The 72,089-nt window shown below is 48.0% G+C and overlaps 3 protein-coding genes across 3 annotated transcripts in view; 2 read left to right on the top strand and 1 right to left on the bottom strand.

Moving 5' to 3' along the window:
* Positions 1-1,416, bottom strand: part of LOC119373874 (sulfotransferase 1A1) — a 7,731-nt gene extending 6,315 nt beyond the window's left edge. The window contains exon 1 of the mRNA XM_037643936.2: positions 1,276-1,416. The gene's annotated coding sequence lies outside the window, so the exon portion shown is untranslated. The remainder of the gene's footprint in view (positions 1-1,275) is intronic.
* Positions 1,417-43,281: 41,865 nt separating this feature from the next.
* Positions 43,282-44,317, top strand: LOC125760409 (uncharacterized). The gene has a single exon (XM_049420480.1). It carries the CDS (start codon positions 43,374-43,376, stop codon positions 44,220-44,222), a length of 849 nt encoding a protein of 282 aa, XP_049276437.1. The 5' UTR covers positions 43,282-43,373; the 3' UTR covers positions 44,223-44,317.
* A 16,109-nt stretch (positions 44,318-60,426) lies between these two features.
* On the top strand, positions 60,427-61,419 carry LOC119375283 (sulfotransferase 1C2-like). Its single transcript, XM_037645463.1, has one exon. The coding sequence runs from the start codon at positions 60,427-60,429 to the stop codon at positions 61,417-61,419; it is 993 nt and encodes a 330-aa protein (XP_037501391.1).
* Positions 61,420-72,089: the final 10,670 nt, after the last annotated feature.

The following is a 72,089-nucleotide window of genomic DNA, read 5'->3' as shown; positions in this document are numbered from 1 at the left end:
GCTAGTTGGTAAGTATTCATTATAAAAAGACAGGGCGTGCAAACACGGACACAAGAAGTCAGGACACCACAAACGCCGCGGCGTTTGTGGTATCCACACACACACGCACGCACACGCGCGCACACAAACACACACACACACACACACACACACACACACACACACACACACACACACACACACACACACACACACACACACACACGCACGCACACACACACACACACACACACACACACACCACACACACACACACACACACACACACACACACATTATCACGGGGCGCTAATGATAAAAACACAAACTGACCAATTAAACGAATACAGTCGGAATAAACACATAAATGCAATCGGGGAGCAATACTGGTGGGCAGCATTTCCATTCAGAGCGTACGAGTTTCACATTATGGTAGGTTGCATACGCTGAAGCGAACGCGTGCCACAAAACGTGACCATCACTTGGTGCGCCCACAAGCCGGCATCGCCAATCCTGGTCACTGAAGTAAACGCCAGTGATGACCGACAGGTGTGAAAGCGAAGCCGAGAGAAACGGCCCTTAGTGAAAACAATAAAATTCACCGGCGGAACGAACAACTTTGAATGCAGGGACGGGGAGAGAAAATGTCCAGGGTTTTGCCGAAAGTCGCATTTCGATAAAATCTGGCTCTGAACTAGCTTTACCTTCCGTAGAAGACGCAGAATGAGTTCAGTGAAGCAAGGACAAAGCACGCACACACTAAAGAAAGCACGACATCCCGTCGGATTAATTGCCAAAATATTTACACAAAATGTTGCTCGCTAAAGCTTGCACAAAATGAGTTCCGAACAGAGCCACAAAAAACAGTAAAAGCCACAGGCGTGCGCACGGAGAGGGGGAGGAGGAGGGGGGTTGCCTCCCCTCTAATAATCTAAAGGGGGGTGCCAATTGAGGCTCGTAGCCTGACTCAGTTGGAGCTTTCAGATCACTTTTTAATGCGCAGGTTTTTGGATACACATGTGTTTTACCATAATGGCGACCAAAGCCTCCTGATGTTGCATTCAAAGATCTGCTTGCTCCGCACCTTTACCCTGAAAAACCGGAAACTAATGGCAAGCCTTTGTGAGAAGGGCGTCGTCACTTCATTACCATTTTTGCGTCCATTGCGGAACCCTACGCACGCCTATGGTAAAAATCGACGTATATGGTGCAAGTATGCGTCTCACTTTCCTTCATCTGGATAATTCTTGTGGAGCAAGAGCGTTTCGCGGCATAGGCCAAGGTTATGCAGCTCACCTTCTTTTTCACAGTTGTGGAAGTCGGAGGCCTCAAGATGTCTGCGAGACAGCCACTGCCAGCAGTGAGATTGAGGGCATTGTTTGCAGACCTCTACGTCGATTGCCGGTGTTTATGGAGAAGTTTCCACGACCTGATTGCGGAGTGTCCTCGACTGAACCCAGAAGTTGCTTTTTTGTTTGCTGAGATTAGATAATGATGAGTAGGTCACGTAGCCAAGGCTGGATCTTGACCGCTAGCAGTACTTATCGTCTCAGCAGCAGTAAATACAAGAGGGGGCTATGTAACTTACCGCAGTTAAAGTTTTTCATGCCACACAATGCGGGAGTGGATAACTTCAGAAGCAAATTCCAAAAAGTCCATCCATGACGGGCAAATGCCTGGTAAGCTACTGAAGGTGCAAGAACGAAGCACAAGCCATCGCAAAGACACGGAAAGGGTACAAAGCGCACACACACGACACAAACACACACGGACTTGGCGCTAAAGTATAAAAATTTCGACTTCTTGGTACGCCATTCGGAGGCCTTCCGAGCGTCTACTTTTCTTTTTCTGCGTATTTGTTTGGAGTGCGTTACGTTGAAAGAACCTGAAAATGAAGTACGAGCAAGCGCAGTCTCCTGCACCTAAATGACGAACTACATTCAAGTTGCCATTTCAAGCGCAGTTGGCAGGTATATCTTCAAATGTTTTGGCGTATATTACGAGTACCGAAGCTCAATGCAAGGAACTCATTTAATTGCTGAAGAAAGTTTATTAAGTAGGAATGCCGACGGACTTCTACGGGTCGAGTCTCCGCAAACGAAAATGCATTATATTTGTGCGGTTATACATTTAGGTGTTGGAACTGCAGTTCACGCATGCGATTGAATAGAGAAACCATTGAAAGCAGTGTCCTGCCAGCGTATTCAATACTCTTTCGTCGAATATGTTGATAAATTTCCCATATAATCATAGATTGACGTGAATCTCATCACAGTAAGTACAGTGATTTACTTTCATAGAGGTGACGCTCAGCGCAAGTATAGGGATATATTGCCAATATATTGCACAAACTGGACTGATTTTCACTGCCTCAAAATTATAATTTTGACGTGATAAACACAACGCGGACCACGGTTGTGTTTTTCATATGGTGGAGTGACGTCAAGAAGCGGGATCAATCAACGGACGAATGAGCGCTTAATTATGCGGAAATTCGTTTGTTTATTGAAGGGCTGCGTAGACAGAACATATTTTTTAAGCAATCATATTGTTGATGCAATATTGCACGATATTTAACTCACCTCGGTGGTCTAGTGATTATAATGCTTGACGGCTGACCTGAAGGTCACGGGGTCGAATCCCGGCCACGGCGGCTATATATCGGTGGGGGCAGAATGCTACAGTCCCGTGTGCTTAGATTAAGGGGACAATAAAGAACCTCAGGTGGTCGAAATTTCCGGAGCCCTCCACTACGGCGTCTCTCCTAATCATATCGTGATTTCGGGACGTAAAACACCGCCAATTACTATTATGCAGGCTAGTACATAGAGATTCGTCGAGGCAGGTTTCACCATGAAAGTGCCTCTGGACCATGGAAGTGCCTCTGGACACGAGCTAGTATCTCAACCATAGACTTCGCGCTTGCGCCTGTAATACTAAAAGGCAAGTTTTCCGCGTTTCGCCACAAGTAATAACGTAATTTTAGTCATTCTTCAGGGCTGATGCAGCTAGCCCCGGAAAACGTGTTATTTTATCCTGGCGATTGTGGGAACCGGATGCTTTAACACGAAAACTTGGCGTAATCCGCCATTCTAAGAGAGGAGGTCCTTGCCTGCTCTGTTGCGGAAATCCGCTTTTGTAGCTTGTTTGTTTGATGCTCGGCCATTATTTTCTTATCAACACCGACGGAACCGCCGCACGCAGCCTGGGAGAACGGCTATCGAGGGACATTAGTGTCGTGCGGCTCCTATGAAGAACCGCAAACTTGGTGGCATATGCCCAGGTAAGCTTTAGAAAACATAGCCGCACGTCTTGTTTGAAGACAGTTCGATCAGGCATTCTAACACTTCGATTATGCATGTTCGCTGAACGAGTCGGTCGTATATAATTAAAACAGGGTGTTGCGCAAGAAAAGACATGGGCAAGTTCTAACACTGCGGAGTCCACTATAACTTAAAATAATATGTATACATAGTCGCTGCAATACCACGCCAAATATACCTTTCGCTCGTGATAAGTTTACAATAGTCAAAGCTTCCTTTTTACTTAATGTTTCGGTGCAACACAATCAGTAATAGTAATACCTTCGTCGCACTAAATAAAAAAAAAAGTCAGTCTTGCCGCATGGGCGAAGCATTAAATGCGATAGCAACGAATTCGAATGCTGTACGAAGAAAAACTAGCAGCTGACTCATTTAGCAAAGGTGGCCGCTGCGGCGAGTGAAGTGACCTTCGTGCTTTTTATGGCTTCAACCCAATCTGTCACGGTGAGAGCAAAGCCCGTAAAAAAGTACGAGTCATCTGTTAAACCCCCTCTAGAGATAAACGCGCGAGCACCGGCGAGCACGCCCTGTATGTCAAAGTACAGACGCCCTCCGGCTCCTATATACATGAGACGCGAAGAAACATGACGGAGCGATGTCTTTTAAAGCGCGCCCCTGGGCCCTTTGCACCATCTTGCGGGTGAAGAAGTCTCTGCCACGCTGAAGCACCTCCGGGATGTGCATACCACCAATGGCACATGGTGCATATAGATAGCTCGCCGTTAGTATGCTGGAGGACGTATGCGTGGTGGCCGAGTGTCATAAAGCATCGCGCGGCGAAACGAGGGGTGGCAGGTTCGAATCTCCAGGTCACGCGCTTCACGTTTCTTCAGAACTTTTTCAGAACGGACAACGTTGCTACAGAATATATATATATATATATATATATATATATATATATATATATATATATATATATATATATATATATATATATATATATATATATATATATATAATATATATATATAAATATATATATATAACATATATATATATATATATATATATATATATATATATATATATATATATGTGTGTGTGTGTGTGTGTGTGTGTGTGTGTGTGTGTGTGTGTGAAATGGCATGGTGACGCCGACTGTGAAAACCCTCCGAGAGTGTCCATATAAATGCTATTGAAATAAATATCTGGTAGATCCAACGCATTGGGGAAATTACCTTCATGCTAAGCCGACGACGAGTAGCAGCCTATACCGTACGAGATGGATCGATGTCTTTGTGTAATCTGAGTAGTTATGCATACATTGGGCGTGCCAGGCACGACGACTGCACGGGCGTGTGAAGGGTACGTAGCTCATGGCCTACGTAACGTCGGACTCACGTTAGAACAGAGACACCAGTTTTTTCGCCGCGAAGTGCACGCTACGGTGCGATAATGTGGAGATCACAGGTGGCTGTCGTAGGTGTATTCATGCACCACTTCACTATAGCTTGCTGAGTCGTATGTGTACACATGTCATGTCCATTACATTCTTATAAAGGCGGATAGCCAACACTGCGACCACAATTGGCGTTGCCCCGACACGACGCCTGTATAGGGTGTTTTCAAGGGAAGCTTGTATTGTCAAAGAGAGTGGCGTTGTAGGTGTTACTGTGCAAGGATGCGAATCTACACAAGTTAGGCTTTCCAAGATGTGGCGGTACCATACGTGTTTGTATGCGCCATTTTCTAATAATTGATGCTCTCTAGATGGTGGGCTTGTCGGCGATCAACCATTGGTGTTATGGCAATATCATCTTTTATCGAGGTTTTCGAAGTAACTTGTCATTTCAGGTTGCCATAATTCATTGTTGTCAGGATATGAACACATGATCGTCGTTGTTACCTACAGCAACTGAACTCTTGCCCTGCTGAAGAAGTGGATGATAGTCCAATGCCTGGCACGCAGGAAGGAAACAGTTAGAAGAGAGCATTACGCAATGCAATTGAAAGAAAGAAAGAAAAATTGCGCGCAGTTTGCACTAAGTCGCGCAAAAGATTGTCACAACGAAGCACGGGCCCATCGCCGACCGACACAAGCTTTGAGATGCGCGGCTTCGTCCTAGGGAGTACGCAGCTGCAGGCTATGCACTATAGAGCGGGAGTTGCGCGCGATGTCTGCATTGGTGGGCGGGGCTTAACTACTGCGGTATCTCGTCGCTAGACAACGCGATGCTTGCTTCCTCTTTCTTTCTATCTTTTTTTTCTCTCTCTCTACTTCTTTCTCTCTCTTTCGTTGATGTTCTCTCTGTCTCCCTTTCTTTTTCTTTCTGCATTTTTTCTCTCTAGTTTTCTTTCTCATTCTTTCTCTGTTACGCTGTACTCCTTGCCCTCCTCCTCACGCTCACTTCCCTTTCCCACTCCCTTGCTACGCTATACTATGCAAGGCTATGCTCTGCTCTGCTAGCGTGCCTGGATAGCCGAGCGGTTAGGACGCTTGTTTTCGGATTGTGAGGTACGCGGGTTCGTGAAAAATTTTTTTCGGCAAGAATTTTTCTTCTCCTTCTTTATATCTCTCTTTCCATCTCTCTGTTCCTCTCTATCTATCTTTGTACTCGTTCTCAGGGTTAATCCAGGCCACGCCGTAGCGGTGATTAGTGGGACTTGCCCAAATCCTGTGGCGGATACCCGTTCGCGATGATGCTAGATTTCGGGCACGGTCACACACTTTTTCCGAGCTAGGACAACTTCACTGTTAAAACGCAGTACGTCATGCATGCACACGTTAAGTATCGCTTTTACCCCGCTTTCACGCTAAGGCGAGGGCTCCTGAATTTTTTCGACGTAGTTTGAAGCCCTGGCGGGTCGTCTGTGGTGCAATACTTGAATGCCCTGCAAAATGTCCCAGTTTGATTCCGACACTAGCCGTGACCTTGATTCTTTGATTCCGTCAGGATCTTTCACCGATTGAAAACGCCGCCGACGCCGACACAGCATTTTTCCCGACAGGGCCCCTTCATGCTATCGGGTTAATACTTACACAGTCAGGATAATATATACGTATTGTAAAGGCGTTTATTGACGGCGGGATCGACGGCGACGATGCGCAGCGACGACAGTAACGACAGAGCGCAGACTCGCAGACTCTCACGAGCAAGAGCACGAGGGGCGTGCTCTCCGAGAAGAGGCGAAGAGGGCGACCCACTAGAAGGCGCTCAAGAGGACGGCCCATTACAGCGTTCTAATGCTTCTGTACAATTACCCCGGTTACGCAAAGGGAGCCGCTCGGCGACCTAAAAGCTGGTCAATATGAGCGGGTCATGGTAGGGCTTGAGGCGCTCCACGTTCACAATGTCGCGCCCTCGACGGCGCATGTCCGAAGATGGCTCAATGGGTTCAATCAGGTACTTGACCGGGGACGTGCGTTCGACGACACGGTAGGGGCCTTCGTATTTGGGCAGTAGTTTGGAAGAGAGGCCAGTTGCAGCGGTCGGGACCGAGAGCCACACGAGCGCTCCAGGGAGGAACGTGGACTCAGAAGTGGTGGTGCCACCGCGAATGCTCTTCTGCCGCTCTTGTTCGTGCGTTGTAAAGGTCTTCGCAAGCTCGCGACATTCTTCAGCAAGCCTGGCTGTGTCCGAAATAGGCGCACATTCAGATCGATCCGGCCTGTAGGGAAGGATGGTGTCGATTGTGTGCGACGGGTGCCTGCCGTACAATAAGAAAAATGGCGAGAAACCAGTAGTGCTCTGAGAGGCGGTATTGTAGGCGTACGAGACGAAGGGCAGAATGGCATCCCAATTTGTGTGGTCGGCTGCGACGTAGATCGAGAGCATGTCGCCGAGCGTGCGGTTAAAGCGTTCAGTGAGGCCATTCGTCTGCGGGTGGTAAGCAGTAGTTTTGTGGTGAACGACGTTGCACTCTTTGAGAATGGCTTCGACGACTTCCGACAAGAAGACACGGCCTCGATCACTGAGCAGCTCCTGGGGCGGACCGTGACGCAGCATGAATTGTTGGAGCAGGAAGGAGGCCGCATCGCGCGCTGTAGCCGCTGGGAGGGCGGCGGTTTCGGCGTATCGCGTTAGATGGTCAACAGCGACGATGACCCAGCGGTTACCAGCCGAAGTCAGAGAAAGTGGTCCATACAAATCGATGCCCACGCGCCCAAACGGACGGTTAGGGCAAGGTAATGGTTGTAGACCTGCTGGCGACACGTGCGTTGCAGGTTTTCGGCGTTGGCAATCGAGGCAGGAGCGAACGAACTTCTGCACGTAGCGGTACATCCCTCGCCAGAAGTATCGTTGTCGAATGCGGTGGTAAGTTTTGGATACCCCAGAGTGCGCGCATTACGGGTCAGAGTGGAAGGCCTCGCATATTTCAGAGCGCAGACTGCGGGGAATCACTAGTAGCCACTGGCGGCCGTCGGCGTTATAATTGCATCGGTGCAGTAGGTCGTCATGAATTAGAGCACTGCACGGGCCGGATTTTACGGCCTGGGCCCGGCCCGGGCCCGCTTTATGAAGCCCGAGCCCAGCTCGGGCCGGTGGTTCCAAGCGCGGGCCCGGCCCGGGCCCGGGCGTACATGACCGAACCCAGCCCGAGCCCGGCCCGGGCCCGTCGTTCCAAGCCCGGGCCCGGCCCGGGTCCGGGCGTTCATTACTAAACTAATCCAGGGCGCGCTTGTTCATGACCAGGCCCGACCCGGGCCCGCTAGTGGATATTAGTTGATGATGATTATTAATGATGCCGTGCGCTTTGTAGCGGGCGATCGGACGGAAAGTCCGGTGTGTACATGCATCGAAATGTTGCTTTGCCCACGGTGGTAGCTCAGCGGTTAAGCTGTTTCGCTGTTAAGTCCTAGGACGCGGGTGCGATTCCCGCGGCCACGGCGGCCGCAATTTGGTGGGGGCGAAATGCAAGAACACCCGTGTATATACTTATCTTTAGGTGCACGTTAGAGAACTCGACGTGGTCAAAACTGATCCGGTGCCACTACGGCTTGCCTCGTAATCATATCGTGGTTTTGATACGTAATACCAAGGAATATAAATGAAATGTACCGTATGTGTCAACCTCGAATAAAAGACCGAAATCTTTATGCCTCCTATGCCTCCTATGGGAACAACCGTGATCTGGCCCATTGTTAGTGCTGTTAATATATATATATATATATATATATATATATATATATATATATATATATATATATATATATATATATATATATATACGTGTCACTTCAGCTTGGCACAGTATACCTTAGACCATGGAATGCATAACATTCGCGTGTGCTCGAAGGCCCGACTTACCCCTTTTAATGAGCGGGTCCGAGTCCGGCCCGGGCCCGGCCCAGGCCCGCGGCTTCAAGCCCGGGCCAGCCCGGGCCCGCACTTTCAAGCCCGAGCCCAGCCCGGGCCCGCCGGAAAACGCTTCGGACGGCCCGGCCCGGGCCCGTGCAGTGCTCTATCACGAATGGCGAAATGGTGGGCTTGACGACGCAACGCTCTAGTGGATGTTGTTGCCGTCGGATCAGTGAGCAAGTCGATCAGCGAGGTGATCCATTTATCCTTGCGCTGTTCGGTAGCGATGGTGTGAACGTTGATTGAAGCAACAGCCATGTGAGATACTGAGCAGGGGGCATTGTCGTCAGGCAAGGGAGAGCGCGAGAGGGCGTCGGCGTCAGCATGCTGGCGTCCGTTGCGGTACAGCACGCGGATGTCGTAGTCTTGCAGTCGAAGTGCCGAGCGGGCGAGACGGCCTGAGGGATCCTTCAATGACGCCAGCCAGCATAGTGCATGATGGTCGGTGACGACATCAAATGGGCGACCATACAAATAAGGTCGAAACTTTGTAAGGGCCCATATGATCGCCAGGCACTCTTTTTCCGTGATTGTGTAATTGGTCTCGGCTCTGGTAAGCGTACGGCTTGCGTATGCCACGACATATTCGGGGAACACTGGTTTGCGCTGCGCAAGAACAGCGCCGAGGCCTACACCGCTGGCGTCCGTGTGTACCTCCGTTGGGGCCGTAGGGTCGTAGTGGCGTAGTATGGGAGGGGACGTCAACAAACGACGGAGCTTTGCGAACGCGTCGTCACACTCGGACGACCATGAATTTAGGGGTAGGTTACATCCAAGGAGCTTCGTCAGCGGCGATATGATGGTGGCGAAGTTTCGTATGAAGCGTCGAAAGTACGAACACAGTCCTACGAAACTGCGCAGTTCTTTGACGGGCGTAGGTTTGGGAAATTCCGCCACGGCCCGAAGCTTGGCCGGATCGGGAAGGATTCCGTACTTGGACACGACGTAGCAGAGGATACTCAGCTGCCGCGCTGCAACTCGGCACTTCTTCAGATTCAGTTGGAGGCCTGCGTTGCGCAAACGCGTCAAAACATGCCGCAGACGTTGGAGATGCGTGGAGAAGTCCGGAGCGAAAACGACGACGTCGTCCAGGTAACACAAGCATGTGTGCCATTTCAAGTTGCGCAGAACGGTGTCCATCATGCGCTCGAAGGTCGCGGGCGCATTACACAGACCAAACGGCATGACGTTAAACTCGTACAAGCCGTCGGGCGTGACAAAGGCTGTCTTCGGTCGAGCGTCATCCGCCATGGGTACTTGCCAGTACCCCGAGCGCAAATCAAGAGATGAAATGAATTCGGCTCCTTGCAGACTGTCAATCGCGTCATCGATTCGCGGCAGCGGGTAAACATCCTTGCGAGTGATCTTGTTGAGCCGTCGGTAGTCCACACAGAACCGCACGGAACCGTCCTTCTTCGCAACGAGAACAACGGGAGACGCCCATGGGCTGTCCGAGGGCCGAATAACGTCGCGTCGAAGCTACATCGTCGACTTGTTCATTAATTACCCGGCGTTCTGCTGGAGACACGCGATATGGACGTTGCTGCAGTGGTGGTTGGGCGCCAGTGTCGATGCGATGGGTAACAGCGGAAGTGCGGCCGAGAGAAATTTGCCCGACATCGAAAGAAGAACGAAATTCTTCCAGCAGGCACAGAAGTTGGGAACGCTGGATCGATGTGAGGTTGTCAGCAATGGAGGACCTAAACACATCAGCAGGTGACGAATCGGACGTGGAAACAGAACTGAGCGTACGGGAGCTGGCGCAGTGCGTGTCACTCGGTGGGTCTATAACTTGGGCGTCTTCGAGGGGTTCCGCTCTGCCGAGACATTCCCCTCGCACCAACGTAACAATGAACGGGGATGGGTTGGTCACAAAAATATCCGTGTCGCCCTGAGTGATTTCCACGGTCGCAAATGGCACCAGCAAGCCTTTCCTAGTGAAAACGCGGTCACACGTAGAAAGGAGTGCAACGGCGTCACAGAAACCGGTGCAATAGACTGACACAGCCGTCGACGAATTTGCAGGAACTGTGATGTCGTCTTTGACGAATACCTTGGTCGCAGCCGATGAGCTGTCTGCCGGCGTCAAATCTGAGAATGGTGAAAGCTCTATTTCGGCTGGCGCGCAATGAATGACGGCGTCGGGGCGGGAGAGAAAATCCCATCCCAGGATGACGTCGTGAGAGCATGAGGAAATTATGATGAATTCGACGGCGTACAGAGCGTCCTGAATGATGCCAGTGTCGATAAGGGCAGATGCGCGAACACCGTCCACAAAAACGTCTATTACGTTCGATGGGCTTCGCTGAGGGCTTTCGTAGTTCGAGGACGGCCCATTACAGCGTTCTAATGCTTCTGTACAATATATATATTAGGAAATAGACGTACACACAGCACCCGTTTGCTGCAGGTCCACTGTTCTATTCCGCACTTTTGCCTTTGTCCTCGCTCTAGCCGAGCCTGAGCCCCCGTGCAGCTCTTCGTCATCGCACTCGGCCACGCGCACTTGTCATCGCACTCGGCCACGCTGCAAGTAAAGGGTTTTGTCCGAAATCACATGCCTTTAGTGGTGGTTGTGGCCCTCGAAGGTTTCACTGGTGTCGGCCTGGCTGCAGCTGGAAGAGGTGTGCAATTGCTGGACCCTGCGTCATCATCCGTGGCAATACCTATGGAAAACGAAACTGGCTGTGCTTGGGTGGTCTGTCTTTCCAACGCTGCGAATTGTCTTGTGCTGCTGCAAGAGATATCTCTGGAGGGCGACATTGGGTGTGGCGCAAGGGGTGTCTTCGTTTGCATTGGCTTCGTTGCATGACTTCGTTTGCATTGGCTTGTGAGCGAAACGCTCGCACACTCGGCCAATGACTGCCGCAAAATCTGCAGACGTGGTGCTGACTGGTCATAAAGGATGTTTCTGCTCTCTGTGGGCAGGTCTGGCTTAGGTGGAACTTCAATCTGGTTAAGGTAAATCATTGGGAAGTCTGATTTCTCTAATGGTAGTTGTACAGGTGGCAGTAGATCCATGTCTTCAAGCGAAGATAAGCTTGGGGCCCGCGACTCTGACAGCTGCGACTTGGAGGCGGTGTTGGTCGCTGGCAAAGAAGTTTGTTTGCGCTCGCTACAACTTGCATCGTCGCGCGCGCCAACTGGCTGACGCGGGCCAAGACACCAACGCCAACTTATCAGCCTACCGCTACAACGGAGCCGGCGAGTCGCGGCCGCATCTAATTTCGTTCGCTCAAGCCACGGCTGAGAGCAGAAAGTTCGCTGCCGCGCGAGCGCGCTAGAAACGTGGTTATTTTTGTATTTCGCGGGCTTTCTTTGCAGCGTGGGAAAAAATGGTATACGTGAGACTTTCTTTATCGCAAATAATGGAATTGGGGCTTCTGAAGACGCTCTCGAAATTTGCAAGCCGCATTTCTTGCCTAAAGTCAATACTTAGCAATTTCGTTAAAATAATCCTAATTAACAAATTAATTAATTCCAAGACCAAACAATTGTCTGTAGTGCGCAAGGTGGCTGTCAGCCACCTTGCGCAATAATATTGTATTTTAAATGCGAAGCATTTCTTAGCGAACCTTTGGAACTTTGAGCGTTTCTATCTACGCATCTATCTATCTATTTAGCCGCCTACGTCTGGGTGCTCTCATGATTGCCTGCTTAACTTGGAGTAGACCAAAATTGGCATGGGAAGGTAAGAGCATTTGACGAATATGACTGGCGGTTCATGACATGATTAATATGAAAATTCGGTCGCGCACGTCGTCAAACGCTTTCCTCCAGACAAGTGTGGCATGTACCCGTTTACCACGGGCCGCGGAGTACGGGTATGCGCCACAGGTGATTGACAGTTTATATCTACCCAGGAACGGCGAGAACAGACATTGGTACCTTAAATACGAGAGCGTTAAGAAAAACCGACATCGGCAGCGTTGACCCGACGAATGTAAAGAATGGAAATTAGGATTGCGAGAGGAATCGAACCCAAGCATTCTGCGTGGCAATCAGGTATTCTACCGCAGAGCCACGCCAGATCTATAAACTGGTTTGGGAAAACAGCCTTTAGAGGCGTAATGCCAGTGCATCGTCAATTGTGGTTGTGGTGGTGGCTATCCAATTTTACAAGAAATAAATAAACACTACATATGTACGTGTACGATATAGGCGTCATATCAGATTAACGTCTGTGGTTCGAGTGTTGGCTCCGCTTTTATAGCAGTCTAATAAACATTGCATTTCTATTCCTGTGATTCAGCAAGCTGTATTGAATCATTGCTTGACCCCGAAGGAATATATCAACGATAGTTACGTATGATATTCACGTCATCACACCGTAAAGTGCACTTAGTCCGCCAGAATGACACAGTGTTCTCTTCATTTCTTACGAGCCTGGGTGATGGCCTCATGCAGACGGAGGATGATGCCAGATTGACTGATAGCCGCTTTGTAGACTAGGCTACGTAGGCCACAAACGCCCAGCTAGTCTACGAATACGACAAGCGCCATCCACTGATGTTGGTCTACCTAGCACTATCCAGGCCTACCAGCTTCGACGTCCTATACCTCACCAACGCGAACGGCGACTTCAAGTTCCGATATGTCGCCGGCTCTATCGACAGACAATTTGTCGACGAAATGACCGAGGCATCCACGATTTCCAAAAGCTGTACTCAGTGCTGTGCAGTATCGAAGATACATGTATCTTAGATACTATCTTAGATACACTTCGTGTATCTTGTATCTGTATCGCGATACGTCTCGCAAGACGCATATCAGTATCTGTATTTCCGATATATTGAAGAATGTATTGTGTATCTTAAGATACAAGATACTGCGATCGCAACACCACCGTACAAAAGAATAAACGCTGACTGAACTCCGCTTCACAATCTGATACTGTTGCCACTAAGCCACCAGAATTAAACTAAGGGCAGTGAAAGTTTTTTTCACTTTTCCGCCAGAGTTGTAAGCGAGGCAGGCGATGAGCTCTGAGCGTCCCTATTGAAGGAGCAGAGTCACGTGGTAGCGCTCGCGTCTCGACATACAAGCGCGGAATCGTGTGCGCTCAGCCGATCCTTTCGTTTTTCTCGTTTTTTTTAGTGGTGTCAGTGCCATGACACTTGGCTCTTAGCCACTGTCCTGCATTCCAATGGTTGCGGCGTTTTTCGCACAAAATCTGATGCATCTGTAGTGTCGTTATCAAAGTTTCTCCTTGCGTTGCGCTTCGTTAGGAAGTGTGAAGAATGCAAGAACGGGGCTGCTTTGAGTCTCGTGGATTTCACACATCGGCGACTTGAAGAACCTCGTGGATATAAGTTTAACTTATATATATGCAATGAGATTGACTTGTATGCGAATAACACTCTAACATCTATAGAAACACTGGTACCGATGCTGCATCTAACAGAACAAACATTCAACTAACAGAAGCCTATCTTGGCGTACGTCTCTTTCTCTTTTATTCAATGAGTTATTAAAATCATAATTTGATTGTTAGCACAAGCTCTTCTAAGCTGCCCTTTTCCATTCCATGCATTAACTATGTGTCTGTATTGCTTTTTCCGGTCTGCTTACTGCAATATGTCTTTAACGTGCTGACGAGTTAAGCTTTCCGCTTTATTCTTACTCTTAACTGTCCACGTCATTTTGCTACTGTTTGCATGCATATACTCCACTTGAGTTTACTGTTATGTCTAGGCGATGTTGAGGACAAATATATGGTACTCTGCGTGTGCCTGGAGTAACGAAAATTCTGCTTACTACAGTAGTAAAACAGCGAAATTGAGTTTGCATTACAATAACGTAAATTATTAGGCGCCATCTTACAAATATTGGCAAAGCGACTGGAGAAGCATTGTTCTACCAAATGCTCCGTTTTCCTCATTAGCTTCCCAACGAGTGGTTTTGCGCTATTTTTATAGGCACTAAATTTTCTGTGGTCTTACCTTAAATGCTTAATTGCCACAGCTATTGGGGGTTACCCGCTGCGGTGGTCTAGTGGTTATGATGCTTAACTGCGGATCCGAAGGTCGCGGCGGCCGTATTTCGGGAGGCAAAATGCTGGAAGCCCGTGCGCTTATATTTAGGTTTTAGAACACAAGGTTCTCGAAAATTTTGGAGCCTTCTGCTACGACACTCGTTTTGGGACGAAAAACGCAACAATTATTATTAGCTCTTGGGGGTGCCGCCTGTATCGGTTTCTATACTTATTCACTGTGTTTGATACGAAGTCGCTTATCCATTTTACTTAGATATATTTGTTTTCCTTTTTTAGGCTTCCTAAATACTTTTACAGCTACTAATCACCAAGTAATTGGTGATATAAAAGTGGCAATAGAGTGGGAATAGAGGCGGTGACCTGCGGCGCTTTGTGCAACTATACAATACGTATGAGACGTTTCTGGGCTGCACATGTTCTCTCGTAAAAGAAAAATTGTTTAAAAATTGTGCATTACTCAGTACGTCGTAACGAACGCTTTACACCAGGAGATAAGTAGAATGTAAAAGTGATTGCAGATTTATGTCCTCTACGTTAACACGATGTGATGTCGCTGCCAGCGTTCTTGCTTCTGTACACTTGCCTCGTGATCCGGTATTGCGAAAACCATCATACCTTTACAGGCAAGGTAGAACGCCCAGTGCTATTTGCACCACGTGTGGATGCTTCTTATTGAAGTTCTTGTGATTAGATGGCAACCCGCAAGCACATCGGCAAGCAGAGCAGCGAGTGCCACCAATTACAAAAGCGACAAGCCAAAACCGCAATCAGCGAAGCGTATAAAAAGCTGTCGTGCTAAGCAGCTAAAGCAACGCCAATAAGTTGTTTCGGAATGAAACTAATACACCTTGAGCAAAGCCTTCGAGATACTAACAGGCATTTCATTCAAATGAAACAAAATTAGTCGCAGTGAACTTTCAAACGAACATTGTGGTTCATAGGCGTTTAGTGTGACATTATAGATATATATATAATAAGAAATCTGCGAATGTATCGAAGTATCTTAAGATACAATTGGAATGTATCGTATCGGATACAATCAGTGTTGTGGTATCTTGTATCTGTATCTCAAATACTTCTTCCCTACGTATCTTGTATAGTATCGCGATACAATTTCAAAGTATCTTTGCCCAGCCCTGGCTGTACTATACCTCATACTTGACTACACATGGACCCCTCGTCACCGCGATCACGACCGAATCCAATAACAAGTCATGACCAGCTGCTGGTGCTCACTGACCACGGTGATGATGACCTTGTTCAAGAACTGTCAAGAACTTTTTTCCACACATGCAAACGGGTTCGTGAAACGTGCGTGCCTCTCCATCACAAGGCCCAAGTGTAAACACTACATATCAGCTTACCGCTTCTGGTGTTGGTAATACCCACATTGCCGTTGGCAGCGTTTCCCAACTGTAAACAACTGGTTATATAACACATATACGGCTCTTCAACATATATCTGTGCGTATAAAATTTATACAAATCTTTAGCGTCAATGGTAACGTTTCGCTCAGTAAAAAAATTACGCCACAGTCGCCTTCCCGCCACATGCTTCGCATGACATCGACTCCCACGGTACGTGGGATCTGCCGAATTCTTTAATATCGTATTTTTAATGTAATAATAATATTGTATTTTCTAACCCTTGGGTGAACATAGCTGGGACACCCGGTATATATATATATATATATATATATATATATATATATATATATATATATATATATATATATACCGGGTGTCCCAGCTATGTTCACCTATATATATATATATATATATATATATATATATAGTATACACACACACACACACACACATATGTGTGTGCGTGTGTGTGTGTGTACAGATAGCGAGATAGAAACAGTAAAAGTGCCTTGGGTTGGCTAAGAAATGTGTCGTATTTAATGTCAACGACAATAAGTACTTACCCAGCAATTGCAGAATACCGCTCTCATGTTGACCGCCCGAAATACTGGAGGATTTCGATGCTGCGTTGACCGCCATTTCGTTAATTCGAAGCACCTTTTCCAGCTCGCTTTTTCGAAAAAAGAGAATGAAGGATGAAGTGAAACTCAGGTAATATTTTCGAGACTCACTGCGTTCATTCGTCTATACTTCGGGACGTTGAATACAGCCTGTAAAGCCTGTGCTCTAAATCTAGATATCGTACAGTGGCCCATTTTTTACAGCGAAAGCTGTTATGAGATCATTTCACCGGCCGTTTTAGGCGCCGTAGTTGTCCGCCGCCGCCGCCGCCGCCGGTGTCCGTAACCAGTATCGCTCGAAATAAGAAAAAAAAAACGAAATAAGAAAAAAAAACTCCAGGATGGAACGAGGTTCGAACCTGGGCCCTCTGCGTGGGAGCCCAGTATTCAACCTCTGAGCCATGCCGGTGCTTGAAACTGCTTTGCAAAAAGGTCCTATACAGGCTTCATCTCGGAAAGGAACCATATTACCATATGCAATATAGCGCGGTAGAAGAGTAAAATAAGCACCAAGCGTCGCACAACGCGAATTCTGTAACCAGGCGTCACACAATGCGAATTGCGCAACGAGTAGGTTGTTGAATGCTTCTAACCCATTAGAAAGGACTCTGTCATAATTCTTCATCGTCATCAGGTGTCATGATCAACAAAGTGCGCATAATGCCTTACATGCGTATAGCAGGTACCAACGCTCTCCGTAGAATGACGAAAAATGGCACAGTGCCTGCAGCCCTACTTCTCAAAAATTACAATGATTTACAGCGTAGTGGGTTCCTCACAAGCGCACTTGTATTGGTTGCCAAGGAAGCCCATAGCGCATGATCCGCTTCCTCGGGGTCTCAGTAAAATTACACTGATTTATAGCGTAATGGGTTCCTCGCAAGTGCACTTGTATTGGTTGCCAAGGAAGCCCATAAGCGCATGATCCATTTCCTCGGGGTCTCAGTAAAGTTCTTCGCTTCCCCCCCCCCCCCCCGTAACGAAACATATCGTATAGTGCCCCACCGAATATGCTAAAAACGACAGAGGGCACGATTAACAGAAAAAACACCAGGCCTGCGCTGAAACCGCAGCACAGTCACAGCGAAAGCTGGAAGAGCGACGTTTCTAGAGCCCGTTGTAAGCTTTCTTGGGGCTACAATACAAGTTCACTAGAAAGGTACCCACTACGCCATAAATAAAAAAGCACCTACTAAGCCATTATTGGTCATTCTGCAGAGAAGAGAGGCACCAGCTACACGTCTGTAAGGCATTATGTGCACTTTGTTGACGCGACGACTGATGACGATGAAGAATTAAGGCTCAGCCCTTTGTAATGGGTTGGAAGCTTTAAACGGCCCACCAGTTATGTAATTTGCATTGGGTGACGCCCGGTCACTATTTCCCTATCCCGTCATGCTGTATAACATACGTTGACGTGGGAGAGAGACGGGGGGAGGGGGGGGGGCGAAGAACTTTACTGAGACCCCGAGGAAATGGATCATGCGCTTATGGGCTTCCTTGGCAACCAATACAAGTGCAGTTGCGAGGAACCCACTACGCTATAAATCATTGTAATTTTACTGAGACCCCGAGGAAATGGATCATGCTCTTATAGGCTTCCTTGGCAACCAATACAAGTGCATTTGCGAGGAACCCACTACGCTCTAAATCATTGTAATTTTACTGAGACCCCGAGGAAATGGATCATGCGCTTATGTGCTTCCTTGGCAACCAATACAAGTGCACTTGCGAGGAACCCACTACGCTATAAATCATTGTAATTTTTGAGAAGTGGGGCAGCAGGCTCTGTGCCATTTTTCGTCATTTTACGGAGAGCCGTGGTACCTGCTAAACGCATGTAAGGCATTATGCGCACTTTGTTGATGCTGTGCCTGATGACGACGAAGAATTATGGCAGAGTCCTTTCTAATGGGTTGGACGCATTCAAAAAACCTACTCGTTGTGCAATTCGCATTGTGCGACGCCTGGTTACAGAATTCGCGTTGTGCGACGCTTGGTGCTTATTTTACTCTTCTACCACGCTATATTGCATATGCTAATGTGGTTCCTTCCCGACATGAAGCCTGCATAGGACCTTTTTGCAAAACAGTTTCAAGCACCGGCATGGCTCAGAGGTTGAATACTGGGCTCCCACGGAGAGGGCCCAGGTTCGAACCTCGTTCCATCCTGGAATTTTTTCTTATTTAGTTTTTTTTCTTATTTCGAGCGATACTGGTTACGGACACCGGCGGCGGCGGCGGCGGCGGCGGCGGACAACTACGGCGCCAAAAACGGCCGGTGAAATGATCTCATAACAGCTTTCGCTGTAAAAACTGCGGCTATGGTAGACCACCACGCGCACGTGATTCACCGCAAGTTGTGTCGTTTTTTGAGACACACGCTCCCCTTCGCGTGCAAGCCATAATTAGCACATTGGTACACGATCCTTAGCTATTCTGTCGACTGTGTTTTTCCAGATGGGAGGATGGCCCCCCTGGGCTGAAATTAACCGCCGCATCGATAACATTTTCTTTGAACATCATTAGTGCGTGACTGCAATGACGGTGCAACGAGCGTGTTGTTTTTCTCCTGTCTTTAATGTGTTTACCGTATTCGTTTTCATATGGCTAGCCCTACCAAACCAGTGTGATGCATTATACTCTTGATAAAGAGATTTAAACAGCGAGGACAACAGAAACAAAATCACAGCATATCCACGGAGTGAATGATGATGAGTGGGCGATGCTGCGGAGGTTCATCGGTAAACCGTGAATCTTCCGTGAATTCTGCCCAGTACATCATCACCGACGTGAGATCGGGCGCGTTTATACTAAAGGTTCGATGAGTTATGACGACTTGCAGCTCACTTTAATTTTACATGTATGCTGTGAATTTTCATTGTTTAGAAAACCATTGCTTTACAAAACATCTGGCGTCTTTCGTTAAGCAGCTGGCGTCTTTTCGTTTTGCTTTAGAAACATCTGGTGTTCTTTCGTTTTGCTTTTAGAAAACATCTGGCGTCTTTCGTTGGTTTATTTCATTAATCAACGGCGTTTTGAACAAAATTTTTATTGTTTAATCACGCACAGGAGAAATCTCACCAGGCACTACCTTGAAGGTAAACAATAGCTGCTACTGGGAATGAGAGACAGAAGAAGTCGGCTTTTAGCTAACACTTACACTTCTACTTCTACTAACGTTTCCTACTGGAACATGCCAATGGCTGCTAATGGGGAATGAGAGACAGAGGAATTCGGCTTTTAGTTAACGCGCACGCTGCGAATTTTTTATTGTTCAACAACGCACAGGAAAAATATCCCACCGACACCACCTTGGAGGTCATGATCTGGTACTAGCGTTACGACTGGTTACGCACTTGTGACTTGATTCATGGCTGCGCTAAAAACACGGACAACAGAAGAGACGTACACAGTTGTCCGTGTTTGTGTCCGTGTCTGTTGTCCGTGTTTTTAGCGCAGCCATGATTCAAGTTACAAGTTTGCACCAACTGGCCCAAATGAAAGCATTACTGGTTACGCACTACTACGAGGGACGAACGGGTGCCGCCTTAAGGAGCTTCGCCCCTAAAAGAAATGCAGTTGCACTCGATTTGAAAGCTGTAGGAAGTGTGGAGCAGTGGTTCCACCGCCCTTCGGCGACGCTGGCGGTCACGGCCGGGCAAGCACACTAGCGTTCCAAGCGTGCATTCTGCTCGGCGTCCTTGGCGGGAAAGGAAACCTTCGTTTGAGATGCCGTGGCACTCTATTTTTCTCTCCTCCTTTCCCTCCCCCTCACTCAGCCCCTTGCTATACTATACAATAAACGGTGATGGTACGCTTTACCCTCCCCCGCCTCCTTTCTCTCCTACTCACCATCACATCTCTCCTACTCACAATCAATACCCTTTTCCGCCCCCTTGCTATCCATACTATACGCGGATATGCTGTACTATACATAGCTATGCTGTGATTTAACTCCACCCCTCCCTCTCACCCCACTTTGCACTTCCTTGCTGTACTATACATGACTATGCAATGTTGTACTCTCCCCTTCCTCCTCACCCTCACTTCCTTTTCTCAACCCTTGGTATAATATACTATCCATGGCTATGGTATATATGGCTACGCTACACATGGTTTTTTGACTGCGTGACGATAAGCGACATGAGATGACAGCAGATGACAGATGACAGGCAATGACATGAGATGACAGCCCGGGCCCCTAAAGTGCTCCGCAGTTAAAACACAAACGGAAGCGCTCTAGCTACGGAAGTGTACTGAACCGTCCTGCCTACATTTGTAAATGCCAGCTTGCTCTCGCACCATCGTATTATGTCTTTACTTATCGAGGACGAGCTGAGATCGCCCGCACAGTTTGTAGTGCTCCTACCGAAGACGAGCTTGGCTAGTCCACCATGAAGCAAGCATTTGGAGGCGCCGCAGTTAAGCAGCCCTGATTCAATTTGCTGCGTCCTCTTTGACTTCAACAGCTAGCGCAGTAAAAAAAAAAAAAAAAAAACTGAGAACGAGTTCAAAGAATGCATTTTAGTCCAGAAAGGACTTGATTTACGTAAACGGAATTAGGAAACGGCGCCCTCCTCTGTGCGCAAACGGTGCGCGCGTGCCTAAAGAGCTCCGCTCAGAAAAAAAAAAAGCCCTCATTCGCGGAAGTTTCGTGAAATGAAGAATTTCGTTTCTCCTGTGAGTGCGGCAGAGACTACACAAATCAGCATAGCTTCTCTATGTCATTGGATTCGGACGACGACCGCGTCTCGACGCATCGGCAGTGGACGCCCTTAGATGTAAGCAAACCACCCCCCAACTCAAGGTTTGTTTTCACGGACTCATTTCCCAGCGCTTTATTCTTTAAATTTCAAGGAGACATTTTCTGCACCGAAGACTGAAGAGATTAGGGCACTTTCCGTCCGTGGTACACTGGAGTGAAGCCCATCCTCTGCACATTTTCAGGAGGAGGAGGAGGAGTAAGCGTTCATCAAAACCAGCAGTTTAGTTGGCTGGGCCTAGGCCTCCCACGGGGGGACGTGGCGGATTCGCAAGATACGCAAAAAATATTTTTTTTTCTGTATATTGCGAATAAAGTGCCTTTGAATATATTTTTTTTTATATTTCAATACACGTAGAATCAAATAGGCAATTTTAAAAATGGGTATTTTCATATCGTTTTCGGCCAGAAAACTCGGTAAGAAAAGGGCTAAGTAACAAAAAACGCCAGGCCTGCGCTGAAACCGCAGCACAGTCACAGCGAAAGTTGGAAGAGCGGCGTTTCTAGAACCCGTTGTAAGCTCTCTTGGGGCTACAATACAAGTACACTATATATATAGAAAGGTACCCACTACGCCATAAATCACAATTTTTGTGAAGATGGGAAGCACCTACTAAGCCATTATTCTTTATTTGGCGGAGAAGCGAGGCACCAGCTACAGGTCTGTAAGGCATTATGTGCACTTTGTTGACGCGACGACTGACGACGATGAAGAATTATGGCTCAGCCCTGTGTAATGGGTTGGAAGCTTTAAACGGCCCACCAGTTATGTAATTTGCATTCGGTGACGCCCGGTTGCTATTCAGTGACGCCCGGGAGAGAGATGGAGGGGGGGGGGGGCGAAGAACTTTATTGAGACCCCGAGGAAATGGATCATGCGCTTATGGGCTTCCTTGGCAACCAATACAAGTGCACTTGCGAAGAACCCACTACGCTATAAATCATTGTAATTTTTGAGAAGTAGGGCAGCAGGCACTGTGCCATTTTTCGTCATTCTACAGAGAGCCGTGGTACCTGCTAAACGCATGTAAGGCATTATGCGCACTTTGTTGATGCTGTGCCTGATGACGATGAAGAATTATGGCAGAGCCCTTTGTAATGGGTTAGAAGTATTCAACAACCTACTCGTTGCGCAATTCGCATTGTTTGACGCCTGGTTACAGAATTCGCGTTGTGCGACGCTTGGTGCTTATTTTACTCTTCTACCACGCTATATTGCATATGCTAATGTGGTTCCTTCCCGACATGAAGCCTGTATAGGACCTTTTTGCAAAGCAGTTTCAAGCACCGGGATGGCTCAGAGGTTGCATACTGGGCTCCCACGCAGAGGGCCCAGGTTCGAACCTCGTTCCATCCTGGAATTTTTTTCTTATTTCGTTTTTTTTTCTCATTTCGAGCGATACTGGTTACGGACACCGGCGGTGGCGGCGGCGGCGGCGGACAACTACGGCACCAAAAACGGCCGGTGAAATGATCTCATAACAGCTTTCGCTGTAAAATTACATTTGCGACAAAGCAACTGACAGTGAGCCGGCACATGTGGCTGTGGGGTGCTTTGTCACAACAGGAATTGTTGTTCCTAAACTAGTATTAAAAATTGGGGGACGCTTAAGCTTGGCCTTTAAGAGTTGAACGCGATAGCGATATCCGGCGCCACCCTCATCGCGCTGTTTCGCTTGTCATTATGTTCAGTCACCCAGTCACAAACACACACATACACACGACATACCTATAGTAAAGGTAAAGGCAGAGTCCTTCAATACTTTTACTGGTCATGAAGCTTCCGCGAAAGTTTCATATAGGGACAGGAGCAGCCGCTAGGGGCGCCCTCGCCCGTGCGGGGGCATCGGAGCGGAGCCGAAGCTGTAGTTCCACGGCACGTATCGGAAGTGAAAAACGTGATGAAGTGTACCCGTGAATATGGATTATGTCTTTGGAGCAATGTTACCTTCAGGTACATTCGGGGAAGCTCTAATGCAGTGCAATTTAGTGTCGAATGAGGCCTTGGAGCACGAAATTTGTCGGCAACAAACGCATGCTGCCTCCGCTCTGCGATATACTACCGCTATAAAAGCATGTTGCTTCCGTTTTCTTAAAGCGTCTAGTGGAAATCTGTGGAAATCCAGAGTTCTTCAAGGGCTCTGGCGGATCTTAATGCCTCGTGAAAGTACAGTGGCTGCAACTCTTGAACGCGTATATCAAATCTTTCAGTCTATACACATGGTGTTTGTGTACGAAGATATCTTAAAGTAGCCTCGTATTTATTGAACCAACGGTCAGTTTGAATGAATCAGTGCTTTCAAATTAGCAATGAGGAGCACCAAGGAATACTTTATACGGGTTTTACCTGGTTTTTGTGTTTTATTTTGCGTTGGTTTATCACTACGGCGCCGTGCCGCGTTTAAAGTGCTGTCGCTGCTGCAATACTGTGTAGTTATCGCGGTGCTCCTTTACTGTTTTTAAGGCGGAATCCTTAGATGCCTTATCAAACGCGAAAGTTGATCGTCAGTGCCAGCGGCGTCCCGCGTCGGCGGCATCAACACGAGTAATGCAAAAAAATTATAACCATTATCACGTGATGACGTCACGATATGACGTCACAGATCGCCAAAATTTGTGATGTCATCATGATGTCACGTACCGTGGCGTCACACGATGACGTCATCACATGACATCGTCGCTTTGCATTGCCTCCGTGATCGTCGAACCGATCACGGAGGCAGTGCTAAAACAGGCGAGGTGCAGAAACCTTGCAATGCTTCCTATCCTGGAGGCAATGCAAAACAACCTTAGGTGCAGACAGCTTTAGGAGGGGGGCGGGGGAGTATTCATACATCGACTGAGTAAAAAGAAAATGGCTTTAACCATTCGATTTGTCTAAGGCGAATGCTTAAGAGACCCTGAGAGTTATTTTTCTTTGTTTCCGGCATTCGTAAGCAGGGGCATAGCCAGAAATTTTCTTCGGGGGGGGGGGGGAGGGGGGTCAGCCATACTTTATGTATGTTCGCGCGTGCGTTTGTATGTGCGTCCATATATGCGCAAGCAAAATTGAGAAATTGCGGGGGGGGGTGTTTGAACCCCCCCCCCCCCTGGCTACGCTCCTGTTCGTAAGCGTCTCGGTCTTCATCAGGTGTTGATTACATATAGAGCTAGCATGTCAGAACCAGACTTGTTTTGCACGACGGCTAGGAATTCTTCATTGTTTCACCAAATCCAAACCTTATGATACCGGCACTCGGAACCAAATATTTTTATTTAGTTCAGATGTTTGCTCTGATACACATGCACAGAACACACCTCGTGTGTATCTTTTACGTTTATGTTGTGTAGGCGGGCGAGCTCTGGACGTTTTTGCACTAGACAAATACGCTGGGAGGTCGTCTTAAATCCTTGGCACAGCGTCCGGCAAAAGTTTCGGAACATCGTGCTGCGACGTCACAACACCCCCTTCGACTAACCACTGGTGCAAGCGAACAATGACACCCTCATCAAAGTGCTTTACACAGACTCGCAAATGCGGGGAGTCAAATGTGAAACCACAGGGTTCTCGACGTGGTATGGCGCGGTTCGGCATTTTCCGCCGTTCGCTGTAACTAGGCAGCCAGAGCACCGACACCTTTTCGTCATTTCCTTCGTGTCCTGATCGAATCCAGGGTGCGCAGCAGGTACGCGGCATCCTTTTCGACCGTCAGGCACAACACACTAGGCAAAATACAGGACATAAGGTGAAAACTGCGCACTGACTCGCCAAGATATTTTGCACTGACGCCGGCAACCGCCTTCGCTGCAGTCTGCCCGATGCCAACAGACTGGACGCAGCGCCGCGCCGCGGCCACCGCTTGCAGCGCACAAAGCTCCCCCATAGAGTTACGGCGAAGCTTCATGACCAGTAAAAGTATTGAAGGACTCTCTGGTAAAAAGTTTCCGCCTTCTTCAACAGTACTTTTATAACAGAGTACCCACTACGTGTTCGTAAGGAAATACGCGCACTAATGTGTATGCCTTTGTAATGGGTGGCATCAACTCGTTATGCAATTCACATGGTGTGACGCCCGATGGCAATATACGGTTGTACCCCGTTTTACTGCGACATTGCATCTCGTACTGCAACTCCAATACGCAGGACGCGTATGTTTGTGAAGCATTAATTTCAGCGCAGTTACGAATAATGGAGTGGCTCTGTGGTAGAACACCTGCTTGCCAAGCAGGCGGCCTGGGTTAGACTCTCACTCGAACCTAAGATTTTTTTTTGTTTTATATATGATGATGATTTTTCGCTCATAACCAACGACACCGACGCTGACAACGGAATTTCTGTGGAACGAGCTCTTTAACGCTGTCGCGTTAATAATTCTTGGGGTTTACCGTCCCAAAACCACAATCCGATTATTGGAGACGCCGTAGTGGAGGGCTCCGGAAATTGTGACCATCTGGTGTTCTTTAACGTGCACCCAAAGCTAAGTACACGGGCCTCAAGTATTCTGGCCTCCATATAAGCTCCGATATTCGATCCCGTGACCTGCGGGTCAGTAGTCGAGCACCATAACCCCTAGACCACCGTGGCGGGTAATGTTCCTAAAATCAATGGTGCGATAACATACGTCGCATGGTGCAAATTAGCATGTATAAATGTAGACAGCATGCTAAAATAAACTTGAGCTGCTAGCGCACTTCCGTTTTTCATTTTCTGTCTGACTCACTGTGTCGTTGTGTACATCAAGTGTGTCCAAAAATGCACACATGCCATTCCAACTAGCCCAAGAAACAGCACTCCAGACCACTGTGTTTGCCCTATGCAGTTTTATTTTATTCGTTTTTAAGTAAGTGTTGGTTTCAAAGTGTGCCAGCGTGCGTGCAGCAGACCGAAAATCAAGTAAAACTGGTGCTTTCAGGACGCATGACCCGACGCTTCAGGGTAAAGAGACGTGCTTTCGGCCCCGTAGAGTCAGCCGCATGCACACACTATTGTGCTATCCCGCTTATCACTAACAGCAGCTGTGGCCTCTACTTCCTGTGGCGTATTATTTTATAGATGGAAGTGATCGTTATTATATGCGCATTTTAAATAGAATGCGCGCTCTTTGGTGCTACAGAATAGGAACAGATAAAAACGCCAGCTCTTTTCAAGTACAAAAACACCGATGGTTAGCAACGCCGTATGAAGTGGATTCGCTCTCAGCTTTGGTAGCTTTTGAGCAAGGTTTAGGGCATATATAATGCTAAGAACCTTGCAGTTAATAACTAGCGGCATGAAATATAATTTTTATTTGTTAAAGGGGCACTACAGATGAAAACGTTTGTTCAATTCGACTTAACGCAAAAGCTGTAGGAAGTGCGGAGTAGTGATTGGCCTGTCCTTAGGCGGCGCTGGCGTTTACGGGCAAGCGCACGCTGGTGTTCCAAAGGTGCAGCCAAGGAGGCAAAGGAAACATTAATTCGTGATGCAGTGGCACTCTCATCCCTCCTCCTTTCCCTCCTTCTCATTCTCGCATCACTCCTCAACCTCACTTCTCTTTCCTACCCACTTGCTATACTATGCTATACACGGCCATGCTATGGTTTACCTTCTCCCTCTCCCCTCACGTTAGTTCATACACGTTTTATCGCACTCAGTATGAGCTACACCACGCGAGCGCGTTGCCGAGAGCCCTGCAAGGTTGTATAGCGGCGTCGATCGGGGTATATTTTCGAATTATTGGGTCGCTCCTGGAAATACACATCGCCTCAACTTGCTCGTTTTCAATAAAACGTCCTGTTGGGCGAGTTGGTGATCTATCAGAGACGGCATTTTTGAGCGCAGAGGTGGATAAGAAAAGAATATTAACCCTTTGTGTCCCAAATACGTGGACCGAAGATGTTAGTGGATCATGATGAAGCTTGCCGACGCCTTGCCTTAAAACTGATTCGAAAAGGTAGCATTACTCCTGCATGGGGTAATGCCAATATTTCAAATTTATTTTAAAGCAAGGCGTTCATTAGCCCAATAAAAATGTCCTAATATGTTCTGTCCACATATGTGGACCCTGGGATACAAAGGGTTAAGAAGAGAAGAAAAGAACGCGGTGCACACGGCGAGCGCTAACTATTCCTTTCTTTTCCACTTTTGCACTAAGGAAAATGTCGCTTGCTCGTTTTCATCCTCAAAGTTATTATTTTAGAATCTGGTATCACCACAGGGCAAAACGAGGGCGAGCGTGAAAGCAAGTGCAGGCGATGCGCACTCGCCGGAACAACAACGCCCTCCCCTCCCTGATAACACGAAAACATGCCTCGGCCGGCGCCACTGTACAACCTTACATTGCGCTTGGCCACGCGCTTCCGCGCTGTAGCTCATACTGAGCGCGATAGTACGTCCACTGTTTAGTACGCGTTAAAGAGCACCCCTCTTTAAAGTACTCGCATTACGTAAAGTAAACGTTCAGGAGAATATGAAGGCTCGAATTAATAAAAAAATTCCTGAATAGGTGGTGTCAATGGAGCCATTGTTTCGAGAAGTGGTCTTGTCTTCTTCAAGGGCGAACAAGTGCTTACGGTGGTGGGACATAACTCAACCGAAAGTAAAGCCATTATTGCAACATACATGTGTATTATACTTCAGTAAAGGTATGGACCTTCGGCAGTGGCTTTTGACACCCGGTGATAGACCGGCAGAATGATACGCGCAATAGAGGCATAAAGCTAGTGTTAAATTTACTCGAAGCGGCAACGTTCGGTGCCCCCAAGAAACGAAAAGCACTACGAGCGAAAGAGGAACCATGGTGTGCCTGTCGTGTAGCTACATAGAACTTCTGAATTCGGTCTTAGGGCTGTTTAATATAGCTTATTTTCAACGCAAAAGGTCCATATATAGGCGGGAAAGACTATGGCGCACGTATTTTTTGGAATACAGGCACTACTGCGCGATTGTTAGTGTAAAGACATGAGTCCTTGATCTGTCGTCCTTGCGGCATGCAATGGCTGTCCCAGGACTGCTGTTTTGCAGTCCCTGCTCTGGAGTTGTTGCGACAGCGGCAAATTTCTGCAAGCGTTTGTAAAGATTAGATAAGAGGTTGGCGACAGCACACTGCTGAGCAGCACAAGAGTCATCACTTTCTAAATGGGGGGGAGTCGTAAACACACTGCCCGAGTTCCCTCTTCTTGCAGGTGGCCTATCAGAAGTGCATGTATACGACTGGCTTACAGCGGCCGCTTGCGAAACGTTATGGGCACCTAAACAACCTCTGAAAAAAAAAAAAAAAACAGAAGCACCGCGTTGTTCTCTCCTGACATTTGTCGTCTTTTCGGCACAATTATGGCATATTATAGCGAAGTCCATATACACTTTATATGAAGAAAATAGCATCTTTTTTCCAAACTAGCATGGCTTCAGGCAACGCCTTTCTACCACCACCTAATGAAAACCATCAACGACTTTTCTAGCGCTTTGAACTACAAAAAACAACTCGATGCGATTTGTTTAGACTTTTCTAAAACGTTCTACAGAGTCGTTCACTCTCTGTTGATCAGGAAATTGACACAAACGGGGATCAGTCACCATTTAGTAGAATGGATCCACGCATGTCTGTCCGGTCGAACCCAGTATGTGGAAATAAATGGCATAAAGCCGAGCACCTTTTCAGTTAGCTCAGGTGTACCGCAGGGGTCTGTTTTAGGCTCTGTCTTATTTGGCATATATTAATGACATCAGTTCTCATATCAGTGAAGATGTCACTGGGTGATTCCACGAGAGATCGAACATGCCTGTCCGGTCGCAATTTTTGTTTTGCCTGGGTTTTTTATATGTTATGTGGGCACATTCAAAGTGCACGGAACTGAAAATTTTATTTCCAAGGAACGCTCCCAGCGCGCCAAAAAAATATTTGAAGGTGGCCGCGCGTGCCTCCTGTTTTTGCTCACTGCAATGTTGTCGGATTTCACGGCCGAATTTAGCGCGAACTATAAATGATGTGTCGAAAATTTCTTTTGCTGGTTTTAATACGCATTACTGTGAATTACATCCATGCTTCTTTTATGCCGTCCTCAAAAAGAAGAAAATGTGAAAAAATGGCAAACACGGTCGAAATCAAAAAAGGGTCCTAAGTTTGAGGCGCCTTCGCGCCTTTGCTATTACAAACAGAAACTTGAAAACAGTGTCAACTATAGAAAAGAGCCTTTGCAACATTTATACGGAAGATCATTTTAATACGGGCAGCGCAAAAAAGAAACAAATAGTTAAAGAAACAAGTTTTTTGAAAAAAGTACATTTTCAAAAAATAAAATAAAAAAGAAACTCCAGTTTCAATTTTGACAACAATTTTTTATCGAAGAGCGCTTATGTCAGTGAACACAGGGTTTTAATATTATATGTCCTCATTTGCTTTGTTTACGAGATATAACTAGCCAAAATGACCCTTGGTGTGAGGGCTCACTTCAGTGCGACTGATGGTTGTTGTTAGCTTGCATTGTGCGTAAAACGCAGTTTTAATTATTCCTGCTGGAGCAAAACCTTGCTCTGGTGGCTTTTCGTCAATAAAAATGTGTTCTCAGATTTTATTTGTGTCTAGCGTGTGCAAAAGAGGGCTGCTGCCGCCAACGTTACTAGAACAAACTCAGTTTAAAAGATCCGCCGGAGAGGCGGTCCGCGTGGCGGTCGTGAGAACTAGTGGCGCTGCAGTCACGTCTAGCTCCCGCGGCTGGCGCTTGTGATCTGCGCCGCCGATGTACGAGCGCACGTGGGTTACAGCGTCGTCTGCGCTTTGTTAGCTCGTCATTTTTGCGACTGTTCTTCACCAGGCTTAGCGTCTTGTACGAAGACACGTGCATGATGTACGAAGCGTAACGAGGGCGAACAGATTCACAGTGCGGTATGCCGACTTGCTTTGCGCCGGGCTGCAAGAGCGGCTACCGCAACGACGACTCCGCTTCATGACACTTCTTCGGACCTCCAAAAGATCCTACGCCATTCAAGCTTCGCATCGCAAAGATAGAAAGCTTACTGCGAAATTCAAGGTCTGTGACGTTCATTTTGAGAGTGACGACATTGTAAAGTACTATCGTCGTGTCGTTGCGGGACAAGAAGTTTTCATCCCACGTGAAAAGTGGGAACTCGCGCCCAGTACCGTGCCGCGCTTGTTCCCAGCACTTCCACCCCACATTAAAAAGCCAAAATGTTCGGGGTTTAGGCGCAAATACCCCCCGAAACGCACGGCGTCCCGCGAAAGCCCAGTGCCCAGTTTGGAGGAGCCGCCAGTTGTCAGCTGTCGCTATGCCTTCAAAGCTGTGGATTTTCGAGAGATTTTACGACGAGGCATCGAACAAGATGTGCGGAATATTTTACACTCGACGGCTCGGGAACCGGCTGCTCAGCGCAAAAATTTGACACGGTACACATAGAAAAGACGAGGACCAGCGCTGGTCCTCGTCTTTTCTATGTGTACCGTGTCAATTTTTTTGCGCTGAGCAGTTTATAATGGAACACCAACTAACCCAATCCCACACTTTGCTTCGGAAACGGAGACTTACTTGTGCAAAAGATAGTTGTAGTTGACCAACAGTTTAACTGCGTAGTGAACGGCTACAGCACGAAACGCAAACGGCTGTCGTACAGTGTAAGAAGTGCTGCGGGCATGGAACATCTGCTCGGTGAAGTTGAAAAACTGAAGTTGAATACTGACGACTCTTCTAGCGACAGAGTACGCGCGAATAACTGCTCGGTGCTCACATCACGGCCGATCTGTTCGAATTGTTTAAGGTACCGTAGAAGGATGCGACGGAGAAAGATGAGACACCGAAAATACAACTATCCGCTGGAAAAATTGCTCAGAGACGACATCTATTCAATGTAATCGCACACTGAGATTTCATTTACCGAGTTCTCGTAAAATTTTCCGATTTTGGGTCAGTATCGCTTTAACCGTCGCGAAAACGTGTCTTGTAAACATTGCAAAGCATTGGTGATGTTTTTCGAGAAAGTTTTTATCAATAAATTGTAGAAACATGAGTACTGTTTTTCTAGAACGTTTTTGTATCTCGAGTAAGTACGCTTCTTTGTACACTATAAAGGCTTTCACAAACGTGTTGGGTTGTTCTTGGTCTAGGTAAGACGGCAGCGGCTAAAATTGTGGTGGTAGTTATAAAAATTACGCTGAAAACCCTCATTCGCTTAGAAACTCCTATGCTTGGAAGTTAAGCGCTATGTAGACAGCTCAAATATTGTCACAGTGTCGTGACGTTGACGAAGGCAGCAGTCAGCAGGTCCGAGATGAAACTCTTTATTTGGCCGAACATGTGGCCGGGAAACTGAAAGTCAAACTACAGCAATACACTGATAGCGGCGAACAGAGCGTCGACCGTCGATCAACTGACAAGCGGTCAAGCGCGTCGGCTTTTATACAGGCGCTATCGAACTTTCCAGCGATATCGCTGGTGGCGGCGTTATCTCTCGACAAAGCTAGAACATTTGCGTGCGGCGCGCAATCTTAACAAAACGATCTACTACAATCGCGAAGCTTCTCGAACACTGCTTCGCGGACAGCGTCGAGCGTTGATAACCGTCCTTGCTGGTCAAACCCGAATACATCAAAATAAAACAAGAAGTGGGTGGGGCAATATAGACCGAACATTGATTCTTAGTCAATCAATGAACAACGCACGCGGGCCAATGCATACAGACGACCGTATGCATATCCACGTAAGTATCCACCTGACTCGTATAATAAGAAAGTTGCCGCGCAGTTACCGCGAGCAACTGCGCGGCGGACCGCAGCGTTATGCCGTGGCAGCAGACGACGCGCCGATAGTGGCGCAAGACGGAACTGCAGCGCCGCTAGTTCTCGCGACCGCCATTCGGACCACCCTCCTCCGCTAGCGGAGATACGGAGCTTTGAAACTGAGTTTGTTCTAGTAACGTTGGCTGCCGCCCTCTAAATGGCTAACGTGCTAACAGTTTGCAGCCTACAACCTCGCCTACAATTATCAGAGGAAAGATGGGCGCACCTGTTCAAGATATCAATCGTTTCTTCTTCCTGAAGAAATGCCTGGTCTACCTCATCGCGGTTAGATGTAGACAGGTTTTTTTTGAGGAGCGTAAATCAATGCAAGCAGACTTCGCTGGTGTCGCGAAGATACTCAGCCTACAGTAGCTTCTGGAGGTAGGCAACAACAAAAAGAGCAAAGAAAAAAGATTTGTGCAACGAAAACGTTTTCCTCAGCAATCTTCTTTTTGTGAACGCGTAAGTAATCGGCACAGAACAATCGGACGTAGCCATGGGCCGCGCGCATCGCGTGTAGTGAACAGCTAGACCTAGAGCAAGCCGAAACGTTTATACTGAACGGCGCCGCACAAGTTATATCACATCTGCGCAGCTGTCATGAATGCCTTTCCAGAACTGCTTACGGTTTAACATTTTATGACTAAGGGTGTCTAAGCGTTTGGGCTGCAATATTTAATTTGTAGGCCGCACTCATTGTCAAAACTAAGGGTAATGTCCGTCTGGCGCCACCAATGACCTCTGCTGTCCTCGACGTGGGAAAGCACTTTAGTAAAGTGGCAACAAAATATCATAAATTGGGCAGCTTCGGCCACTCATGGCTTAATCATGCCGCACCGCACGTTTTCTGGCTGCTGAAACGCTGGGGTAAAGGTCGAGATGATACAGGAAGACGTTATCTGCGGCGCCGAAAACATGTGATAGCGGGAAGTGAAATAAACGGCTCGGAAATCATTGAGCTAACTTTTTACAAATGTTGTTTAGGCACAGTGTGCGTCGAATGGGGAAGATGGTTAGAGCGTACAATGCATGTAATGGAAGGGAAGCAAGCAGGCAGTGAGAAAACAACTGCATAACAGCGCGCCTGCTGATTGTGGCATTTAGTTACATATTAAGTTGGCCTTCGCTGCATACAGATGCTTTATTCTGTGTGCAAGGAGAGTTTTGACAAAGTGACCTAAACCATGTGTTCGCGGTGTCTCGCGTGCTTCTGATTAGCGAATACTGGCGGGGTAAGTTGAGGTTGCAAGCTGCAAACTGCGTACGCGTTAGGCCTTTAGAGAGCGGCAGCAGCCCACCCCCGCACACGCTTGACGCAATTAAAGTTTGAGAATACATTTTTGTTGACGACAAGACACCAGAGCAATGTTTTACTGCAGAAAAATAATTAAAACTAGATTTACGTGCAATGCAAGCTGATGACAACTATCAATCGTCACACACACACACAGCAAGGGTAATTTTGACCCGTTAAATCTCGTGAACAAAGCAAATGAGGACATACATATTAACACGGTGTTTTTACTGACATAGACGCTCTTCGACAAAAAAAAAAAAGTCGTCAAAATTGAGGCCTGAGTCTTTTTTATTTTTTGAAAATGTACTTTTTTGAAAAAAACTCGCGTCTTTAACTATTTTCTTGTTATTTTGCGCTGCCTGTAGGAAAAAAATCTTCCGCATAAATGTTGCAAAGTCTCCTTGAAATAAATGACAAAAAGCATGGATGTAATTCACAGTAATGCGTATTAAAACCAGCAAAAGAAGTTTTCGACACATCATTTATAGTTCGCGCTAAATTCGGCCGTGAAATCCGACAACATTGCAGTGAGCAAAAACAGGAGGCACGCGCGGCCACCTTCAAATATCTTTTTGGCGCGCTGGGAGCGTTTCTTGGAAATAAAATTTTCAGTTCCGTGCACTTTGAATGTGCCGACATAACATATAAAAAACCCAGACAAAACAAAAATGTCGACCGGACAGGCATATTCGATCTCTCGTGGAATCACCCTTTAGAGGGCGGCAGCAGCCACTTTCGCACACGCTAGACACAAATAAAATCCGAGAAACATTTTTCTTGACGAAAAGCCACCAGAGCAAGGTTTTGCTGCAGCAGAATAATTAACACAGAGATTTACGCACAATGCAAGCTGATAACAATCATCAGTAGCACAAAAGTGAGCACTCACAGCAAGGGTCATTTTGGCTAGTTATATCTCGTAAACAAAGCAAATGTGTATATATGATATTAAAACCGTGTGTTCACTGACATAAGCGCTCTTCGATAAAAAATTGCCGTCAAAATTGCGACCGGAGTTATTTTATTTTATTTTTTGAAAATGTACTTTCCTGAAAAAACTCGCTTCTTTAACTATTTTTTTCTTTCTTTGCGCTGCCCATAGGAAAATGATCTTCTGCATAAATGTTGCAAAGGCTCTTTTCTATATATGACATTGTTTTCAAGTTTCTGTTTGAAATAGCAAAGGCGCTAAGGCGCCTCAAACTTAGTACTTTTTTTTGATCTCGGTTGTGTTCGCCATTTTTTCCCATTTTCTTCTTTTTGAGCACGGCATAAAAAAGCATGGATGTAATTCATAGTAATGCGTATTAAAACCAGCAAAAAATTTTTGGACACATCTTTTATAGTTCGCGCTAAATTCGGCCGTGAAATCTGAAAACATTGCAGTGAGCAAAAACAGGAGGCCCGTGCCGCCACTTTCAAATATTTTTATGGCGCGCTGGGAGCGTTTCATGGAAATAAAATTTTCAGTTCCGTGCACTTTGAATGTGCCCACATAACATATAAAAAACCCAGGCAAAACAAAAATTGCGACCGGACAGGCATGTTCGATCTCTCGTGGAATCACCCCACTGTGCGTTTGTACGCAGATGAATGTTTAATATACCGTGAGGTCAATGGCGTGAGTGATCAAATATCACTGAGCGATGCTCTGGCCGCGATTGAAGCGTGGTGTGAAAAGTGGAATATGAAAATAAACGAACAAAAAAACAGTTGTCTTCAGGGTATCCAGAAAAGTAAAGAACGAACTGTACCATAAATACTTTGTGAACTCCCAAATGCTCGCTACAGTTGATAAGCTCAAATACTTGGGAATAGCTATCGCCACGAACCTAACCTGGGAAACGCATATCGCAGATATCACAAGCGCTGCCGAAAAGAAACTTTGGTTTCTGTGCAGAAAGTTGTAACTTGCACCTCAATCTATCAAGCTAGCCGCGTTCCTAACATATGTTAGGCCAACGCTGGAATATGCAAGCATTATATGGGATCCGTTTTAAGTAGGTCTAGTAAACGAACTCGAAAAGGCACAAAGAAGGGCAGCACGGTGTATCCTGTCTAAATATTCATCGACTTACTCGGTATCAGCGATGTTAAAATTGCTTAAACTTCCACCGTTATCACAGCGGCGCCGAGTATGAAGATTAAAATTTCTATTTTTCCTTTCCAAGCACCAATTTAACATCGATACTTCACCCGACCTAACGCCTCAGCTAAAGCAAACCCTTAGGAAAAAGTATGACTTGATGTTCGTTGTGCCGCAACTACATATCGACGCACATGCTAACTCATTCATACCTCGAACTATAAAATACGGGAACGCCCTGCCATCATGAGTTGTGCAGTGCACCTCAGCAGAAACCTTGGAAAATTGCATAATAGCGACATTACAAACGCGAGTGCCGATGCTTTCTTATTCTTCTGCGTAGTATGCTTGTTTTTTTGTTCTTTGTCCCCCCCCCTTTTTTTTGTGACGCAGCATGCGTTGGTTGCATCATAAACAACTCATGTTGCTGTTCAAGTACTTATCTGCTATTTATTTTGACTGACTGACTGACGGACTTGCCTTTGTAATATTTGGTTCATATTTTGATAACTACTGTTTAAATTATGAGTATACTTGTATTTTCATGTTTGATACTGTATTGATGCAATTTGTATTGTAACACACACTTCGTTGTTGTGAAGTCTTACAACCCAATCTGCAACGGCCGTACGTCCAACAGTATTGTGGATAAAATTCTTGACGTTAACGGTCTCTTCACGTGACGTCGAGGAAATAAACTCTTCATTAGTCCTTATACGAGGGATACAGGTTGTGAATTGTCTCCTACCCTGCTTCGCCACGCAGTCGAAAGTCCGTTCTGCCTTGTTTCACATGAATATCATGCGCCATCAACTAATTTCACCTCGTTTTGTACGTTTAATTTCGATTGCGCAAGCGGAGATAACAGCGTATATCCAAAAATCGCGAACTCCTGATACGCTCAACGCGTAGTGCTGACATTGTCGACTTTTTTTATGAAGAAATAAATGGCGAGGAGGACAGAGTGCCTGTAGGAAGGGTATTGAAAGCGAGAAGGCGACCACTCTCTCATCTTTGATCTTGGAGTGGTTTGGTGCCGTTTAAAACTAAAACAATAGCGATGCCGATTACAAAAGTGCCACCTGGTTGCTCACTCGTACTATGGAACGAATGTAATTAAGGCGAAGTTTTTTTTGCCTGTCTCATTAGGGACTGGCCGGGTCCGCTCGGTAGTTCCTCTTTCGACTAGTAGACTAGACTGATGCCAAAGAAGTCGTAATCAGAACTTCATGTTTCTTGAATATTGTGCACTAGTCAACGGGGATGATTACAGAGACAGATAAATGAGTGACAGCTTGGTAGACAGAATCCGGATAACCACGATCGTATTTAACTGTGCTTCCACTCCACCTTGTTATTGTGTATGTAAAGAAAAAGCTGCTATCCAAAGAGCTCCACCACAACCGATGTTAAAAGTGAAGAAAATTTCAGCAAAAATTTATTTCAAATCCCGACGTTTTGTCACGTTGTGGTGTTGTTGGACCACGATGAAAACCTTTAGCTTAACAGCGACGCATAGATGGCGGCACTAGAGGAAGAGCTGCAATATTGCGCGCTTATGTAACATGACATTTTTTGTAAACCAGCTTTTCAGTTTTAAGTGAAGTTGCTTCTTAAGCTGAGATAACGTGCAGGAGGCTTGATCCTGTTTTCCGTAGCGGGTAGCTTGAAGTGGGCGAGGCCGTTCCCCAACTAGCTGCGTTGGAACTGGTAGGCTTGCGATTGTTCTCGACGTCTGAAAGTCTCTGAGGCCACCATCTTGTATGTTGGAGGGCTATTCAAAAAGTAAGGGCTGTCTGCTAATATTTAAATATTTACACTTGTGAGTAAATATTTAATCGTATAGCGCCATCTAATAATTCTTCGCTAAGGTACTGAAGCTTTCGTTCTCAAGTTATGGTTAGTCTGCTTGTCAGGGAATACAAAGACAATGTCTGCGAAAATCGTTGCTCGCTCCTGTTGCAAAGTGCGAGCAGTAATTCGATTTATGTTTGCAAAATTATCACCACCTTCTCAAATTTATGCGGAGTTGCGCCTAGTTTATGGACAAGAAGTGATGAGTGAAAGAAAGGTCATAAAAAGATGGCTGATCCGTCTGTCATAGGAATCGGTATAACACGAACGTGAAACGTGTCGGCACAGAAGTAGTTGATTGTTTATAGTGCATCAGTATATGAGAGCTTGTAGAGCGTCTACTGTTTGGCAGATATAGCACAGCTTGATGTTGACGCACCTACGTTGACACCTAGTGGCACATCTCCGTACCGAAGAATAACGCCCATGATCATGATTTAACCACTACGGTAGCTGAAGTTCTTAACATATACGTGGACACTGCATATGGTGAATGCCGAGCAAATATGGCAACAAGAAGCACATAATAAACGCCGATGCTTGATATGCACTCCTTCAAAGCGTCGTGGAGCGCGAAGGGAAACGCTACGCGCCTCGTGTCTTCCCTCTAGCCTGGTCGGTAATTCTCACAGGGCGAGAGGGGAACGCAGTGCGACAGCCAGGCGAGCGTCGGAGACCTATTTTTCGATATGAATGGATGGCACGAACGAGGCTTGGGCTAAAGGCACCACCTCGCGGTGTGTTTAAGCGTTCACGAAATTAGACTTCTATTGAAAACGCGCCAAATAGGATGGTCGTAGCAACGGCGCGTTTTTTTTTCGAGCCTGGTGGCACACGTCACCATACTAATAGCATCCATCCATAGTTCATAGCATCCATCCATACAATCAAGAAGCTCATAGCATCCATCCATACAATCAAGAGCACTGCGAGAGGAAAGTGTGAAAGATAAAAGGCGCGTTCATGTGTCCTCCGTTATGTGTTTGGTGGTAGCTCATGGGCTAAACGCCCGCCAGCCATGCTCGCGGACCGAGAGGCCATGGGTACGACTCCTCTCAGCGGAAGTTTTTCTTATAGTCTTTTTCTTTGCAATTTGATGGCGTTCATTTTGCTGAAGTATTTCCGTGACGGAAATACGTCAGCGTAAAACACCTTCGTGTTCACGAAGTTCTAAGGTGTCGGTTAAGATTTGTTTCATAAAGTATACGACATGCATGCCATGATTTTTATGTCACTCCCTGCCATTTACGTTCGTCGTACACTCATGTAATGACATGAGACGCTGCGAGCGCGCGACGGAGCAAGACGTGTGGCGTATCGGCTCCGTCGATTTTCGGCCAGGGCCACGGCTCAATCCTCTGCACTCCGACAAGACTGGCGTCAATCGACGCAGCAAACCATCTGGACCACTTTGAAACCAAGTTTCACCAGGTGGGCCCACTTTTAAAGATTTTGCGGCCGAAATACACCTGATCACGGGGGCGACGCCGTTACGCCTAACGGCGACGCCGGAGCCCGGCGGCGTGGAACCGGCCTCCCGAAGTAACATGACGGCCCCCGCGTCTTTCCTGAGGGGTTACGACCCCGAAGGCATGGCCTGGACAACAATTTCAACATGTCAAGACGAAAACTCCACTGTTCCGCATTTTCGGCACCAATCCCTGAATGAAGCGGTCGCGCGTCGCGCGTTCGCTCAAGCCAAGGCAGCGGCGCCCAACGCCATCCCGGCCTCCGGCACACCGGCCGGCAAGACGCAGCCTCCTGGATCGCGCGCTGCGGGAAGCAAAGGCAAGGCTATTACCAACTGGAAGCCTCGCCCATTTCCAAGACCGGGCCCGGACGACTTCGTGGTCGTGCTCAAGCCACGCGAACATATGTCGCTGCACCAAGCCTTTTCGGAGAACCGCTACGGAGCCGCCTTTACGGCCTACCTCGGGCCTGAGCTGGCAAAGTCTGTCACGGTTCTGCCGTCCCGTGACCAAAACATCGTATTGATCCACACCCCGAACCCGGCGGCGGCAGATCGGCTCCTCGGGGAGTTTTCTGTCAATACCGAGCACGGGGCGATTCCACTCCACGGATACCTTCGACAAGACGGAGGCGATGTGTGCCACGGCGTCATCGTCGTCAGCAACTCGGACACCACTGAATCACTTCGAGAGCAGGTGCAATGGAGAGAAGGCACCATCGTCGAGGTGAGGAAATTCGGCTCCTCTAACAAAGCTCGGGTCACCTTTGCCGGGAAGGTGAAACCGCGTTTCGTGCACTATGAGAACATGCTCATCCCAGTGCGAAAATGCTACCGGACAATTCCAGCCTGCGGCCTGTGTGGGGCCGTTGGCCACCGAGCGGATGCCTGTCCCAACACGCAGCCCAACACGTGCGGCCTCTGCGGTCAACAAGCCCCGCTTGTGGAGGGGGTGCGGCCCCTCACGAATGTGTTCCGCGATGCTCGGTATGTGGCGGTGGACACGCAACAAACTCGCGGGAGTGTGCGGCAAAATTCCGCACACACAAGATGCTCGCCCCGAAGGGCGGGGCAAAAAGAAGTCGGCAGCCAAGAAGAAGGGCCGCCATCTTGGCTCCCCCGGTGAGTCACCGAGCAGGGACGACAGCAACACCGAGAAGCTGGCGCCATCAGCAGAAGTCGGCAAGCGACCACCGACGCCGCCACCACACGGCGGCACAGGAAAACTGTCGACGACGCCACCACGTGGGGAGGCCAGGGCCTGGGCCAACGCTGGAAAACATAGAACGCAGGTGAGCGGCACGGGCAGGGCTGCCACCTCCTCCCCCCCTGCGGCAGGCAATGCCGAGCAAACTAAGATAGCAGCTCTCGAAGGTCAAATTGAGATGCTACTAAAAAAAATTGCGCTTCTAGAATCGCAATCAAAACAGCCTACCACTCCCCCCTCGCCCCCCGCAACCGAGGCTATGGAGAGTGAGCCCGTGGCACCCAGGGCAGTATTGAGCGCGGAAGCTGCACTTGAGGCCCGTCTAGAGGCCCGCATGGACGCCCGCCTAAATGCCTTAGAAAATCAAATATCCGCGGCAATCGCCTCCGCTATCGCCAAAATGACCGAAAATATTCCTACTATCGTCGCACAGCACATTGCGCAATCGTCGCGTAGCGTCCGACGAACCGGCGGTCTCATCAAAGACGTGTCCGGCCGCTATCCCAAAACGTCGCCTCGCGCCATAGAAACTGAAGTAGAAGACGAAGACAGCTGCTCGCTCTCCGGAATTGAGGATGCCCCCCTCCCCGCGAGTGCTGGCTCCGCAGCTGCGTCCCTACGACCACTCTTTCACTTCAATGACCATGGCGGGCAGCCCTCAAATTAGCCGCTCTACACGTAACAATTCGGCCACCCCCATACAAATTACACAATGGAACTGCCGGGGATTCCGTTCCCGCGCCAAGCGGGCTCACCTCCGGCTTTTCCTCTCAAAATTCACTTCACTTCCCGCAGTGGTTGCCCTCCAGGAGCCAGGGAGCGGCGCCAGCCTTACAAATTATGTCACGTTCCAGCAAGACCCCTCTTCCTGTATATTCGTGCACAAAAATTATACAGCCAACCAAGTTGATTTGGAACTCAATACTGAATATTCCTATGTGATGGTCACCCTCCTTCCGCTTAAGAAACAAAATGCACCATTACATATACTCAACATCTATTGTTCTCCCAAGCTTAAAAATGTAACTTTCGCAGCCCTCTTCAGTCGCGCCCTGAAGGCTGCGGGCAGGGACCCCCTGGTGATCGTGGGTGATTTCAACGCTCACAGCACACTCTGGGGGTACGTGCGTGAAGAGAAGCGCGGGCGCAAGCTAGCGGAACTTGCGTCCACGCTGGGCCTCACTCTTCACACTGACCCTGCATATCCAACGCGGTTGGGTAACTCCGTGACTCGGGACACGTGTCCGGACCTTACCTTCACCAAAAACATTAGACACGCAGAATGGGCCAACACCGAGGAAACCCTCGGCAGTGACCACTGCATACTCAACACCACAGTCACAAGCAAACCATTGGCAAGACCCCACGCCCAAACCCGCATACCAGACTGGACAAAGTTCCGTAAAAACTACACTAATTCGGCCCCTATCCACGAAACAGGTTACCACGCGTGGTCACAAGAATTGGTTACACAGCTTCGTTCGACGGAAACTCAAGTTCAACTCTCGGAGGTCCTGCCGGGGGTGGACAACCACCTCCTGCACCTCTGGGAAGCGCGGCACAGCCTCGTCCGCAGATGGCGCCGCCAAAAACACAATCGGAAGCTCAAAATTCGCATTGCCGAGCTCACCCAACGAGCGGCTGAGTACGCGGCCCAGCTCGCCGACTCGAATTGGGTGAACCGATGCAACACGGCTGCTAGACAAATGTCCAGCCGGAGCACTTGGCGTCTCTTTCGCGCCTTGATCGATCCGACCCAAACCAGAGCCGAGACACAAAAACATCTCCAACGGGCTATCCATAGCTTCGACGGAGACACCTCAAAATTAGCAAGCAAACTACGGGATCAATACCTCTGTGTCCAACATGACCCCCGAGGGCCAGCGTACTCGTATGCAGGTTCCGAGAACGCGGAGCTGGATCAACCGTTCCGGCTCCATGACCTAAAGGCGGCCCTGACTAAAATGAAGCGAGGAACGGCGCCGGGCCGAGACCAAGTAACAGTAAAATTACTTGCCAACCTTCCCGACCCGGCCTACGACGCACTCCTCGCATACATAAACTCAATCTGGCTTGGTGCGACACCCCTCCCAATCGAATGGAAGACCGCCTTGGTCACTTTCATTCCCAAAGCCGGAAAAGCCATAAACACGGACAACCTCCGCCCCATCTCCCTCACGTCTTGTGCGGGAAAGCTGATGGAGACTATGGTGCGAGATCGGCTGTCCGAGTTTTTGGAAAACCAAAATGTATTCTCAGACACCATGTTCGGGTTCCGCCCGCACCGGTCCGCGCAGGATGTCCTGCTTCAATTACACCGCGAAATTCTAAATCCCGTTGAATACCCCCTCAATGACAAGGTGGTACTCGCCCTCGATTTGAAGGGGGCTTTCGACAGTGTCACACATGACATAATTCTGACGCACCTCTCCCAAACAAACTGTGGACACAACACGTTTCAGTACATTAGGCAATTTCTCTCTGACCGGCAGTCGTATATCCGGATACAAGATGAAGAACACGGCCCCTATCAATTAGGCACGAGAGGTACCCCGCAGGGCGCGGTACTCTCACCCCTACTATTCAATCTCGCAATGATGAAACTCCCGGCTCAGCTGGAGAATGTTGAAGGGATACAGCACGCGCTATATGCTGACGACATTACCATCTGGGCTAAACACGGATCGGTAGGAGATATTGAAGCCAACCTGCAGCAAGCGGCGGAGATCGTGGACGCCTACGCCCGCCGCTGCGGCCTTCAATGCTCCCCGACTAAATCGGAATTTGTGCACATCCGCCCCTCGCCAAAGTGCACTACCAAAATTGAATTGTCCTTAAAAAGCGGACCCGTCCCAGAACACAATGAGATCAGAGTACTGGGTCTGTTTATACACAAACATCGCAGAGCAGACACAACATTGGCCAAATTGCGTAAGGTGGGGGACCAGGTGGGCCGGATGGTCCGCCGGGTTTCCAACAAACGCGGGGGGTTGCGTTGCAAAGACGCCTTGCGGCTGGCGCATGCATTCGTGACCAGTCGAGTCCTCTACTCGGCTCCTTACCTCCACCTGCGCAAGTTTAATGAGAACGCCCTTGAGGTGATTCTCAGGAAGATGTACAAGCGTGCCCTCGATCTCCCGATAACCACGTCCAACCAGCGCCTTATGGGCCTGGGGATGGTCAACACTTTCGCCGAGCTGCGGGAGGCACACTTGACCAACCAATACACAAGACTTTCAAAAACGATGTCGGGACGCCGCCTATTAGCCCGACTACACATCCACCACCCAACATTGACAGAAGAGCGCGTACGCATCCCAGAAGTCTGGAGATACGCCCTGCACGTGCGCCCTCTTCCGGCCAACATGACACGTGACGACCACAGTGGCAGGCGCCTTGCGCGGGCGGAGGCACTGGCTCGCCACTATGGGAACAAACATGGTATCTTTTACGTGGACGCCTCCGGTCCTCACCATGGGGGTTGGTACACGGCTGCAGTCGTCCACCAAAACGTCGCAGTGAACGGCCTAACATTCAGGGCACAAAATATAACACATGCGGAGGAGGTCGCCATCGCGCTAGCTGCCGCAGACCAGGACTCGCGCGTCATCATTACCGACTCGAGAGGGGCCTGCAGAAATATTGAACAGGGGTACGCTCCTCACCTTGCGTATCGCATCCTGCAAGATAGCAATTACGTCGGGGCCCCCGCGTCCCGGATGATCATATGGGCTCCAGCTCATATGGGCCTCGAAGGCAACGAAACGGCAGACGCCGCTGCCCGCGCGCTCACTCTCCGGGCAACGCCTTCAGACCCTTCCGAAATGGATCCCGAACCCAATCCGGCCTTAACGTATCGGGAAATTACTGAGTTTTATCAATTCGGCCACGCAATTTATCCTAAACCCTGTAAGGGCCTTACAAAGGTGGAGGAACGCACACTCCTCCGCCTTTACACCAAAACGCTGCTGTGCCCGGCAGTTTTAAAACATTTTGATCCGGCCTGTACAGGAAAATGCCCATACTGTGAGGAGAAATCTTCGGACGTCTACCACATGGTGTGGGCATGCCAGTCAACCCCGAACCTCGCCCCAAAACCACACCCCACCCGGGAGGACTGGGAGGCAGCCCTGCTCGGCTGCTCCGACCTGGCGAGCCAGAAGGCCCTGGTCGACCGAGCTCGAGTCGCGGCGATCGCCAATGGGCTCCTGTAATGAGGAGCCCACCTAGTGCTTGTGAGGGGTGGCCCCCTCCGGGCCACCTCGCGCTTACTCCCTGTATATACCTCTAATAAAGTTTTTTCCTCCTCCTGTAATGACATACCAATATTGGTGCGTATCCAAATAATGAAACGGCGGCGAGCGCACTAAACTGCGTCTTGTAAATCATGCCGTATATGACATGCATATCACAATTTTCATATTACCACCTGTCATTTATGTTCGGAATGCAGCCATGTAATGCCACACCAAATTTGGTATAATGAAGCGGTTGAGACAGCACAAAGGCGTAGGTGAGATAGATAGACAGATAGATAGATAGATAGATAGATAGATAGATAGATAGATAGATAGATAGATAGATAGATAGATAGATAGATGGATGGATGGATGGATGGATGGATGGTTGGATGGATGGATGGATGGATGGATGGATGGATGGATGGATGGATGGATGGATGGACGCGATCACAGTGGCTGAAGTTTGTTAAAATGCATCGCTAAAAGTGTTTTAAAAGGAAGTACAAAAACACAAATGGCTTATTAGAGGTTGGGAGTTCAGCCGGAAAGGAAACATCTGCCTTTGTGAACAACGTGAGAGTTGAATGAGAGGCTGAAAGGCGAAACATACAAGAAACAAAGAAACAGATAATCAGAGGGTACGATGCTTAGGGACTGAAACGCGATACTTGAAGGCCGTGGCTGTCAAAGAAGTACCTCGATACCGAGGAACGATGGCTGCATTGCGGCGTTGCAGTCTGGTATGGAAAAGGAAACAATGGTGTCTATGACGTATTGTGTTCCAGGAATATGGATGCCTGCTGGAGAGAATCCAGGCTTCTTACCAGCACCAGAGAGTTCTGGATGGTCTCTGGTACATAAGCGATCCTCCAGCACTCTGTGGTGGCGCGAAGATCTCTGGCCTCTATTCGATCGGGAGTGGGAAGTATCAGTCATTGAGCTCTACATGACATGTACAAAAAGAAGGTGGCCGACTGAGAGAGCTAAAAAAAGTTTGGAGTTGAAAACTCACTGCCAAATTTGCTTAACATTTAACGCCCGGATGCAACAGTGCATAAGGATATCACCTGTATTTTTGCATTCCGACCTCAATTAAACGCAGCCGCCACTGATGTAAAGCGGACCACTGTCTTGCAGCTTAGCACCATGACACCTTTGCTCCGAATCTGCAAAGCTATTGAACATCAGCAACATTTTTGTTCAGCGAAAGAATTCGTTCGTTAAGCTATGCGCCAACTCGCCGAAAGTTAGACTGCTAAAACATTTTTATTATTTCGATCAAAGGCGCAGCTTTTACTTGAGTGAAAGCCTGTGTGCCTTGTCTGTGTGCGGCGCAGAAACAGCAAATGAAACAATCGGTAATTGCGTTGATACGTCCGGTTCGAATGACCCAGCGTGACCAGCTTAGCGCAGTGGTAGGGTACTGGACTAGACGACACGGATGCACGGAGAGAAGTGCCAGGTCTATCCTAAGGCGCGTTTCGCGTGCATAAGGATGCTCGATGTAATCCAGCGCATTCGCTCTTCTCGTCTGTTATTCGAGACTTTTGAAGGCTACCGTCCTCGCCATAGGCGTGCGGAGGGTTGTTCAATATGGGAGTACCATACTCGGAACGCCTCCAGCTCCCCCCCTCCCCGTTTGCCGCGTCCGAAAGAAAAGAATGCTCGCAATGGGCGGCAAAATGAAAACGAAGCGATGACCTGCTTCAGACAACAACTTGCGTTTGGTCCCCGGCTCTTCGGGAGTGAAGGTGGGGACCACGGTGTAAGAAAAATAATTTAGGTGTGGACACTCCGCCCGACGGCGCGTCCACATAATGTTCGCCTCTTTCCTCCTCTCGGCCCCCATGTCGCAGCGCCACCCACGCAACCGCGGCTGGCGCATGTACTATAGAAGACGAGCTGCGTGCGTAGCGTCCGTAAAGGCGTTGCGCACGTGAGAAGTCAGCGAGCTCACGCGCTCACGCGAGTCAGCTCACGCGCTCTAAGCAAGACGCCGCGCTTTTACGTACGCAACGCTGTTAGGGACGCTATGTGCGTCGGGTGCGCCGTTTACACCGTGGCCGTATGAAAACTCGCCGTGAAAAAATGCAATGAGGTGAAAAAAATAAAGAAAAACGCGCGTTCGCTTCGTCGCAATAGGTTTCTTAAGCCCCCATGTCGCAGCGCCCCCCACGGAACTGCGGCCGGCGCATGTATTAAAGGCGAACATTATCTGGACGCGCTCTCCTTCGCGGCGGGCGGAGAGTGTCCACACCTAAATGATTTTTCTTACACCGTGGTGGGGACTAAACGATTTTGGAAAGCAACATCTGCGGCCTTTGGACGCCATCGCGGTAAAAAAAATTACACCATCTCCCACTAAAGGGGACCATGAGGCGATGCGAAGCCAGAGCACTTGCACAATCGCGTTCCGTTGGCGTTCGTTGGGTATGCTATCGACCTCGCGTCGTGGAACGCTAAGAGGAACGCTACGCACGTCGTGTCTTCCCTCTAGCCTGGCTGTTAATTTTCACACGGCGAGCGGGGAACGCGGTCAACAGGCGCGCGATAGGGGGGGGGGGAGCGTAGGAGAGGAGAGAGAGAGAGGGGGAGGGGACGCGCATGCGCTGGCGCTCATCGCGGCGTTGAGCAGGAGAGAATGAGCCGTGTGAGAGAGGGGGAGGCATGGGAGAGGAGAGGAGGGGGAGGAGGAAGCGCATGCGCTTTAAGGGTGCGTCGCCATAAGCGTGTACATTAAACAATGATAGAAGAGGGCCGACTGAGTAAACGTAGGGGGCCGCTTTGCGGCTCCCTTTGGGTGATTTGGAGTGGGCGGCCAAATACGCGATTCGGTGAGCACGCGGAGCGTCTTCCGATGGGACGTTCCAGACAACGAGGATCGCCAGCAAGAAGATGAAAGTCGCGACGCTATGCCCATGCCGGCAGACGACAACGTTCCAGGGAAGGCCTCAACCGCAGCGTTTCCCTGCAAGAAAAAAAAAGAAGACTACGCTGACGCAACACTCAGATAATTCCCAAAGGAGAGTAAGCGCGTGACATTTTTAGCACTGGAGCTCTTCCTGCAAGTCCTAAAAACTTTGGTATCCGCAGAAAACCACACGTGGGTATGCGCCACAGCAAGTCGGCAAGACCCACTACCGGGTAGAGCAGGTGCGAGCGTTAAACCAAAACTCTGCTCGGCGAAGTGGAGCACGTGAAACACGTGAAAGAGAGAGAGAGAGAGAGAGAAAGAAAGTAAAACAGAAAAAGATAGAGAAATAAAGGGGACGAAGACATAAAAAGATAGAAAGGTTGAGAAAGAGATAGGTAGAGAAAGACACGAAAAGAAATAGAAAAAAGAGATAGCTAGATCGAAAGAGAGATAGGAAAAGATAGAAAGACAGAGAAAGACACAGAAAAAGAAGAAAGAAAAGAAAGAAAAAATCGGCAGATCCCTCGCCTTATGGGAATCGGTATAATGCGAAGCAGCCAGCGAGTAGTTCTATGCTGCATTTTATGGTTTTCAGCCAAGCGTTACGAGGTGGATCAACGTGTTTTTGTAAGTGTAGTAGTTGTGTGGACATCGTGGGCTTACCATGCACGTCGACAACACTTGAGTTTAAAGGGTAACTCGTGGTCTGACGTAACGTCAGCATTCATGTAGAGCACATTCGTCAGTATTACAAAACGAAGTGCACTTTATGGTGTGATGATGTGAATATCATACGTAGCTTCCCTTAGCGTATTTTTCCGGGGTCGAGCAACGCCTGAATATAGCTTGCTGAATCATAGGAACACAAGTGTAATGTTTATTAGACTGCTACAAAAGCAGAGCCAATGCTGGAACCACAGACGTTAACTTGACATCACACCTGTATCGTAGGAGTACACATGTATAGCGTTTATTGCTTCGTTATAAAATTAGATAGCCAGCTGCACAACCACAATTGAAGTCGCACCGACATTACGCTGGCCTACGGTGTCTTTCCAAAGCAGTTTCTAGACCTGGCGTGGCTCTGCGGTATAACTGACTGCCGCGCAGAATGCTTGGGTTCGATTCCGGCTGGGATCCTGATTTATAATCTTTGCATTCGTCGGGGTCCACGTTTAATCTTTTTAAACTTTTAATCCTAATTTTATTCTTTGCATTCGTCGATTTATGCCGGGGTCCACCAAGACATTGTTGAAATCATTTGTGTCACCGAAGTGACATCGTTAAAATGTGCACGAACACATGACAAAGAAAAACCAGAAGAACAAATTTCATTGGATGACTTGGGAATTGAACCCGCGACATCTCTGTCCACGACGACAGGTGCCCGGGGCTCTACTTACTGCGCCACCGACGCACATGCACGAAGCTTTACAAGCGCACCTTATATATCTCACACCTCCCTCTTACAGGGACGTTTGCTGGCAGTGTTGCACTTAGAAGCGGTGAAGTGAAGTATTGCATCATGACACTAACGAGTGCCGACAGAGAGCGCTTCCGGATTTTAAGCGCGACGGAGGCTTTCAATGCATTATTGTAGGAAACTCTATGGTGTGGTGCATTGCGCAGTACGCGATGACTCGGTCTGGTGACGACGCAGTACGTGCTTCGCCCTTCGCGTCGTGTTAGCGTAAGGAGTTGTCGACCGAGTAGTGCAGCTTCCACAAGCACCAACGGCGTTTCTGCTTCGAGTGCGATGCCACCGGCTAATAAGACTGCTGCAATAAGCGGCACAGAAAGGCACCGACGTCGACATGCGAATGCAGTGCAAGGCAAGTGAGTACTTTGGTGAAAAGAGATACACGCCAGCGGGAAGCGGAAGGCCTTCTCGCGTTCACGGCTCAAGCTACGAGCTCCGCCTCTCCCGTTCCTGAAGCGCTGTGTGGTATATGCATGAGCACAGGCGCAGGTTATCCTATTACTGAGGAAGGCACACCACGCCGTTTGCCTCTTCAGATGACGACGCTTTGATTGAGTGCACATCGAGTACCAGTGTTATGTGCTTGCTGATGGCATCCTTGCTCGGGATTCACCATATGCTATGTCAAGGTGTTTGTTAACTACTTCAGCTACCACAAGGGTTAATTCAAGATCATGCATGGTATACTCGTTGGTATGGAGATGTGCCACTAGGCGTCAACGTTCGTGTATCCACGTCCAACGGTGCTATCGCTGCCAAGCACCAATAGACATTGTGCAACCTCTCATGCATCAATGTACAATAAACAGTCAACTACTCCTGTGGAGACAGGTTTCACTTTCGTGTTATACTGATTCTCATGACAGAGGTGTCAACCATGTTGTTCTTGTTGGATATATGATGCATATGACGTATATATGTAACATACTATATGATGGCGAGTACGTCGTCGGCACGTGGCAACACCCGGTGGTGGCAGCTGTAAGTATGCAGCACAATAAGCGCCATTGATGTACGAAATTCTGGCTGAGCTCTGTGACTACCTCGTGCGTACCGGCATTGTCCTGCGCGAGCGCCGCAACCGAGACATTTCTTCTCAACACTCGCCTGGGATTATGCGGCCGTATACCTTGATTTGCATGAACTGCTGGTCGGATCAACCGCCGGGTCACGAGCGGTAATGTTAAATTCTCGTGGGAGCACTGTTGATAACAATCGTCTGCAAAACAAATGCCTGAAAAGCCGAAACGAGCGTTTTGAACTGTTTCGATGGCACTCTCAGTGACGTGGCCCACGTATTAATTGAACGTGCTTCGCCTTAATGAGTCAATTAATGGTCTCGCACGTCATGTCCACATAAAGGTTCGTGATGCTCAGTGGTATACCAAAGGCAAAAAAAATTATGAGCTGGCTATCTAAAGTAGTACTTACAGAAGTGTAACAGCGCCGTTGCTACGATGCTGCATGAAGCACAATCTGACAGCAATAAGGAGTTTCCGCAATTAACCTCAACTTTTTTTATGTTGTGAAATGAAGCCCCGAAATTATTGCGAGAAAAACGTGATACTAAACGACATGATGAGTGAGCGAGTACACAAGAAAAACAAACATAACAACTGCGGCAGTACTCTCGCGCGAGCGTTTTCGAGATATTTTGCGAAGCTCAATACTGCATGCGCTTTCGTAATCGTGCGCGGGGCTTGGCACACCGGCAAGAACACTGTCCGCCGATCGCGGGTACGTCCGATGCAAATAACACTTGTGGAGGCGAGGCCATCATATTTTGTAATGGAATCGCCCGCGAACAACGCCACCTAATAATGTGAACAAGGTGTCTTGCGTGTCAAGACCACGACATGATTGCGAGACACGCTGTAGAATACTTTTGACCGCCTCGAATTCTTTAGCATGCTCCTGTATCTAAGCAGAGGAATGTTGCTTTTCGCACCCGTCGGAATGCGGCTGCTGTGGTCGGGAATCAGACCCATCCCCGAAATCAGCAGCGCGACACAACAACAAACCTCATCACCTCTTTCAAAGTGTGCACGACGGCGCGTGGGCACCGTTGGGGACTGTGAAGAAAAAATGCATATAACCTTTTGGTCGTTTTACTAGGAACATTATCTATGCTGTTTTCGTCATTCATCTGAAGCTTGAGACAGGCAAAAAGCGAACGTGCGGAACAGCGCACGAAGCAAGCGCGTGATATGCCGGCGCTTCACGGCGGGCGTCGAAGAGTCCTTGCCGTGACGTCATCCACACCTCCCGCCAGGCGGCGCCACCCCAAATTCTCGGGGCTAATACCCACTGCCTATCCGAACGAGCGTAAAGCGACGCTCCTTACCTTCTCCCCCACCGAGAGAGCCTCTCTCGCCACTCTCGGCGAGTCTCAGCCCTTTCACATTCGTACCGAGCCTCACTCTCTCCACACCGTAACGCCACGCGATCAGCACTCGTCTTTCCGCATCTTTTAGATGCGAAGCATCTTATGATCGAGCTTGATTCGGTGGCGTCAGCGCTCCACTGCGTATGCGCGTCCCCTCCCCTCTCTCTTCTCTTCTACGCCCCCTCCCCTCTAGCGCGCCTCATTCTCTACTGCGCAACGCCTCGATGAGTGCCCGCGCATTCGCGTCCCCTCTTCCTCTCTCTCCTCTCCTATGCTTCACCTCCCTCTCGCGCGCCTCATTCTCTCCTGCGACGAGTAGGCAGCAGCGATGCCTCCGGCGTCTTGACGTGGCACGACTCACGAGTGACCGATGGCCGCCTCTGCTTGTGTGGCTCTAGACGCGGGGCGCTCGTGCTCTCCTTCCCTCTGAAGAATCCCATGACGACACCAGTGGCATGGACTGCAGAGAGGCAGACGCACATGACCTTGCGTCTTTGCGGGAGTCGAATACCTCGGACGCCGGCAGTTACACGCAGCGGGAGCTGGATGGAACCTGGAAGACAGTGCTGATTCTACACCAGAGGAAGGCACAGGCTCGACAACGCAAGAAAAAAAATTACACCACCTCCCACGCAAGCGAACCACCTCCCCACTGCTTCGCATCCACACATGGTTCCCTTTAGCGGCAGATGGTGTAATTTTTTTCTCGGACGTTTAGCTCGGCGATGTTCCCGTTCTTCACTGGTTTCAGCCTACGACTTTGAGTGCTGGTACTCATGTTGCCGCTTTAACTCATTAGCAAGTCGAGTGACACCGCAGGATGGTCCAACGCAGCTTGCCGCTTTCGCCTCTGGGACCACGCAGACAACTTTGGCACTAGAGTGCCTCAATGTCCTCCTCGCCCACCGCTGGCGGGCGAGGAGGACATCGAGGCACTCTATTTGGCACAGATGGACCGACGTCCTCGCTCCCTCCTTCCATTGCGCGTTCATGGCACAACGGCTGAACTGCAGCAACTGAAGCGCTCGCCCAACTCGCCCGCTGACCCGACGTGGCAGGGACAGAGCGGCGAGTCACGTGGTTAATCACGTGGACATGGCTGGCGAGACAGTGTTTGTTATCCTAGGAGTGGTCGGAGCCGCGGCGGTGGCGGACGCGGCTTGCCACGCGGTATGCGTTCTTCACTTCTAGGCAAAGCGGAGATACACGGCGAAACTCGCTCGACCAGGCCAGTAAAGCTTTCGCTTTAAAAGCATTTCAGTAAAAGGCGGGCATGAAAACTCCATAGCTCTGAAGACATGACATAACATGACAAGAACTTTATTGGAGTCCTGAGGAACTCGAATCTGGGGAGCCGAAGGCCCCCAGATCAAGTTGGTGGCTCCGCCCACGATGGGACTGGAAGTCCAAGTTCCGTCGCGATGTCGTGCGCCCTCTCGACGGCCTAGAGTTGGTGTGTTAGCTATGAAGAGTGAGCGATTTTATAGCTACATGCGAGAGCGCTAACGAGGATAGAAAAAAATCCACGCATATCCACGAAGTGAATGATGATGAGTGGGCGAAGCACTGGGGATCGTTCGGTAACCGTGAATCTCCCGTGACAGTGCCCACTCGCGCATGTAAATAAGCGACAACGCGTGTGTACAGTTATATACAGTGTGTTTTATTGGTTTTCCGCGGCCTCAACTGCCGGTCCGCTTGTCGTTTTCGCCGTTGAGCCGCCGTTTGCCGAGCTCTCGCCTCCCGGGTAGCAGATTGTTGTCGGCGTTGCCGTTTTGCCGCCGCTTCCCGTGCCCTGCTCTCCGGGTCCGCTTGTCGTTTTTGCTGTTTTTCCGCCGTTTCCCGCGCCCTGGCCTCCGGAATAGTAGCTTGTCGTCAGCGTTCCCTTTGAGCCACCACATGCCGTACCTTACGTTCGTTTTCATCCATGGCGGAAAGAGAATATGCGGTCTGGAACAAAGGAGGTTTAGAAATAACCTTGTCTGGAACGCGCTCACATACGCATATAGGGAGCCTTCATGTGCGCGCCTCCATGCCTAAGACGGAGGCGCGGAGGCGCGCACGTGAAGGCTCCCTAATACGCATTTAAACCACGGCGTCCTCTCGTGTTTATTTTGTGGCAGAAAGAGAATATGCGGCATAATGTGTACGTTGATGTCGCCGACTAGTATAAAGGCTTTGTGCTCGTAGGTGTTTTATATGATTTCGTCACAATTATGATTGTTGTTCGTCTCTTGTGAATCTCTTTTATTCTCGTACACACATGTGTTTCGACTATAGCAACGGTTTTCTAACCACCATGACCGCGGACAGCGAGCGTCGACGACAAAGCTAGGTCCTAAGGTCCCTAATGTCTACGTTGAAATCACCGACTAGTATAAAGGGTTTGTGCTTCTAGGTGTTTTATGTTGTTCTGTCACAATTATGATGGATATTAGTCTATTGTTAAACCTTTTTAAGGGATTTTACACGGTGCTGTGCCGTGACCACGGACACCACACAACAGACAAGCCTAGACCCTCAGGTGCTTCGCCCCTAAAAAAATCCCGAGAGCTCCACGCCGCGATAACCGTCGGAACAGTTAAGCTGATGCCCCCTTCTTCAGGCGATTGCATTTCAATGTTTCTTGAAAGTGTTTGTAAGTATTCTTGTTTTTCAAAATTTTCTAAGCATGTCTGTGCTGTGCCATTGCTCTTTATATCACACATTGTGTTAAGCTATGGGGCGCCGATACGCTCTTTCCCAGCTACACTAGAAGGCTACGGCAGCGTTCCATTGTGGACCATGGCGCATTAGACCGGCCCGCTCGCCAAAAAGCACGTATTACTACACTCTTCTTGGCGATAAAGCGAAGGCAACAGAGCCAAATCGCGCGTATCCTACTGCCAAACAATACCGTTGCGAAATTGCGCACACTAAGCGGTGTCTGCGTCGGTATGCGACGCTGATTGCGCCCATCTATCACTTACCACAGAGTTGCGAGACGTGCGCCAAACCGTACTACTTCGCGTAGGAGCGCATATGAATAAGCCCTGCCCCCGTAGCTTTCCCTTCATTGCCAAGAAAAGTTGTCCGCTAGTATATGACGGCTGCGCTAGAACGCAATGCGCGTTGCAAGCGCTGCTGGTGTGCATGACATGCCCGCCTCGCCAAGAAAGTTCGGCAAGGCGTCACTGCATCTACACTCTCTTCCCATCCGAGCGAGTGTACAACGATGCTCTCTCTCTCACCACTTTCAGTGACTCGCAGCCCTTTCCCTTTCCTACCGAGCTCTTGCTACAACGCAAGGCCACGCGACCAGCGCTAAGCGTTACAACGGCGCCGACGAAGGGTCGTCTAAGCACAGCTTCAATATTAAAAAAAAATAACCCCCCATCTCCACGAAGTGAATGATGATGAGTGGCCGAAGCACGTGGGGATCGTTCGGTGTCACCGTAAATCACCCGTGACTCTCGTGTATTTTTCACTGCAGCGTGCACTGTGCTGTCGCATGCTTGATTGATGGGCGCTGAATGTTGGTGTTCTTACGGTGTTTTGTCATTTTTTTGTGCTTGTTCACCTTTTGTTACCCTTTAGATGTTTTGTTTCTGCAGTGTCTTGTCGTTTTACTTTTGTGCTTGCTCACCTTTTGTTAACCTTTTTTTCACAGATGTTTACGGTTTCGATCGTACACGGCGGTGTTGGTTTCGGTTTCTGTTTCGTGTACCGCGACGGCCGGACGCGGATGGATGGACAAGCCTCAGCGAACAAGAGGAAGAAGACTTCTCCTTGGCGCGAGCGCTGTCGGTCTCGATTTCGGTTTCGTGTACCGTGATGGACGTGACAAGGCGTCTGTCACACTACACGAAGCCGATATCATCTCTCAGGATAATCCCTAAGGAGCTGCGCCCCTAAAAAATGAGGCACGGTTTAGCTCTGCCAAGCGACGTAGTACTTTACGAAAACCCATTCGAAAGCCTTGGACAACGCCGAACGCGGTTGGAATATCAATAACGTACAAGAATGAAAGCTGCCCTGGAGAAACGGACGAGAACGCCAAGCCTGACGGGCTGAAGCAAACACGTGCAAGCGCCTCAGAGCCGAGGAACGCTTGTCCAGAACATAGGGTTTTATACAATAGGCAGTTTTAGAATAGCGTACGCTAAGTTAGCGTTAGCGTTTGCGGCCCGCTATTTCCGTCACTTAACGGGAGCCCGCAAGCGGTTAGCGTACGACGCATGCGCAGTTACGCGAAAAGCCAACGCAAAGCGTTGCGTACGCTATTCTAAAACTGCCTAATAACCTAGAGAGGAAACTGGCGCTGCCATCGTTCAACCACCATGGGAATGATGGGAGTACGGGCTTCAGATTGGATTTTGTTAGCCAGCGAACTGTCTACGGATCATTTTCTACAGTTTCAGTTTCGTTCTTCGCGAGGCGTGGGCAGTGGGGTGCGTTGCAAAGCACTCAAGCAGTGCCTTTGTTGTTCAACGACGCTGAAGACCGCTAGGTTTCTTGCTTTGCTGCCACGTTGCAGCTTTACAGGTTGTATTTGACAGTTTTAACAAAGCGTCGTGCACTCACCGCTGCGCATAGATGTAGCGTCCCATGCCAGTGCAGGAAATTGTGTAAGTTCAGGTTTTGTGATTAGCGCTCATGATACCCGAGGTGGATTGCTTGTCACTCAATAGGCTGCTTGTCTATACGGACTCCACGCAGGCAGTTCGAGGGTTGCGAAAAGTGATCAGCTCCCTCGATATAGCTTCCGGTGTGCACCGACTAATTCACTCGTGTGCCTGCCCTGTCCGCGTATTCTGGACCCGTCGGTCTACACTGGCTCAAATGGCCGCAGATGCCGCTTGCCATCCAGCGGAAGTTCAACACCCGCTGCCTCTACTTCGTTTGTCCCCAAAGGACAGCTTGTTCCTGCACAAAGAAACCCTCAGGCGTTCCACGCGTGCACTCATTCCTCCGCGTGGATCGGACCTTCCCGGCGGCTTAACTCGCCGAGAGGAGGTTGCGCTCAGGAGGATTCGTGTGGGCGCCGCGTTGACTCCTGCCATCCGGGCTGCATGGACATCCGGTGCACAGCCTCCCCCAACGACGTGCCCCTTCTGCGTTGCTCCAGCCACAGAGGCACGGTGTAAGAACCGTGCACAGAGGCAACGATCGATCACAAACTTGGGACCTGTCGGGGCCTTCACAAGGCTCGCACCCGCCACCTACGAGGCCTTGACTACCGCCCCGGTCGACCACCCGACTTAACGCGCTGGACGCACGGGCCTTTGCATCGACCGCTCCTGGCCTTTATCAGCGAAACTGAACTCTTTCTTTTTATTTAACTTATGCCGTGGGGCATACTGGCGCCAATAAAAAAAGCTACTTGTCAAAGCTCTTTGAAATCGACTGCAAAGCGACGGCGAAGCGAAGTAGACGCACCGTCGCGCTCCTCTGACTCGACTTCACAACAAAACGAGAGATGCGTTGGGGGCAGGCCACTTCGACAGACGCGACAGACGACATCGCAGCAGATGATATGTTAAGTGTTTCTCACTCAATACTGTACTGCTATTTCCATAAATAGATAATGCGTACTTTCGAGAGAAATAAAAGCGCGTTTGTTTTAATTGTTGTAAAGAAAATAATTCATTATATTGCAATGCCAAATCTGGAACACAATTGCAGAGCAATGCATACCCTTGGTGGCTGAAGTTGCCCAGGTTTCAGTTCCATCTCACGGTCATGCAAACTTGTTGCAATAAGTTTTACGTACAAAAGAATGAAGCAAGTTCTAATTGGAAATAACTTCCTACCGCTTGGTTTTACACTCGACAAAGAAGTGTTGCGAATCTCAAAAACCTAATCCATCCGAAGCAAATCCGAAGCCTGTACTTCCCATCATTCCCATGGTGGTTGGAGCACCGCTCAAGAAGCCCGCGTAGACACTAGCGCCAGATTCCCCTCTAGTTATTATTGTAAGAAACTCTATGAGCCAGAAGATCGGCCCCGACCGATTCTCGCAGTGAATCCAGCTAAAACCTCGTTTTGTTTCCTGACATCCAGGAAATCTCGACAGGTAGCGTAGAAGCCCTTTCACAATAGATGTATAAAAAAGCAAAAATGTAGCGCATATGTACTTCTTGCGTGGATCTTGGTGTATTTTAAATCGTGCGCCTAATGCAGCTACACTACCGTGAAAACTGGGGAAGTGCGCAGCACGGGCAAGTAAACGATTGCCTTATCAATTGCGTGCAGGCCGAGACGGTGGCGCCCTCTCTCGCGCGGCGCGGGTATCAGGGTATGTTTCAGAAGAGTTTTTTCGCAATTTTATCTAAAAAATTGGCATGCACTCTTCGTTATTTCTGTAGTATATTATATTAGAACTTATTTATTCTGTGCTGGTTTGAGCATTTTTAGGCCTGTTTTAGGCCTGTATTGACCACTACGTGAACATGTGGCATGACACACTGGATGGACGACGAGCCGAACCCCTAAAGTGCTACGCACTTAGAAGGGTAGTGTATATTCCAAAATGGCCTAAGTTCGAATTGACTTTTCTAGGCACTGGACATAGGTAGCGGACTGAAAGAAAGAACGAAAAATTGACCGATGCGGCGGCGTTCGGCTGGTGTTTGGAGACCTTTTCTCATTGGTGAGTGTTGCGGACATGGTGAACATGGTGCCGATAACGTGAATATGCTACGAGCGTCTCTTGGCTGCTGTCGTAACAAACTGCGTTCGACAGATCATCCGTAGCTGTCCGCGTAGTCCGACTATGGCGGGACACCAACACGCTAGCGGCTGATCAGTTTAGTCGCGAAGTGCGTGCAATTAATTAAAAAAAAATGTGTTTCTGCATGCGTGAATGACTGTTGACGTTAGCCCATCACGCCACACCGCCTGATATATCGTGGCTGAAGAAATATATATATATGTTGTCCGCAAACGAAATTCTTCCGCTTAAATGTAGGCATAGCGACCCTATATCACATGCTCTGGGCTTGCCAAGCGCTCAACGGTCTAAGTTGGTCATGCGAATGCTCCCTCCACAGCCAGGAAGCACACGACCAAAAATAAGTCATCCGTCAAGCCCAGTCCGGCGTTGGAAGCCAACTGGTTCAGGCCGACGTCTAGGGGGATGGTGTATACGATGAAACGGGAGCGGCGTCTGACTCACATCACCCATACCCTCTGACTGGTGCAAAGGAAGTTTTTTTCTCTCCCGCCTCAGTGTGACTTGTGAAAGACACACTCAACAGTATTTCGACTGGCAAGGAAGTCTAGGAAAATATAGGGTATGTTATTCGTAATAATTATGATGTAAATGTTCGAAGGTCACAGGCTCGGTCCCTGCCAGTGGCAAGTTACTATTTCGTACACTTTACTTTCTTCTCATTTATATAATAATTGTTTCAAATAACATCCCCCATACTTTGCTTGGCTTTTTACATGCGAAAGCATCTCTTCCTCGGGGGTATGTCCCGCGGCATGGTAGTCCTCCCTCACACTACGCGTGCGCAACTCTCCTCCTTCCATCTCTCCAACAGCTGCGCGTTACTCTCTCCACTTCTCTCCCAGCACCTGCTTGCGCTTCTCCTGCATTCTCGCTTCTGCTCTCGCGGTGCATGCGCTACTCTCCTCCTCTAGTCTCCTCTCCTTCTAGTGGTAGAGCGCTGCGCGCATTGCCCAGCGCCTGCTTCGGTTGACTCCTCTGAATGCGGGCTCGACAAGCCGAAATTCTCTCCTGCGCAACGCCGCGATGACAGCCAGAGCATACGCGTCCCCTCCCCCTCTCTCTCCTCTCCTACGCTGCCCCCCTCTCGCAAGCCTGTCGACCGCGTTCCCCGCTAACCCTGTGAGAATTAACGGCGAGGCTAGATGGAAGACACGACGCGCGTTTTGTTTCTCTTCGCGTTCCACGACGCGAGGTTGGTAGCATGCCCAAGGTCGGTAGCATGCCCAACGAATGCCAACGGAACGCGATCGTGTTCCGGCTTCGCATCGCCTCATGGTCCCCTTTAGCGGGAGATGGCGTATTTTTTGTCTGTTAGTTCTAATTAATGTTGTGCCTAGCAAAAGGAATACCAGCTCTTAAAATACCGTTTCTTCGTTAATTCTTAGCGAGGGTCTCGTTCTGGCAGTCTGAATGTCTTAAGGTAGTATTCGAGGGATTATTCGTCTGCAGCCAGCTCTTAAAAAGAACCCGCATTTCGTGACAACAGCAGGCGGAAAAAGAGTGTTCCACACTCGCCGTCATGGCTACTAGCGGCGCTGACTAACACTCCCAGGGTTAAATGTCCATATATGCCCCATAATGTGGACGGGAAGAAGATCGCCGCCGTAGCATCGGGTGTGTTATTCGAAGGTCGCAGCTTCGGTCCCTGCCGGCGGCAACGATGTGGCGCGGCTAAGAATGTTTGGTGGACACAATTCAAGGACACTATGACTACATGTCCATAGAACTGAAGAAAAAGAGTATCCTGTTTACTGAGATGTGGTTATGCGTATATGATGCCCAGGTGGTTAACATTATTCAGTGGTCTCCCATTACGCCATGCTCCATAATGATACTGTAATTTAGCGAGGGAAACCCCAAGATGGCATGGTAAGCCTGCAAATATGTTCCTGGCGCGACGACCTGGCCAATTTGAAGATGCATGGACATAATGTGTGGTGTGTGAACAACAACAAAACCGCAAGACATCAGCGCCTTGGTTGTTTTCGACCATGTTGTTTGTGTGAGCTTCTTTGCCCTTGTACGAGCTATCTCAACGAGTGGCTGTAATTCCACTGTCTCCATCGGCACGTGCCGGTTAGAAGTGTAGTACATTCAGAACTGTATCTTATCTCAAGGTATATTTGCGAATGTGATAGCAGCAGCTTCCTACATTGCAGTCTTTCTTGCTGCACAACACAATGGTGCAAGCGCTGGGTATTTGGGTATTAGCGCTACAGGTAGATTAGATTGGAGAGGTACCAACAATAGGTCGAGACAGTGTTCGCACTTTTGGTTTTAGCTCAGAAAAGGTAGGTGTCCGCGCTGTTTTCTCATGTGACAACTTTCTCTGAAGCCGCGGGCAAATGTTCACATATACCACTTCGAGGAAGCCAACGCAAATGGTACAGGGAGGCTCTCGTAATTCGATAACACCGTATGCTGCAATATAACGCTTGATCGCAGTTGTAGATTTATGTTTAACTTACTTCCATTATTCTGGAATTTATCACCTAATTTTGGATTTCGTGACTCGTGAACAACCCTAGAGGCACTATGCTTGATTCCAGAGGATCCGGGCGCTTTAAAATATATCCATTTGTGCACTAAGTGCTACCAACCTGTACTTCTGATTGGATTGGATTGGAAAAACTTTATTATTGCGAGAAATTTTATTATGTACTTCTTAAGCGAGTACGGAAAATGGTTGTAGCTTCTGTCATCTTTGCACGCAGGCTGCCATCGTTACGAGCGGTGCTGATGGGGTACTTCAAGACCGTACACGGAATCACTGTTCCGGCCTTCTTTCCGGACGACTCCGTCGCTTCGGCACTGGCGTACGAGCCACGCGAGGATGACGTTTTCATCGTCACTTACCCGAAGTGCGGCACAACCTGGGTGCAGTACATCACGTACGCCATACTACACAACGGAGACCCTCCAAATGGTGTTCCGGAATTCCTCACTAATTCTCCCTTCTTAGAGGTCTTTGGCGCAGATGCAGTTTGCGCCATGCCCCGACCGGGCATCATCAAGACTCACCTGGCATTCAACAAGCTGAAGTTTTCCTCCCGAGCAAAGTACATGTACGTGGCAAGAAACCCCTATGACGTCTGCGTATCAGCATACCACCACATCAGAACTCTGACGGCCTGTGAGGAAGACCTTATAGACATTGACGAATTTGTGAAACGCTTCGTCTCAGGTGGCGGTCACGGTTGTTATTTGGGAGACAGCCTTGTTCCATGGTACTCTCGCAAGAATGTAGGTAATGTACTGTTCTTGACCTACGAAGGTCTCCACGCGGACACGAAACAGCAAGTGAAGAGAGTAGCTGAATTTCTAGGGCGGGAGTACGGTCGACGCCTCTCAACCGATCCAGCCTTGTTGCAGCGCATAGTAGAACTGTCCACGAAAGAACGTATGCGACCATTCCTAAAGGGTTTCGTTAGAAAGAACATAGAGTTTGTCGTTGAACAAAGGACAAGCAGGAATTTACAGATTGCCACCGAACTACAGAAGCTACTGGAGTTTGTGACGCACCATCCACCGAGACACGAGTTTATGCGCGACGGTTCCGTTGGGGGCTATACTAAGTTTCTGTGCGAGAACAACCGAGCAATCCTGAAGGACTGGATTGCCGCCAAGACGTCCGGAAGCGATGTTATGCGGCTTTGGCCCGACGTTGGCGTTTAGAAACTAGACGTCCAACAACTCTCTCGACCACGTCGACGTGGGGGTACGCCAAAGCATTTTCAGCGTCAAAGAATCGGAGTGTACGGCCACAAGTAAAGCTTGCCAGCGAAGGTGTTTTTGAGACTTTTGTTAAAGCGGACCTGCAATAGTTGCTGCCGAGATTTAGCTACAGTTGGGTGCACTAGCACTCTGCATGCTTCTGTGAGATACACTCGCCAGCTGTGTTATTGCTCCTCTCGGCCCACGTATGCTGCTGAGAACTGGATGCCCGGCTCATTGTATTCCTCAACTTTTCTGCTTGGTTTTTATAAACCTCGATCAATAATAGTATTGCAGATATATTCACATACCGGTAATAAATTGATGGAAATAGAGCAGGAGAGACAGTTTATTTGCAGTTACAGCGAAGCCTCTAACTGCAAATACTGGCGAGTGATGGATTCGACGACGAGAGTATGTTTCGCAAATTTTTTTTGGAGAATATTGGTCCCGGCTAAAGGACCCGTTTATTTTACTTTCCTGGAAAACTGAACTTGTCAATCAAAAGTACGATGAGCAATTGGATTATACAATGAAAACGAATGCTGACTACCAACTATTTCACTAAAAAAATTCGTCAGATCTCACGTGTTGTGAGAATCGGTTTCATGCGAAGCAGTCAGCAAGTACTTCTATGCTGTTTTTTATGGCTTTGAACCAAGCGTTGGGGGCGGTGGTTTAAGTAAAGAAAGAGAGGAAGAGAGGAGAACACACATACACACAACTTCACAGCGCAGAGCGGCAGTTTTGTGCGGTAAGGGGCATCATTAAGAGTCTACAGCCGCTCCCTTCTGTCCAGGGTAGCATACCGGTTATGCCAAACTGGTTAACATCCCTGTCTTCCCTCTCTCCCGTTCTCCTCCTCCTTGGGCCAAGCGTTACGAGGTGAATCAACGAGTTTTCGTAAGTGAAGTAGCTGTGTGCACAGCTTACCAGGCACGTCGACAACATTGGCGTTTAAAGGGTAACTTATGGTGCGAGCATACATAACGTCAACCCTCACGTTAGAGTAAATACGCCAGTAATATCGAAATTGAGTGCACTGTATGGTCCAATCATGCGAATATCATACGTAGCTTTCATTGATGTATTCCTCTGGGTCGAGCAATGCTTCAATATTGTTTGCTGAATTATAGGAATAGAAATATCTCCATTACGCTGCTATAAATACGGAGCCAATACAGGAACCACAGACGTCAATCTGATAGGACGCCTGTGTCGTAGGGGTACATATGCAGTGTTTATTACTTTCCGGTAAAATTAGATAGCCAGCACCACAACCATAATTGACGTTGCACCGACATTACGCCTGCGTAGGCTCTTTTTTCTAACCAGTTTATAGACCTGCCGTGGCTCTGCGGTAGAATACCTGACTGCCATGCAGAATTCTTGGGTTCGATTCCTGCTGGGATCTTAATTTTTATTCTTTCCATTCGACGGGTCAACGCTGCCGATGCCTGTTACTCTTAACGCTCTCGCATTTAAATTACCAATGACTGTTCTCGCCATTTCAGGGTAAATAAAGACTGTCGATCACCTGCGGCGCATACCCGTATACACCGGCTCCTGCTTTACGGGTATGTGTCACAAATGTCTGGAGGAAAGGGTTTGACGACGTATGCGACAGGATCTTCACATTATTCATGTAATGACGCGACAGTCATATTCGGGAAATCCTCTTACCCTCCCATGCCAAATTTGCTCTACACCAAATAAGAAGGCGATCATCGGAGCACCTAGGCGTGGGCGGCTAGATAGATAGATAGATAGATAGATAGATAGATAGATAGATAGATAGATAGATAGATAGATAGATACGTAGATAGAAACGCTCAAAGTGCCAAAGGTTCGCTAGGAAATGCTTCGCATTAAAAATATATTTTTTTGATTACGTAGGAATATTTTAATCTTCTTGAACGCTGAACTGAAAATGCACGTTTACGTGAATTATGACATTTCGCGCTATTTTATTTTATCGTATCTTTGGTGTTTCGCAAGGAAAAAAAATCGGCAGATCCCACGCGTTGTTGGAATCGGTTTCATGCGAAGCAGTCAGCGAGTACTTTTAAGCTGTATTTTATGGCTTTGAGCCAAGCGTTACGAGGTCGATGGACGTGTTTTTGTAAGTGCAGTAGCTGTGTGCATATCGTGGGCTTGCCAGGCATGTCGACAACACTGGCGTTTAAAAGGTAGCTTATGGTGCGACGTAACGTCAGCCCTCATGTTAGAGTACATACGTCATTATTATCGAAACTAAGTGCACTTTATGGTACAATAACGTGAATATCATACGTAACATTCGTCAATGTATTCCTCCGGAGTTGAGCAATTCTTCGATATAGCTTGCTGGATCATAGGAATAAAAATGTAATGTTTATTAGACTGGTATAAAAGCGCAGCCAACACTGGAACCACAGACGTTAATATATGATACCGGTATCGTAGAAGTACATATGTAGTGTTTATTGCTTTCTGGTAAAGTTAGAGAGCCAGCACCACAACCACAATTGACGTTGCACCGCCATTACGCTTGCATAGGCTGTTTTTTCAAACCATTTCATAGACCTGGCGTTTCTCTGTGGTAGAATACGCGAATGTCACGCAGAATGCTTGGGTTTTATTCCTGCTGAGTTCCTAATTGCTATTTTTTCCATTCATCGGGTCAACGGTGCCTACGCTGGTTTTTCTAAGCGCTATAGCATTTAAATTATCAATGTTTGTTCTCGCCGTTCTTGAGTAGATATAAACTTCCAATCAACTGTGGCGCATACCCGTATACCGTGGCCCATGGTAAACGGGTGTGTGCCACACGTGTCTGGAGGAAAGGGCTTGACGACGTACGGGACAGGATTTTCACGTTATACATGTCATGACCCAACAGTCATATTCGTCAAATCCTCTTACCCTCCCATGCCAATTTTGGTAAACACCAAGTTCAGGGACCAATCATGAGAGCACCCATACATAGGCGGCTAGATAGATAGATAGATAGATAGATAGATAGATAGATAGATAGATAGATAGATAGATAGATAGATAGATAGATAGATAGATAGAAGATAGATAGATAGATAGAAAGAAAGAAACGCTCAAAGTGCCAAAGGTTTGCTCAGAAATATTGCGCATTTAAAAATGCTTCACTGAAGCCTTAACGTGAAGGAAGCAAAAATTGCCATTTCAATGTGCACATGATATTGGTGAATGAAGGAAGGGAATTTTGAAGGCTCGTTTCTTCGTTGGCACAACGTTAATAAAAAACGCCAGGCCTGCGCGGAAAGCGCAGCACAGTCACAGCGAAAGCTCGAAGAGCGGCATTTCTAGAGCCCGTTATAAACTCTCTTGTGGCCACTAATACAACTACACTAGCAACGTACCCACTACGCCACAAACGATTATTTTTGTGAAGTTGGAGGCACCCACCACGACATTACTCGTCATTCTGCGGAGAAGCGAGGTACCATCTTTAAGGCATTATGTGCAGTTTCTTGATGGGATCACTGATGACGATGAAGAATTATGACTGAGTCTTTTGTAATGGGTTGGAAGCTTTAAATGGCCAACTAGTTACGTACTTCGCATTGTGTGACGCCCGGTCGTTATTTCATTCTCCCACCACACTTTATAACATACGCTACCGTGAGAAAGAGATAGAGAAAGGGAATTAACTTTACCCTGAGGAAATGGATCAAGGGAGCCTTATGGGCTTCCTTGGCAACCAATAGAAGTGCACTTGCGCGGAACCCACTACACTATAAATCATAACTTTTGTGAAGGAAGGAAGCAGCCACTACGCAATTTTTCGTCATTCTGCGCAGAACCGTAGTATCGGCTAAACACCTGTGAGGCATTATGCGGACTTTGTTGATGCTGTGGCTAATGAAGATGAAGAATTATGGCAGAGCTCTTTGTAATGGGCTTGGAAGCATTCAACAACTCACTCGTTGCGCAATTCGCATTGTGTGACGCCTGGTTACAGAATTCGCATTGTGTGACACTTGGACACTTGTTATTTTACTCTTCTACCACGCTACATTACATATGGTAATGTGGTTCCTTCCCGACATGAAGACTGTGTAGGGTCTTTTTGCAAGGCATGTTTCAAGCACCGGCATGGCTTAGAGGTTGAATACTGGGCTCCCACGCAGAGGGCCCAGGTTGGAACCTCGTTCCATCCTGGAATTTTTTTCTTATTTCGTTTTTTTTTCTTATTTCGAGCGATAGTGGTTACGGAGACCGGCGGCGGCGGCGGCGGACAACTACGGCGCCAAAAACGGCCGGTGAAATGATCTCATAACAGCTTTCGCTGTAAAACTAGCAGATAATCACCTTTCCTTGGGTTCATTTTCAACTGGTTTTCATTAGCATATAATATCGGTGTATTTTGAGAAGCAGTAGCAACCATTAGTGCAATCGGGAGGGTGCAATTTAGTCATAGATATATGTATAGAATCGATGTAAAGGACTCTTCTCAACCCTCATAAAACAAGTGTCGTGTGTGGATTGCTTATGTGAAGAGGAAGATGAATACGCGCGCCGCTACACACCGAAACACCACTTCTCATCGTTAACTGAAAGACCGTTAGATTATCGTTACTGCATATACATGTAAATCGATATCACGCAAGTGCGAATTACGCGCCTTGCTTTTATTCCGGGGCTAGATCGACACATTAAGGGCATATTTGTGTGACTCTTGATGCCTTCCCTGTGCTTTCTGATAGCGATGCGATCGTGAAAGTGCTAACGTAGGAAGCCCCAGCGTAGAACCTGGGTCCAGCTAAATCCCATTGCCTAGACAGCGGCTCAAAACCCTGCCTGCATTTGGGCCATCTTGATCTTTGCAAGTTTCCCCGTGTTCTTGTAAAACTGTCTGTCTTGATTCGCTTGCAGTACTACGGTGGACTTACACAAAGCCAGCGCAAGTGTCTGTTATCGCACGTTCCAAATACTTCAGGAGGTGCCATTTGCAATGGTAATTAATATGCTAATTTCTCCTCTTCCATAGCGGCGTGTGTCTCTATAGGCTGCGGGTGATATATCTTCTAGCTCAACAAACATCCACTGTCCTAATGCAGGCAAAATTGAAAAGAAAGATGATGCTATTTGCTAGAAAGCACGTACTTTTGACTAAAGCTGTTGGCATTGCTGCTCAGGCTTAGTGATTGGCTCCCACGTAGTGTTTTAAATGCGAATCATTTCTTAGCGAACCTTTTTCACTTTGAGCGTTTCTATCTATCTATCTATCTATCTATCTATCTATCTATCTATCTATCTATCTATCTATCTATCTATCTATCTATCTATCTATCTATCTATCTATCTATCTATCTATCTATCTATCCGCCTACGTCTGGGTGCTCCCATGATTGCCTCCTTAACTTGGTGTAGACCAAAATTGGCACGGGAGGGTACGAGGATTTGACGAATATGACTGTCGCGTCATGACGTGAATAATGTGAAGATCCTGTCGCATACGTCGTCAAACCCTTTCCTCCGGACATTTGTGGCACATACTCGTAAAGCAGGAGCCGGGGTATACGGGTGTGCGCCACAGGTGATTGACAGTTTATATCTACCGAGGAACGGCGATACCAGTCATTGGTAGGTTAAACGCGAGGAGCGTTAAGAAAAACCAACATCGGCAGCGTACACCCGACGAATGGAAAGAATGAAAATTTTGGATCCCAGCAGGAATCGAACCCAAGGGTTCTGCGTGGCACTTAGGTATTCTACTACAGAGCCACGCCTGGTCTATAAAATGGTTCGGAAAAACAACCTATGTAGGCGTAATAACGGTGTAACGTTAATTGTGGTTGTGGTGCTTGCTATCTAATTTTAAAAGAAAGCAATAAACACTAAATGATACTCCTACGATGTGTACTCCTACGATACAGGCGTCATATCAGAATAACGTTTGTGGTTCCAGTGTTGGTTGCGCTTTTAATAAACATTACATTTGTGCTCCTATGATTCAGCAAGCTATATTGAAGCATTGCTCGACCCCGGAGGAATACATTAACGAAAGCTACGTATGATATTCACATCACCGCACAGTAAAGTGCACTTAGTCGGCTAGATCAACGCAGTGTCTTCTTCATTTCTTACGAGGCTGGGCGATGCCCTCATGCTGACCGAGGATGATGCCAGATTGATTGACAGCCGCTTTGTAGACTAGGATACGTAGGCCACATACTCCCAGGTAGTTTACGAATGCGACAAGCGCCATCCACTGATGTTCGTCTACGTAGCACTATCCACGCCTACCAGCCTCGGTGGCCTATGCCTCACCAACTCGAAGGGTGACATTAGGTTCCGACATGTCGCCGGCTCTAGCGACAGACAATTTGTCGACGAAATGACCGAGGCATCCATGACTTCTAACAGCTGTACTATACCTAATACTTCACTACACATGGACCCCTCTTCACCGCGATCACGGCAGGATCCGATAAGTCACGATCAGCTGCTGGCGCTCACTGATCACGGTGATGATGCCTTGTTCAAGATCTGTCAAGAACTTCTTCCACACAGGCACACGGGTGCGTGAAACGTGCGTGCTTTCTCCATGGACAAGTATAAGCAGGGACAAGTATAAGCACTACATATCGGCTTACCGCTATTGGTGTTGGTAATACCCATGTTGCCGTTGGCAGCGTTACACAACTGTGAACAACTGGTTATATAACACATATGCGGCTCTGCAACATATATATGTGTGTATAACATTTATACACATCTTTAGCGTCATTTTGCAACGTTTCACCCAGTAATAAAATCGCACACAGTCACCTTGCCGCCGCATGCGTTGCATAGCATCGACTCCGACGGTACGTGGGACCTGCCGACTTTTTCATTGCTCTTTTGCGTATGCAAAATCCTTGACTTTATACGTAGGGGATATTTGCTAAGTTGCTTGCTCTACAGGCATAAGTCCAATTCGCATTTCACTCAATTCTTATCAAAGCTCAAAAACAGGAGAAGCTTGATGACTGAATGCAGTAAAAAATGTATTCAGCCATGTAAAAATGGGAGGAAAAAATTTTGAAGCGGTCATTTGCATTTTGTTCTTTAGCAAGTCAGTGCTCGGGAAATAGAAGCGTCGTACGTCGCCTTCTTAAAACTGAACAGTTTCCCAATGGCTGAAAACGTGAGACGGGGGAATCGAACAAAATTACTTATCTAATATAAAAGATATCCTAGCAGCTGCATTAGTGCTGTGAAGCTTTGTGTACATTAGTAACCTAATGTGATCAGGTAGAGTATCGGACGCATGATCTCAATGTTGTAGATTTGGTCCCTATCTGCAGCAAGTTGATTTTTCATCCACTTTTATTCCTTTCTACCAATGTCCTAATTACTACTCTACAGTTAAAACATACAAATTATGTCCTTTATACTTTCCTTAGCTTCATTGTCTCAAGGTTTTCATTTGGTTGAATCCCATGTTTGTATATCGAATGCATAAAGCTGGCCGTATTATTTTGGAATATTTGTCCTCCAGAGACCTTCGATAGGAATCTTTGAACATCCTTGAATTTGGGATTCTAAACCAGTGTGAGCCCTGCTCACTCCTTCTATACATTTTTCCCGTAGTGCCTGTGCCTTGTAAGCAGTGTTCATGTGTTTTTTTTACCTTCTGTTACCTCTAGTTGTCAAATTGTTTTATTGAAGTGATGCTTTACATAGTATTTTGTCTTATTTTGTCAATTTGAATGCGGCTTGCACACTGCAGTGGGAAGTTCTCTGCTAGTCAAACCACAAATACTTTGAACAAAAGTTGTTGCTTAAAAATAAATATTTTACTTAGAAAACTGTGTTCTCTTGTTTTTTTCCCAAGTTGCACTGAAACCCGCTTAGTGTTCAATAAAACAGGCTAGTAGAGGAGAACAGAAGTTCATGGCAGTGTTAATGTGTTGCTGCTTGTCATGTGCCTTGGCGTCACCAAACTCGGGTGTAAGTACAAGTGTCGTTTACTCACAGGTGTTTGCACCCTCCAAATACTACCTGAATAGATAAAGGGAGGCATGTACACTGCTAAAATATGACCTGTGCGAATATCTATTGGTAGAGGAGACTGGTATATAGCATAGGCTGTGATAGACTTGAATATGTATTACAGATTTCAGTAAGTTTTAAACGTCACCTCCTTTGCTGCGCCGTACAGCGTGCGAAAAGAAAGCAGTCTATTCATAAGCTATGTTGCTAAAGGTTTCATTCCAGCTAAAGGTTTCATTCCAAATTGTGAAGGAAAGAAGATGACTTTAAAGGGCTCGATTTCATTTGTTAGACAAAATAATATTGAGAACTAACAGACAATAATGCAAAGGAAATTGTACGGGGTGTTATTTGTAGCAATTAGGATATAAATGTGAAAAAAGTAAAGTGGACGAAAAGATAACTTGCCGCCGGCAGGGGCCGCACCTGCGACCTTCGAATAACGTGTTCGATGCTCTACCACTGAGCTACAGCGGCGGTCATCCCGTCGTCCACTTTATGGGGTGTATATGTGGATTTCAACCTAGGAGTGTTAGTCAGCGCCGATCGCAGCCATGACGGCGAATGTGGAACACACTTTTTCTGCCTGTTGGGGTCAAGTAGCACGTGATGTTTTTACGGGCTGGCAGCTGACCAATAATCCATCGGCACTCTGTACTGCAGGCCCAAAGTGGACCTAGTTAGGCCTGCAGTACACATGTGCTTACATTTACGATTGGCCGTTTCCCCAAATCAAGAATGATCTCAGTTAGGCTATTTGCGTTACCCATGTTTCACTGACCTTTCAGTGTTGAAAGTGAAAAACCTATAAACAGCGCTTCGATTTGACGTTCACCGTTTTTCCAACGATAAATCAATGTTGATTTGCTTAATAGTCTTTCATTGGAAAGTCGCGGGCCAATTTTAAATACTGGTCAACAGTTTTCTCAACAGTTTTTCAATTGATCCACAATGTATCTTCAATGCCGTCTATTGACATTGCTCAATAACGTCTCTATATTTTTTCAATAACAATCTTTGTAAGGTAAAGCGTAAAGAAAAACAAACATCGGCAGCGTTGACCCGAGGAATGTGAAGAATTAAGATCAGGATTCCAGCAGGAATCGAACCCAAAGATTCTAAGTGCAGTCAGGTGTTCCACCACAGAGCCACGCCATGTCTAGAAACTGCTCTGGAAAAAGACCTTATGCAGGCGTAATGTCGGTGCAGCGTCAATTGTCGTTGCAGTACTGGCTATCTCATTTTATAAAGAAGAAATAAACATTACATATGTGCTGCTATGATAGAGAATAATAATAATATCTCGGGTTTAACGTCCCAAAACCACGATATGATTATGAGAGGCGCCGTAGTGGAGGGCTCCGGAAATTTCAGCCCCTGGGGTTATTTAACGTGCGCCTAAATCTGAGAACACGGGCCTCAAACATTTTCGCCTGCATCGGAAACGCAGCCGCTGCGACCGGGATTCGATCCCGCGACCTTCGGGTCAGCACTCGAGTGTCATAACCACTAGACCACCGTGGCGGGGCATCTTATGATAGGGACTTCATGTCGGGTTAACGTCAAATTGTGGTTCCAGTGTTGGCTCCGGTTTTATAGCCGTCTAATAAACATTACATTTTGATTCCTGTGACTCATGAAGCTATATTCAAGCGTTGCTCCACCCCGGAGGAATACGCTGACGAAAGTTACGCATGGTACTCACGTCATCGCACCGTCAAGTACACTTCGTTTCGATAATACAGACGTCTGTGTTCTGTGAGTGCTGACACTGCGTCAGACCATAAGTTACCGCTTCAACGTCAGTCTAGTCGGCGTGCCTGGTAAGGCCACGATGTGCAGACAAAAACACGTCGATCCACCTCGTAACACTTGGCTCAAGGGCAACAAATGCAGCGTAGAACTACTGGCTGCATGCACTGCATGAAACCGATTCACACAAGACGTGGGATCTGCCGAATATTTTAACATGTGGGCTTTTAACGCGAGTTTAAATTTAGATACACAATCGTTCTTAACTTTATTTCTTACATGGGACTCCGGCCACTCCACTGTCGAGATCACACCTATGGTGTCGAGTTCCGCATCACAAGGCCGTAGCCACTCAGCTGCGGCTACACAACGAGTCACGAAATTACTCGTGAGCGTTCCAAGAAAGCCATCGCCTTGCTTGATTCACAATCAAGTGTCATTGAGACAGACTTTGTAAGGATATTATATACAAATAAGCTAGAAGGTGCTGTTACAAGCGACTCGATATACTTCTCTTGCGCAGGAAGGATTCTATCTAATACAGATATTTTGCATGATTATTGGTGCCTTATCTGTCACGATTGGATTCCTCATGTAAATTGCTACTATCCTGCGGACAAATATAACGGCAACGCCAATAAGTATTAGGTATTTTTGGAAATGTGTAACGGATGCATGCATGATCTGTAGGTTGCAGGGAACTTCATTTACATTGAAGAACACGACACACGCAACCAACACTGCTCTTTCTTGTGGTGGCGATGGATGCACATGTGTAGCCACAGAAACTAGCGCGCGCGCGCGCGCTTTATGACCGCGGATGTGGGTGTGCTGGGTTTCGGGTCGTTGTACTTCAACACAACACGCGTCCATTTCCTTCATAG

This window comes from Rhipicephalus sanguineus, chromosome 11 (assembly GCF_013339695.2).
Source record: "Rhipicephalus sanguineus isolate Rsan-2018 chromosome 11, BIME_Rsan_1.4, whole genome shotgun sequence".
NCBI classification, from domain to species: domain Eukaryota; kingdom Metazoa; phylum Arthropoda; class Arachnida; order Ixodida; family Ixodidae; genus Rhipicephalus; species Rhipicephalus sanguineus.
This window is presented reverse-complemented; position numbering and strand designations above follow the sequence as displayed.

What these genes read in the sequence shown, in the direction of transcription:
- LOC125760409 (XM_049420480.1), top strand. Translation starts at nt 43,374, where the DNA reads ATGACACGTGACGACCACAGTGGCAGGCGCCTTGCGCGGGCGGAGGCA.
- LOC119375283 (XM_037645463.1), top strand. Translation starts at nt 60,427, where the DNA reads ATGGTTGTAGCTTCTGTCATCTTTGCACGCAGGCTGCCATCGTTACGA.